Here is a 68,485-nt window from a genome sequence, read left to right as displayed (position 1 = left end):
CACAGCATCTGAAAAGGGTTTAAATTAGTCTACATAAAAAACTTGGCAGGGTGCGCACTGGTTGGTCCACGCTGGTCGCAAACCCCCCATGTTGGGGTTTTTAAAGGGGGGGTATTTTTTTATGCTGGTTTTCTCGTGGCCGGGTCTTTCTTAAAATCTTAAAAATGGCCTTGCACGAGAAAAACCCGCATAAAAAGATGAGCCCCCCCCCCATGAGGGGAAAACCAAAAAAGTGGGGTTTGGGACCGGTGGATCACACCCGACTTCGGGGCCCGCCCGATAACAATTTTTCATGAAAAGGCCCAAGTTATGACTATCAATTTCAGAGAATTTCTTAAAAAGAGAGGATATTATTTTTGTTGTTCTTACCCTCAGTTGCCAGCAGGGGGTTTTTATCTCTCCCCCCCGGCTCAGCGGCCGCCGTCGTTTCTCCCCGGTCAGCAGGCCAGCCCGTCCGTCTTCTCCCCCCGGGAGCAGGCAGCCCGTCCGTTTTCCCCCGGCAGCAGGGCCCGCCGTCCGTCTTCTCCCTCGGGCGGGCCCCCATCCATTTTAGGGGATGCAAGTCCTATTCGCGAAGACTGAAAGGGTTTAAATTAGTTACTAAAGAATTGCAGGATGCGCAGGGTTTTTGGGTCCCCGCGGGCGCAACCCCCTATGTTTGGGTTTTTTCATGCGGGGGTCATTTCTTTATGCTGGTTTTTCTCGTGGCAGGGCCCTTTTTTAAAATGGCTTAAGAAAAAGACCTTGCACGGAAAACCAATAAAGGGAGCCCCCCCATGAGAAAACCAAAAAGTGGGGTTTTCGACCAGGTGGATGACACCAGACTTCGCGGGCCGTCTCCCATAAAAAAATTTTATGAAAAGCATAATGTTTTTGACTATCAAATTTTAGAGAATATTAGAAAGAGGGATTTTTATTGTTTTTCTTACCATCATGTCCGCAGGGTGCTATTACATCTCCTCCACCCGGTCGGGGCAGCAGGCCCCCAGTCCGTCTTCTCCCCGGTCAGCAGGCCGCCCTCCCCTTTCTCCCCGGCAGCGGCCACCGTCGTTTTTTTTCCCCGGTCGCGGGCCGTTAAATGGCTTAAAAGAGCCTTGCACGAGAAAACGCGTTTTAAAAAGAGAGCCCCGCCATGAAAAAACCAACATGTGGGTTTTTGGACCAGCGGCGCAAATGTAAAATTTTATCAATTTTAAGAGAATTATTTTAGAAAAGAGAGGATATTATTTATTGGTTTACCATCAGTGGGTCAGCAGGGGGGCATGTTATTATTATCTCTCCACCAGTCCTACTCCCCGTTCCCCAGTCCGTCAGCTCCCCCAGTTCCACCGTCCGTCGCTCCACCGTCCCTCAGCCAGTCGGGCCTTCCCCCGGGTTGAAGTCCTAAGTCCTTTTTACGGCGAGCAAGTCCACTCCTGAGCCATCGAAAGGTTTAAATTAGTCTTTCAAAAAACTTGAGAGGGGTTCGCAGGCTGGTCTGTATCCTCCTGTCGCCAAACCCCTAGTTTGGGTTTTCTCATGGGGGGGCCCTTTCTTTTTGTGGTTTCTAAGTCCTTTTAAGAAATGAGCCGTCCCCGAGAAAACTAACATAAAGAAATCCACCCAGCCGGATAAAATCGTTTCCTCCCAACCCAAGAAAATTAACAAGTAACATATTTTCCCAAAAATTTTTAAAAATCTATCTCCACTGATTCTTTTCTCTTCTGTTCCCAAATTGGAAATTTTTAATATTCTAAAAAACTTTCCCCCTTTTAAAAAAAAAATGACATTTGAAAAAAAATTAAAGTAAACAACTGTCTAAAAGTATTTTTAACCTAGAGATCTACTTATATTAAGTTATAGCAATTAGATATTGCTGCAAATGCATCAAAATGATGGTTTGTAGATATCTAACAGCATTTTAAAAATGGTGAGCTTGTAAGTAAAGACGTTGAACAGTCCAAAAGTGTGTGCTCTTCATGCAATTCAGTTCCTACATATCCTTTCCGCAGCCTTAACGTACTAAAACGTATTAGCGTCTGATGGCCCTTTCACGCTTCCGTAGAAACAACATTTATTACACGAAACTTATTTTGAAAATATTTCTGAAATGTCTATGTCTGCAGCTCTCAAATACGGTTATATCTTACATCTAAGGCATATACTAACACTCTTAGACAACATCAAAAATGACATTTTGAGCGATTTGATGAAGTTTCCAAATTATTAATGTACGCTTGGTCCGTTGCGGACCCCTGTGGGATTAGTGTTTATCCAGAGCATCTTTTTTTTCCATAGATTAAAAGCTGACATGCTGTACTAAAGCCCAGGTAATATTAATTCGTAATAAAGTGCTGAAAATTGGCTCCCCAATAGCAAAAAAAAAAAAAAAAAAAAAAAAAAAGAAGTCCACGCGCATACATTTAGACGGGGTGACCCCTGCGCGTGACCCCTGACTATCTACGAATCAAAATGCGGCTTTCGTTTTCAAGTTTAGCATTTCTACTTTCATTTTATTTACTTCCGGAAATAGCTGAAGGTCGAGTGACGTCATCAAAAACGTACATTATACCTGGCGAGGTTGCATGAAAATGTGCTGGCCGTCCTAAATTGACCATGGTTTTGTAGAATAATATAAATGTAGCTGCTCATGCAGGTAGTCGTTGATAAATATTATGTTCCAGATGATACCCGGATCACTGCGGCAAGAACTTAACTATGTCAATGCAATCTGCAGACCCGCTCGCTTAGCTCCGAGTAGGTAAGAGCGTTGGTCTACGGATCGCAGGGTCGCGAGTTCGATCCTCGGGCGGGGCGTATGTTCTCCGTGACTATTTGATAAACGACATTGTGTCTGAAATCATTAGTCCTCCACCTCTGATGATTCATGTGGGGTAGTTGGCAGTTACTTGTGGAGAACAGGTTTGTACTGGTACAGAATCCAGGAACACTGGTTAGGTTAACTGCCCGCCGTTAACTGACTGAAATACTGTTGAAAAACGAACAAACAAACATTTGTTCTGCAGATAGTAGATCTAACTTGCATGTAAAACTTTAACCAGGATCTTCCAAGTCCAAAAGGGGGCATATTTAGCCCAAAATACATGTCAAAGTTATGGGACTTGATCCAGTCAGTTTGGTAATTGATCTAGAAATATAAACATTCTATGCACCTTGCCAATGATTAACTAGTGCCCCTCCCCCCACCCTTCATATATTTCTAGATACGGGCCTGGAAAGTACCTCTTAGAAACTGAGACTTCATGCACGTTTCAATGTCAGTTTTTGCTTGCAAGCACGTGTTGTACTATATCGCGTTCATTTTGTATCGATGCTTCTGTGAGTGATACTTCTGTAAATGCAGATCGATAATCCATAAATATATTCTTAATCAATGAAAAGCAAATTTTATTGTTGCTTTTAATATTTCCAACTACCCTTTACATTAATGCAACAGTAGTCACATCTTCACATCAATTGTATATTAACATGTCATTTTACATTTTTTATCTTCTTCAGAGTTCTGCAAATTGACACATACATTTTTATTTTCCTATAGAACTCTCCATATACCCAAATGGTAAGTATAAAATTTCCAGAGTTGGGATGTTTTTCAAATCATTGACTCATAAAAATATTATTTATGTAACAATTTTCACTGAGCGTGTATTAGTCCGTAGAAATCATCATATAGTTGATGCACTTGATGTAATTATGTTAGTGGGCTCGTTTGAACTTTCATTTTTGAATCACATTTTAAAATGTAAAAAATGGTTGTCATGAAACAAAGTGTTCGGAATCTTTACAATATACAATCAGCTTTGAAAGTACAGTAACAGTGGGGAGTACAATGCTACAGCTGAATGATCAAAAACACGTATTTTAACAAAGATATACAATTGTAGCGGATTTTTTTTTTTTTTTTTTTTTTTTTTTTTTTTTTTTTTTTTGTTTTTGCAAAAAAATAAGCTTGAATTGCTATAATAACAGTGTCAACAACATAAATATAACAAATTAAAAAAAATCCATTTTGCATATGTCACCACGGCAAGGATACATTTCGAACTCAGTTTGAAGAACTTACAAAATAAAAATAAAATGTACCAATACCACTAAAAAGTATTAATAACGGCATAGAGATTGCATATTAAGACCGAAAATATGCCGATTTGTTCTTCATTTATACGCTGGCAATCACTTCAGAAAAATAAAATTGGTATCAAGTATATGTTTATTTCACAGGAAACATACAAAACTGTATTTAAATTTCCATTTGACACGCCGTGCATAAAATGAGATAATATTTTTGTGAAATCGTCATCAAGTGTAGAAATTATCCATATACCCCTATAGAAAATTTATATCTTTTAGCGTCAACGGTTTGTATCTTTTAGCGAGCCTAAAAATGTTGTATCATTTAGCGTTAGTTTTGTATCATTTAGCGTTCCCACAGGTGTATCATTTAGCGTTCCCACAGAGGGGATTGTAACCACGCATGCAGATGATGATTAAAAAAGAAATAGTTTTAATTTCAAGTCATTATCTTTAGAGTACTAAAGATATATTATAAACAAAGCTTTCAAAAATAACTTAAAATATTTCAAGTATAACAACTTTGTGATCTTGACCTTGGGTATAGTGGGCCCAGGTCCTGCACATACTTTCTTTGTATGTTGGACAATGTTTATGTGAACTCACAGTAAGATAAAAGCAATAGTAACAAAGATATGACAGGGAAACAAAGATAGCGGAAAAACTTTAACCTTAAAAATAACTCAAGTATAATACCTGGTGACCTTGACCTTGGATATAATGGGCCCAGCCCTTGCAAATACTTTGTTTGTAAGCTTGACAATGTTAATGTGAAGTTACAGTAAGATATAAGCCATAGTAACAAAGATAAGACAGAAAAACAAAGGTTGCCGAAAAACTTTAACCTTAAAAATAACCAAAGTATAACACCTTGGTGACCTACTGCGCGTGCTTTCTTTGTATGCTGAACAATGTTTATGTGAAGTTTTAGTAAGATATAAGCAATAGTAACAAAGATGTGACAGAAAAACAAAGTTTGCCTAAAAACTTTAACCTTACAGATAACCTAAGTATAACACCTTTGTCACCTTGATCTTTTGGTATAATGGGTCAATCCCCTGCATATACTTTGTTTATATGCTGGACAATGTTTATGTGAGGTTACGGTAAGATTATACAAAAGTAACGAAGATATGACAGAAAAACAAAGCTTGCTGAAAAAACTTTGACCAAGAAAGGTCCTGTCGATGCCGACGCGGACGCCGGGGTGAGTACAATAGCCCCCCCCCCCCCCCCCCCCCACACACACACACACCTCTAACCCCTCCCCTTCACCGACGAATAGTGGAGGTTAAAATAGCTTTGAACGCATTTTTTCCTTTTGCTGTAACCCAGCAACCTGTGTTGAAGCTAAGACTAGTTAATAGCCGAAGGCCGAGTGTTTGAAACTTGTCAGAGTTACAAGCACAGTCCTTTAGTTGGACTAGACTACATTTTAGAAGACTACATTTTAGAATCACAAGTTTTAAATTAATCATGTAATAACTTACCTGCTCAAATGAAACATGCTGCTATCAAGCCGTCGCCGGTATTTCTCACTGTTTCTTCTACATCATTTTCTAACTCAGTGAGTCAGCTACTTTTCCGCTCGCCAAACTAATGTCCGACTTTTTGACATGTGAGCGATATCTCACATAAAGCTGAAGATCGTTAAATAAAGAATTTGAATTTAAGATTTTCCCATCTTACACGTAAGAGAAGAAAGACTGCCCTTAGGGTCGAAGGATTTTGGCAGTGAATAAAAAGAACAGACCAATGTATATCTTTCTCTCATTCTATCTCTCAGCAAACATGTAAGACAAACAAGACGATTGGACAAACATGACGAAGTGTTCACAAAACTGTACGGACAAACACTGATGAATTGCCTCGGGAACTTCCGTTAATATCCGTGATATTACGTACATTACCGAGAAGCTCCGATTCAATTAAAAAGCAGACGATACAACATAATAAAAACCTGACGGACACTATCGGAAATTTGACGCATGCGCGAGGGTTAAGTATTATTTTCCCGCTCTGGAAAAGACTTAATGCACGGCGCACGTTACTATTGGATAAGGATAAAACAGTCTAAAAATACGACCCGTGACATATATATCACAGGATAATGGGGTCCTTAAACGTTTAATAGCATAGTTGTTTAATGTTACTCTTAAGACAATTGGCGCTGCATGAATTTACCGTGTGCAACTTTTAAGTTTGAAGTCCTTATCTTATGTTGTACAAAAGTTATATCCAGAAAGCGAATATTGTCAAAAAACACATTAAGTATGAAAGGGGCACAATTCTGTCATAAATACAGTAAGTGTAAAGGGGATTGTAACCACGCATGCAGATGATGATTATGAAGAAATAGTTTTAATTTCAAGTCATTATCTTTTAAAGTATCAAAGATATGTCTATAAACAAAGCTTTCAAAAAATAACATTAAAATAATTTCAAGTATAACAACTTTGTGATCTTGACCTTGGGTGTAATGGGCCCAGGTCCTGCACATACTTTCTTTGTATGTTGGACAATGTTTATGTGAACTCACAGTAAGATAAAAGCAATAGTAACAAAGACATGACAGGGAAACAAAGACAGCGGAAAAAACTTTAACCTTAAAAATAACTCAAGTATAATACCTTGGTGACCTTGACCTTGGGTTTTAATGGGCCCAGCCCCTGCAAATACTTTGTTTGTATGCTTGACAATGTTAATGTGAAGTTACAGTAAGATATAAGCCATAGTAATGTACCAGGCTCTAGTTAGACTGGCTCGAACCTCAGCTAGCGAATATATCTTTATATAAAATTATGGGTGATCGTATGTGGTAGAACAGATTTATAATGGCCGATATATTTCTGGGGAATTTCTCTAAACTACAATGAAGACAAGAGTCAATAACTTAGTGCTACAATTTTATGTATAGAATTAATCTAGGCTATATAAATCTATATTTATTCAGAATTTATTTAAATTTAAATAAACAAAGAAACTTAAAGAATCAAAGTAGAATTTTAATTATTAATCTAAAGAGAAGAGAAATCTAATTCAATGTTTTAATTTTAGAGATTTGCTATTTTACCGTGTCCAACGCATTATGGTAGGTATACGCTGCATACACGGTATATTGGCTCCATTACCGGTATTTCCTGTTGATTTTGGCACGTGGATTGCACAATAAATCCAAGAACCTATGTTCTCAGTTTCGTTGGATATCTCATGTATTTTTAGAATTAAATTAGTTACAAATCTTTTGTTTAATCGAAATAATAAAGGTAATATTTATAATGCTTTGAAATGCTTTCAACGTAATAAACTCATTCATGGATACAAATTTTGATATCGTCTTTCTTTAATTTCATTATTTCTCCGTTTATAGTTTAGGCCAGAAAATTTCATGCGGAACAGTATATATTAAGCCAGCGTAAATTCCCGGTCAAATACTAGTAATTCAGGTTTCGGAATTTTAGGACTGGTCTTCCAGTTGGCTTATATAATTTTATTTAAAGATTTTTCAGATTAAAGTACTTATAATTATCGATTAAATGTGTTTAGCGCACTTTTTTTCAGAAAGGGTATTTGTAATAAGGAATTCTTTCTGTGTTCAAATGTGCATTTACTTCAACTGACCGGCCGTGTGACATTCTGTATAGAATTATTGCTTTATGGATGGTCACATTAAAGTATATAAAACAAGATTCCTTGCTGTTACAGTATCAAAACTTATGATAATCATCTATATATCATAATGTGCTAATTGAGCCGCTTAAAGATGTTGTGTAAATCACCACATGTAATCACTATCAGCTGCAATCATTACCATACCATTTAAATGATTCGGTGATAATCGACGAAAAAGGAATTAATTAAGTGCAATATAATGATGCATTTATATACTTACCCTTTTGAGATGATTCTTTAAAATGAAATTACTACTTATGACTTAAAAGATGACAAAAATAATGAACAGTATTTTCAATAAAAATGCAACATTTTGTCTAAGTGTATTGCAATGCCTTTTTTAAAATTTCAGCTATACTACTGTTTGCAGATCAAATTGCCCTTTCGTCTTAACTTGTACCTTTACAGCCATGCTGGAGCTATGTAATAGTTATAGTATGTGTGAGAGTGTGTTACCAGGATATATCAGAGCTAGGGGTACATCGAGGGTATTTTTCTCTGCACATATCGTCGAGGCCGGTAGGCCGAGACAGATATGTGAAGAGAAAAATAACGAGATGTACCCCTAGCTCTGATATATCCTGGTAACACACGAGCACTACATATTATAACTGTTTTATCGCATAGTTTATCATTGAAATTTATATATTATTTTCATTTAAATTTGTTTATTATTGTTTTTACTATTTTGATTCCCTTTCTGCGCCTCGCTGACTGAAACACTAAAACTTCTGTTTTAGAAAATGTGTTCCCCAGATAAAAGTACCCAACAAATTTCTGCATTGGTTTTAAATCTTTGCATTTCATTGGCCAGACATATTGTAAAACTTGTTGTTTTGTTTGTAAAAAAAATCAAAGAAAAAGAAACATTTGAGAAATCTCAGAATTTCATGTATTTCATGTATTTCTGAATTTGGCAATAACTATCAAGTTTTTGAAATATTCTAGTTTATTTATTCTTTTACTTTATAAATGTAGGTGTTTGTGACAATTCTTTCTCTGTGAACTGTAAATTGGAGCTAAAATCATATTTTCTTTGAAAGGAAAAAATTATACTCCCTTGATAGTACCTCAATAGAGAAAAAGTGTTCCGATATATATCGGAACAGTTTTACTGTGCTGATATATATCGGAACACTTTTTTTCTAATGAAACTCTATAGAGATTTCCGTGTTGATATATATCGCAACAGTTTTGTAAGATATCAGCACAGTTTTGTAGTAATAATGTGTGTTACCATGTATAACATGCTGCAAAGATCAAAGGAATGACAGTTGACATTAAAATATATATGTTGTTTATAACATTTAAAAATTTCAGTGAATTTAAATTATGCGATTTTACATTCACAGATAGATCTATTAAATCAAACAATTAAAACGGAAGATTTTTTACTAAAATATAATGTTAATATATGACAGTAACTAAGAAGAACAATTTGGATCTGTGAATACATTTTTGTTTTAAATAACGTTTTTCCATTTGGTGTTAATACATTTTCCCGAGTTATTCTACTTTTTTAAATATTCTTTTTTTTTAAACTGAACGTGTCACAAAAAGAACAGAATTATATAATAACATTACCCATCCATACATATATATTGATGAAAAAGCGATAATTCTAACATGGATATAAAATAAAGAGTTTCTCGGCTAGTTTAGTGAAATAAAAAGTGAAGAAAAACATTTGTTTGCGATGTGCACGCTAGAAACCTGAACAAAAATAACGAAATAAATGCAAAATTTATGGTTTACTTATACTATTGTACAATGAATGCACTGGTTGTTTGTCCGCAAATTGAGTGCTGTGCTATTTTTAGATAGCAGACCTTATCGGTGACGTCACAGATCCTTACATACGAGAGTGTGCTATTGCCGCACTATGCGATAATTTTGGATCTCGTCTATACAGGTAACTCCGCCTTTCCGATACGAGTAAAAATTACTGAATGAACTTGTTTACATAGACTGCGCTTAACTGGATTGTAACAGATGTACTAGAACTAATCTTCATTTAAAATTTAAATGAATCTTGCCATAATGCAAACTACATTTAGGTAGCGTGGATATGAAAAAAGACACCCTCTTATACATTACAGGCCTTTTTCTGCCTAAATTTCAGTACCTTTTGCTGCATATTTTTAAATAATGTACCTGGTGTTTATTTCTTTTAACAATAATTATAAAACGTGACTGACTCGAGTTGTTGGATTCGCTCTTCGTTGACTGAATGGCATAAATTCGATTCCCGGAACCGACCATGCTTCCTTAATTGAAAAAAAAAAGTCGGCGATTTCTTACGGAATATGTGAGTCTTAGTCTAACTAATTTGACGCGATCCTAGGAAACAGTTACGAGTAGTTTTCTCCACTCGAAAGAAATTGTCATTTGGGTTTAAATGCTGATATTGTTGCGAATATAAGATAAATTCAAATAAAACTTACATAATTTTACTCAAGAGTCGAATATCGTTATATTTTTGACTGGTTGATAACAACTATCTATTTACGTCCGATACATTTCCATACACAGGTTTATTTTTAGGTTACACGCCACGCCTATGTCATCGACATTTTTTTATTTACTCCGTGTACTTACTATTCGCATTATGGTTAACAATTTCGTTTTACTGTATGTTTTTAAATTGATGGCATTTTCTTCTTATTAAAGATTTTTCTATTCTGTTTTTGCCTTTTCTAGCCGAAAGTCCAATTTTATTTTTCGCATTGATTTCAATTTATTTACTTATAAGACATAATAGCTATTTGCGATCGCGCTGTATAAAATTTTACCGGTAAATTTATGAAAAATCGGCCGTTTTTATGTAATTTTGATGAGTTTAAAGTTTGTATCTTAATGAAAATGCCCTACTATTCTAGCTACATCTATCTTTTATCGACGTTGAAAGTTTGAAGCAAATCTGTTGGATATTAAAAGCTCCACACGCGTTTCCTGTGTACGGGACACCTAAATTTCGCGGTATTATTCTTATCTAAAATTTACCTGGTTACCTGTTTTCGGTTGCCTGTCGTCGTCTGCTTGTTGTACGTTTTCCTATGGTGACTTCTTTCTTATACCCATTACTCTGCTCTGTATGTTGTTTATGCCACCGTAGGTCCCTAACATCTATTTACAAATGCTTGCCTAACTTTACTGTAAATGATATTTTCTTCCTATGTTTACTATTTGATTTCTTATAGTTGTTTTATTACCTTTGTTTCAGTTCTATGTAAAACATGTTAAAGTTGTTTCAAATTTTGGTTAAAACTGTTAAAACTAGCTAAAATATGATAAAATTTTATAAAATCAGCATCGGCGTGTGCAAGCGATAAAACCAATAAGTAGGCCTACTGCGATTTATCCTCAATTATTTTGGTCCTGTTAGAGTGACCTTCACAAATATAAAACAAACTAAACGTCGAGTGTTGCGGAGCTTGAAGGTTCAATGATCAATGATACCTTTCTTTAAAACCATGTATACTTTTGCATGGTTAGAAATTTCGTCGATAATAATTGTCATAACAAACAAAAAACGCTGTTTTCATGTGAACGTAGTTGAAATATTCTATATTCTACTTTTGAAACAATATATATCTATTATCCCCTTATTCATTGCACTTAAGTGACTTTACATGTATCACGGTGGCGATACCCTGGGTATGCAGGGGAGCAAAATGGCGGCGGAATCTCTCGATTCAGGTAACATTTTTCATTATTACTGTCTTAATACCTAACAAAGACAACAATTTTTTTGAAATGTCAAATTCCACTGGGTCAGCCCGCCGCCCCCCAGGGCGGGCAAAATATTGACAGGTGCATAATGAAAACACCTCCCTTACATAGCATTTCCTTTCAATCGCCTGGAATTGCCGAAAACTGGCGATTTCACTCGCTAAAGTTCTACAACAGCTTTGGAACATGTCAAGCCCGGTTCCGCCCCACATGCCGTTTTTTGAAACACACGGGGATAGCTGATTTAGTCATTTTCAGAAAAATGCCCCCCTACATAGCAGTTGCATTTTTTCCGTCAGAATGCGCCGTTGCACTTTTCACAAAAACTACGACACTCGGGAGCCCTAGCTTTATAGCCGAGGGTGTAGTATTCTTATGAGCGGGCACTCGTCTTTATTTCATTAAAATTGGTTAAGTATTAAGACAGTAATAATGAAAAATGTTACCTGAATCGAGAGATTCCGCCGCCATTTTGCACCCCTGCATACCCAGGGTATCGCCACCGTGATGTATGCAAGTACGGCGATACTTCAAAGATAGAGTCAGAGCGCGCGCTTTGTGTGACGTCAAGATAAAGAAAAAAGTTTCACCGCAAAGTGAATTTATAGTTCAACCATCGTTTTTATCCAATGACAAGCGAGGGATTTTCAAAAAAGTAACCAACTTATTTTCATATTGTTTCATAACTGAAGAATCTGATCCACTTAATCATGAAGTAGTTCAAAATTAATGAGTATTCATTGTTCCGCCTATTATGGATTTCCCACATTCTAGGAGGCGGAGCAATTACCAAAGCAGGGACTGCATACAAGCAATGTGTCTATGTTGATCTAATAAACGGACCAAGTAGATAAATGAGCTGTGCCATGTGAAAACCAACATAGTGGGTTTGCGACCAGCATGGATCCAGACCAGCCTGCGCATCCACACAGTGTGGTCAGGATCCATGCTGTTCGCTTATTAACATAAATAGAACACACAGTAGTTATACCATAATGCAATGCGCGAATTGCGGACAAGGACCATCTCAGTATAGTAAACTCCGAAGGGTATTAAAATGTAACATGCCACCTGTATTGTCTCACCTGTTAACAGAATGAATAAAAGAAACAATAACTAATTAAAGAAACATATTGGAACGAATGAAGGAAATATACAAAATGACGTACTTTTTTAACGAGACGATTCAAAACAAGGTAAGCAAATAAAGAGCACTGTTAAAAAGTATGTTGCATGCACATTGCCCCATATTCTGCAATAAATACTATTAAAATCTTGCATCAGAAGAACAGTTTAAACTCTTAATAACAAATTACAATATTTTCGAGTTTCGAACCGCCGAAAGAAGCATTTATGGTTAAAAAACTGATTCACAAAACACAAGACGCAAACTTGATGATGATCCCCAATGAGGTGGTTAAGATGTCAGCTGTGGTCGGTGTCCGTCAAACATTTCCTTATTGAAAATACATATTTATGCATGATTTGGTAGGAAAAAATGGTGCTGCATTAGATTAGCAACATGTTTTATCAGATAACATCTAAATATTATCCGAAAGTCAGATATCTATATGTCATACTAAGGGGTCATTTGTAATAAAACAGAACATATGTATATATCACAGAGGTGTTAATTGTTTCAACGAAGAACTGAATATGTGACCGAATATGAAATGTGTATGACAGTTTACTTTAGAATATACATGTTGTTCATCACATTTTGAAATTTTAGTAAACTCAATTATGCGATAATAAGATTTTTTTTTACATTCTCAAGTATTAAAATTATAAACACTAACGGCTGAAACAAATTACAAAAATATGGTGTTGATATATGACGGTAACTAAGAAGAACAATTGGGATTTTTTTCTGTTCTGTCTAAACATTTTTGTTAATAAATTTTTGCGAGTGGGCATCTTTTTGTTTTCTTAAATATATCTGAAAACTGGATGTGTCACAAAATGAACAGAATAATATAATAACATTATCCATTCATATATTGATGAAAAATCGGTAGGCCTATGTTAAAAAAATGAAGACTCTTTGTTTCTCGGTCTAGTTTATTGAAATTAAAAAGAGAAGAAAACATTTGTTTGCGATGTGCAGGCTAGAAATTTGAACAAAAATAACGAAATAAATGCCAAATCTAAGGTTTACTTATGCTATTGTACAGTGAATGCACCGATTGTTTGTCCGCAAATTGAGTCCTGTGCTATTTTTAGATAGCAGACCTTATCGGTGACGTCACAGATCCTTACATACGAGAGAGTGCTAATAGGCTTTGAAAGCGAACAGCATAGATCCTGACCAGACGTCTGGCGCGGCTCAAATATTTTAATGCAAGCTGTACTTTCATAGATCAAGTTTGACCTTTCTGTATCTTTCACTACCTCTACTGGTCTAAAAATAAACCAGGGTGCACTTAAATTCTACTTTGTCTTGTTTTATTTATACATGTAGTTGCTTGACTTGTACTGTTACATCATTACGAATTAAACCTGCATATTATATTTCCATTGAATAAGAATATAAGATCGTGTTCCACAAAGTACTCGATAAGACTGATGTATTTATGATATAAAATAAATTAAAATCAGCACTGGATCAACCGCTGTTTTGCTAAAGGTTGGCACTAAAATGGCCTTGTATAAAGTTGTAGTAAACATGTAGGCCCTACTTCTCCACCATGAGTGAAGATAAGACTGGCCAATGAATTAACAGAAGGCGTGGTTAGTTTACTTCAGAGAGAGCTTTTTGCAGTTTTGACCTGAAATGGGGCGTTAAACTATAAGCCGGTATTGAACTTCTAAATGCATTAAGTTTTGCCTTCACTACGCTACGCTCCGTTTCGGCAAACTTAATTGCATTAAAAGTTCAATAAATGATCTATAACCTGTACGAATGAGGCGGGGTTAACCTGTCAGCATTGCTCCAAAAATAGCTTCAGCTTCACGGTTTTTGTGACGTAAAAGAGTAACTCTATCGATTTCAAAAAGGAGGAAAGGGCAATTTGATCTGCAAACAGTAGTATTTTTAAGTATTGTAAACTGAAATAGAGCTCATTGATAGCTTGAGAAAGTCGTACAAGACACGTATTTGTAAAAACAACAGTATGACAGTTACATAAGAATATTGTATAAAATTGTTTTAATCGATGGATTATCAGAGTTGTTGGAGGAGGGGCTTTTAGTCTTTTTTTACAAATTAACAAAATCTGCATCTTAATATGTTGGCCTTTGCAATAAAGATATGTAGACACTAAATATGAAAATGGCGCGTCGTATAATGGCAGATTCAAATAGTTACCGTACTATTTTGCATTCCACTTACTGAAATCATATTACAAGGCTTTGCTGGACATTTTGGTAGCATTTTCATCCTTCAGTGATGAAAGAAATTCGGATGAAACTGGAAATCCCGATTTGAAGGTTCCAATTAAGGTTAAGCATTTAGATCGATGTAAATCCGTTGCATTTTCATTTATTGGATTGGGGTGGGGGAAGTTGGGTCGAGAATACCAAGCTATAAGCAATACAGTGGTCCAGATGTAAACATTCAGCCAATTAAATTATTTCTATCATTGAATTTTGATGTAAATTTAATAACAAGGAAATTTCGCGCTGTTGAAACCTAATTCTGTGTCATAACGTAAACGTTTTATACCCTTTAAACGTATCGTAAAAAAAAACATTCTAATAATAATTATGATTGTCTCTGGTGAAAACGTGATGGTACGATGATGAAATCGCGATCGTGCGATGGAACGATTGTGAAATATCGATGTAATATCGCGTTTTCATCATCATACAATCGCATTTTCATCATCGTACAATCGCATTTTCATCATCATACAATCGCGTTTTCACCATCGTTTCATCGCGTTTTCATCATCGTACCAACGCATTTTCACCATCGTACCATCACCTTCCGGTGGTCATGCGCAGTGGTACAGTATATGTGTCAGTAAAATACAGGCCTGATACAATCTCATTTTCACATTGTACTATGTACCTTCTACATCCTAACAAGAATAAGCTGAGTTTGAACAATACCATGCGACTATTACACCCAGCTTTTTATTTACTTTCATGCATACATAAAATACAAAGGACGTGGCCTTGACGATTTTACAGTTTTAGTGAACTAAGCACGGAACATTTTGTAAAACATTTTGCAAAACAGCAGAATCTAACTGATAAATTACGTCTAACAAAATACATTAAGATACATTCATCTATTGTTGACAAAAATACAACTGTACGAGACTACGCATTTCTATCCGGAAGGCGATGGTAAGATGGTGAGAACGCGATGGTACGATGGTGAAAACGCGATGGCACGTTGGTGAAACCACGATGGTACGATGGTGATAACGCGCTTGCACGATGGTGAAAACGCGATGGTACGATAGTGTAAACGCGACGGCACGATGGTAAAACCACGATGGTAAAACCGCGATGGTACGATGATGATAACGCGATGGCAACGATGGTGAAAATGCGATGGTACGATAGTGAAAACGCGATGGTACGATGATAACGCGATGGCACGATGGTGAAAACGCGATGGCACGATGGTGTAAACCGCGATGATACGATGATGATAACGCGATGGCACGATGGTGAAAACGCGATGGCACGATGGTGAAACCGCGATGGTACGATGATGATAACGCGATGGCACGATGGTGAAACCGCGATGGTACGATGATGAAAACGCGATGGCACGATGGTGAAAACGCGATTGCACGATGGTAAAAAACGCGATGAGTATTTTTTTTTTTGATATTCAAACAATTAAACATCAACTTGTAGTTCATAAAAGGATGGCAATAACTACTACGTATTTTCTGATATTATTCTTTTCCATCAAACCTACGAAGCCAAACAAAATCTATTTATGTATAGCCTAGTAAAATATGGCTAAGATTTTGTCAGCATTTGACCGTATTCATATTTAACACTCAGATAAAACTTCTACCGTTTTTATCAATATATGTATTATTATTATTATTATTATTATTATTATTATTATTAAAGTTGTTTTAAAACAGACTCTGGGCGGTCATGTTTCGGGGACCCGGAATCTAAACTTTTGTGCTAGAGCTATTTGGAATTTGGAAACGGCACCGATCTTTCATATTTCATACTCCAGTTAATTCATATCACCTGGTTTTGTTTCCAGCTAAACAAATTAAAAAAAAATACAACCATATCTTTTTAACACAGGAAAAAAAACAACAAAACAATTGGGTCTGCTTACACAACCTGTCTATATAGATTCTAACCAGAAGGTACTCTCCGCAAGATATTGACAACTTTCCCACTTCATGGAGCGCTGTGTAGCTAGTCGGGCTCGAACTGACATCTCCGGATTCCGGGAAAAGTGTATTTAATTTTTCACGAAACAGTTGAAATGGGCAATAACGCAACACACTTTTGAATAAATGCTTCAAATAAATCCTACAAACAGACAATGTGAACTTGGTTGAAAAACACTGGAAGAAGACGTACATTTTAACTGTGCTTAAACTTCCCAATTTTCATAGCACCCGGTAGTCAAGGAATTTTATATCTTATTTTATTCAAAAATATAACATTTTCAGACTTTTAAAACAAAAATCTATGAGGACAGAACGAGCAGTTAAATGCTTGATAAGAAGTATCTTTTTTTCATTACGCTTTTTTGTGTGTAACATGCAATACAAAATTAGAATACGCCTAGAATGAAATTAATGTTGTTGAAAACTTTTTTTGTGATTAACTTATTTTTCCCTAAAATACAAACAGTTGTTTGTGAAATTTTGGTGCACAAAATCTGCGCGTGAAAACAAGGGAAATTTAAGACAATACCGAATTTTTTCGTTCATTTTGCAGTAAAATAAATTTATAGGATAATTTAAGATTTTATTTAAAGAAATCTATAGAACAACAGTTTTGTAGAAAGCTTTTGGCTTGATTTTCGCATAAATACCTTACCCTAAATTACTGTTGAACAAAATAACCCGTAAAAACGGTCGTTAAAACTCGGGCAGTTATGACACTGAGTGTGTCATTACGACAAGAAGACACAACCAAAGCCTGACAGGATTTTCCTGTGTTTTTGCAGGTGCTGAAAAAAACTCCATACGCTACTAAAGTAAAATAGTGCTTTCAAGAAAAACATCTGTTTTATCTTATTTCTTCCAGCAATTGAAGAATTCGGTATACAAGAAAAATAATATGTCACTAGTTGAAGGTGCGGATGGCAATATCTGGTTCGAGAGTAACTGTTTTGCGGTAACTCGTCAGAGCCTCGTTACAGCCTGAACAGTTACCCTCAAGCCAGATATTACAATCCGCACCTCCAACCAGTGAACATTCTCTTATTATTATACATCTTACTATCAAAAGTAACAAAAAAGCCGTTGAAAACAATCATTACGGTCTCCGTTGATGCAATAAAAGTCACGCGCCATAATCATTATGGTCCAAGGTAACCGGAAAGTCAACGCGTTCTGACGTTAACGTCATAAAAACAACGCCGGGGTAAAAGGGTGCTAAATCGTTTTCTGAACGATATATATGAAGATAAGTTTATATAATACAAAAAGGTCAATAATAGGTTTTTGTGTACTTTTTATTCATAATAGAACTTTAACAAATATGCAAACCGCTGTACGTTTGTATAATATTATTTTCTTCAATACATCTTATCTTAGAAAAACAACGTATAGTTTATAGTTATTTCAACGTTACACAAAATACTTGCTTGAACCTCCTGGTTAAGTTCCGTTCTAGATTACAAAACCATTCGATTGGCTTTTTTTATATATATAGGAGGGGTCATTTTTATATTTAGCCATTTTGGAGCATTACAGATAGAATTTCAGGCTCCTGTGTACAAACTAAGCATTTTGACCGGTCCTGACCTTCGATTTTGCTTGAATATTGTATGATTAATATAGACGTAGATCTCTTGATATTTTGAAAAGTTATGTGGGTAAATCAATTTGAAAATACTTTCTCTGTCATCATTACAAATAATTCTATAAAATATTACCTCGAACGTATCCATTTCTTGAAATGTTCTTCTGTTTACAAACTGTCATGTGAAAATACGGGCGCCGCCATTTTGTTACGTCATTTCTAACATTTGACGTCATATTACTCGGAACAATTAATTTAACGATAACGGCTGTTTATGCTTGACGCGGCTCAATTATCTTAGCAACAATACTGCTCAAAGAAGCCATGATTTGAGAAATACAGTGGGTATTTTCATTGCCGGAAATTCCTATCTTTTGAACAAAATACTAGATAAAAGGACTTTTCTCATGAACCACTTGATGGATAATCAAGTTTTATTTTCTATAGCATTATCATCAGGCTCTCTCCATTAGGCCTATTTGTTTCAAATGGGGGATGCGTTGCACCTTTTAGGGGCCGCTAGAGCTTAAGATAGAAATGAATTCTTCAGTTGTGATCGCTAGCATTAGCATAAGGTCCTCTCCCAATGTTTTTCAAATGCTTAACTTCTTTTAGGAGCCGCTAGATTTTTAAGATCATAGAAATACGTTTAAACTACTTCTTCTCAAGAACCCCTTGATGGATCTTCATTAAATTTGATCTGTAGCATCAATATAAGATCCTTTCCAATTTGTTTTCAAATGTGTGTGGGGAGGGGGGGGGGGGGGGGGGGGGGGCGGGTACTAGGTCCCTTGTATGGGGCCGCTAGACCTTAAGATAGAAAGTTTTATATATTTAAACAAACTCTCTTCATTAACATCTCCATGGAGCTTAATCAAACTTTGTATGTAGCATTACTGTAAGGTCTTCTCTCGATTTAAATCAAGTTAGGACACTTTTATGTGCAATTAGAGCTTAAAATGGAAATACCATTAAACATCTTCTCATGAGCCGCTTGATGAATTTTCATCAAACTTTGACTGTTCCATTTTAATAAGATCCTGTCCGATCCTTGTTTCAAAAGTGGGTGCTTGGCCAATTTTAGGGGCCGCTATAGCTACAGATGGAAATAAATTTAGAAAAAACTTCTTCAGGTTTGATCTGTAGCATTATTATCAGGTCCTCTCTAATATTTATACAACTGAGGGAGCTTAGCATTAAACGACTTCTTCTTATGAACCGCTAAATGGATCAGTCTCGGTCTGTAGCGTCATAGTTTGGCCCTTGTCAAAATTTGTTTAAAAATGCTTGGCCCCCTTTAAGGACTGCTAGACCTAACATAGAAACTGCTTTAAACGACTTCTTCCATGATCCGCTTCATGGATCTTCATCAAACTGGCATGTAACATTATAAAAAGGTTCTCTCCTAATTTTATTTAAATAGTGGCATCGGTCCCTTTTACGGGCAGCAAGAGCTAAAATATAAATATCTTTAAATAACTTCTCTTCATGAATCGCTTGATGCCGGATTTTCATCACATTTGGACTGTAGTATCAAAATAACGTCCTCTTTGTTTAAATGAGGCACTTGGTCACTTCAAGGGGTCTTTAAAGTGAAATGTAGGATTGTCACAAAACTTGTTAAAATAAACCAATATTGTGCTTTAAAATATCACACGGCAACTTCAAAAATATTACATCATATTTAAGGTACTATGCGCCACCTAACGATTTTCATAAAGGGCTGTTATGAAATTTTGCTAAATTAAAGCTGACGATATTTTTGATGTTTAAGAATTGAAGCTGTAACTACAAATACAAAATCAGCGTAAGCCAGGTGAATACGACTTTTGGCTATAATGCACTGTACCCCGGAACGCGTTTCCTGTTTCAATAAAAGGACTGTTTGTTTTTCTGTGTCATGTATAGGAGAGCATTTTCTCGAAATCATTCATTTATTTCAAGAATTTCATGAAATAATATCTACGTTTTATCATTATTGGATTCAATATTATTATATCCACAAATATAAACAGAAACTGAATTTAAATTAATGGATGTTTACGAAATAAATATAAAAACATTGTCATTTTAACTGGGGGTAGGGTAAGCGCCACGGTAACTTACCGATAGAGCGAAATCTAAAACGGCGACCCCAATTTTTCTTTTACGGAATCGATAGCGATTGAAATTTTGCACGCTTGTTCAAATTTATTAGAAAAACTGTCTGGCAGTTTCTTAAATATGGGCGTCTTTACGCAAACGTTTGGGCGAAGCTCGTCGTCAGTTTGCGTTGTTTTGCGTTCATAAATCGTTTGCCTCCGATGTGACGTCGAAATAAACTTGACAAATTATATATCATTGGAGAGATCATTTTGATACAAACTTGAAAACAAAGAATTTTTGCCGTATTTTTGTTGTATATAAAAAATCTTAAAAACCTGTCAGGTACATCATTTTGCGCTTTGCTGAAAAATGACATTAGTGGTCATGTTGAAGATTTACAGCTGCAAAACTGATAATTATAGAAAACTGAAAAGAATACCAGTCAATCGGAAATATTGTCAGCTTTATTTTAGCATAATTCCACATTTTATTTTAAATAATTAAACTTCCAACAAAAACTCTCTCCACACCCCCACCCCAGTCGCCACCGATGTGTCTTTATTACACTTCCGGACAAATCATATAACTCCCATCATTCAATAAATCGATACTTGGTCAGCTAATCTAAACTCCGTCTCTCATAAAAATTAGCCAATTGAAACCAGGGCACCGAGAACGCGTCACGCCCTATCAGCCAATAAAAACCTATGCGCTTGGTTTAATTACAACAGCGCCAGAACGTCGGTTAATCAAAGACTTATGATCTGAACCTGAAATTAAAACCTATGATCCCGACTGAAAACAGGTTTTGGCCATTTGCACAAATATTCTGAGAACCTAGGTTCTCTGAAAAACTTGTGATCTGAAGTGAGAACCTAGGTTCTCGGCCGAGAACCTAGGTTCTCACCTGAGAACATAGGTTTTTGGATTTATTGTGCATTCCGCGTGCCATACGCTATCGCTTTTTGCTCACAAGGGGAGAAAACGCTAATAGCGAAATTGACTTAATCGTAGTATTTGCACACTTCCTTCCCCTGATAAGTGAGGAAAATTTCTCAGTGCATGGTTGCCATCAGAAAAACTATTTTCAGTCTTATTCAATAGCTGTTCGAGTCATTTTGCTTCCCCACATTGAGAAAATTGTCAGTTTCCAATATATTTGTTTTCCCAAAATTCTGATCTTTGTTTTGAATGTTTTTTTTTTTAATTTTTATTTTGTAGGTTATTATCTGATTGCTGATGAATACAGATTGGAAGCTGAAAATTTATTTTGGGGATTTTCGAAACTGTCTTCTGGACGATTACTGAAGTCGCAAATTTGTCACATCACCTGAACGGCGAACTGTCACACAATTCACTATATATCTAGCACTTCAGAGACACTGTTCCTTATATACATTGATAATCGGTTCAATACCACGACGTCTGTGATAAATGAGTGGTTTCCGACAGTGCCTAATCCATTCCTCTTACGGAATTTTAATTTATGTCATCGAGTCAGCTTTTGGACTAATTTCTCTATAATAATAGATCTACGAAGAACCCGAAATAGGGCTATTTTTGCTGGTATACACTGTATCGATTATGATTTATTTCCAAAACTACATGTATCTCGTTTGCAGTGGCAACGAATGCTTTAAGCATGTTGATTTTCTTTATATAGTTTGAAGACCCGTCACAACGTATTGTCCTACTTCCGCCCCATCCCGTTCCTACTCTGACAATACAGGAATATTACAGCTGTACTACAAGATGGTGGACAATTTAGGCCCATCCTGGATTAATGAACAATCAATCCCTTTTCAGTATAATTTTAAAGACAAAGATATATAACAATCTTAAACTGTAGAAAACAAAGTATTTTTGTTTGTTTGGGTTTTAACGCCGTTTCAACAGCTTTTCAGTTAAGTAACGTCGGGCATTTAATCTTACCAGTGTTCCTGGATTCTGTACCAGTACAAACCCGTTCTCTGCAAGTAACTGCCAACTTCCCCATATGAATCAAAAGCGGAGGACGAATGATTTCAGACACGATGTACTTTATTAAACTGGTACAGAGAACATACGCCCTGCCCAAAGATCGAACTCACGACCCCGCGATCCAGCCTCGACAAAAATAAACACTTCCCCATTAATTTAAGGACTGTATCAGAAATAAAAAGATAAGAATAGAGATGAAGGAGCTTATATACGAGAAAGACTAGTTGTCGCAGCGACAGTGCAGAAGCGAACAATTCAGAAGGCGTGAAAGTATAGACAATTTGTTTACATGAGAGTTCATAACACCGAACTAGATAAACACAAAATAATAGCTATTTCTTAATATCTTAAGTTCACTATATACTATGATTTGATATTTAAACGAAAGGAGAAATGTTTTGATATGTAACGGAACACTATGATTCGTCGGTGTTGTTTGTATAATGATTTGAAACTGAAAGTGGGTATTCGAACAAATGCAGAAACTTCACAGAGTTTTCTGGTCATAACAATACTCTGTACAGAAGACTAAGGATAGGTCGGTACTCGGACCCTAATTATAAAAAAAGTAGATATTACAACGCCGACGGATTTTGTGGACGCCGGCGGCATACGTTCAGAAAAGGCCTTATTACGAAAATTGAACATGTTTTGATGCCTAGTTACTGCAGTATTCTGCCACCGAAACAATGAACTGCAGTGGAAATAAAAACGTCTGAAAACGTTTAAATTGTAATTTTGGTCATTTTTCATTTAAAAGAAAGGAGGCTCGAATCCTTACTGCTGTACTTCACAACATTCTGGAAGGCTTGAGAATGCATTGAACCATGTCGATATATTGCCGGTATGTTTGTTCAATAAATAGTACATTTTGTACATACTTCCTTGCCGACAGGATGCCGACGTCATACGTCAAAGAAGGCCACATTACAAAAATTGGAACATGTTTTGTTGCTTAGATAAGTTGTATTATTTACCGAAACGATGGACACGAGTCAAGATTTGGTCACCTAAGGTCATCGTTGGAGTCAATATAAGATACAATATTAAATCCGTTTTAGCCTTTTTTGTTGCATCACGTGCAGACGAAAAACAGTTAATCTGATAAAAAAAAAAAACGTAATTTTGAACATTACATTTCCAGGCGTCCGAAAACGGGATCGAATGTATTATACTGCTATAATTCACAGGGTTCAGTAGGGCTCGAGGATGCTATGAGCAATTTGGATATATTGCTGGTATGTATGCCCAAAAAGTAGTAGATATTAAAGTGCCGACTGATATTTAGGATGTCGACGTCATTCGTCCAAATAAGGCCACACTTCGAAATTGGAGTATGTTTTTGTGCTTAGATACTGCTGTATTCTGCACCGAAACGATGCAAAAACTCGAGCAAAGATTTAGTCAGCTGAGGTAATCGTTAGTCTTAATGAGATAAAATATCGAGTAACTTTAGCAATTTCTGCACTATATGCCGACGAAGGACTCATTCAGACTGTGACTCACTCCAGACCTGGAGCGCCTGTATAAACTACAGACTCCAGTATATATCGACTTTAAGCAATTTGAATAAAGAAAAAGAAGAAGAAGGATGTTTTATTTGGCTTAAACTGTACACAGTTTCTCGTCGTACATGAAATATACAAACAATAAGTAATAAATTAAACATTGAATTAAACATTGAAAGATCAAAGCATATGATATCTACATAATAATAATGTCTGACATATAAATGTTATGAGGGTGGTCTTGTATAAATACATAATGTTACATGTAGTCCAGCTATCTATTCTTCATGCAGAAATATATACGCAAGTTAAATATAGATTCTACTGATCTGTATAATATCTATTTTTACAATAAATATGCTTAGAAAGTTGGCCAGTCATCCACTAAATCACTCCGGGAGAACTACGTTCCAACGTAAGTCATGTCTCAACGATATCATGTGACATATCTCAACGACTTCTGGTTACCGTATCGCTCAATATGACACGGCATATATTATTTTCATATATAGCAATTACTTTTATGATATTTACTTATGTCTTGACTTGAACATGTATTCAGATTCTAAAAGTAATCGCATAAATTTATCAAAACATTTAATTTTTAAAAACAGTTTTCTGTTATTTAGAAAATAGAAGCATTTTGCTATTTTCCAGAATAAAACAAATGTACTACATTTTTCAACAGCAATACTTACTGACAGTCAATGATCGATTAAAGGCAATGCCAGTTATAATCTTAGAAACATATTACTGCAACTGCTTTATCATAAACAGGCAATATTTATTTAATATCATGTTCCTCACTCTAACCGATGATGTTACTAACTCTAAACGCGACATAGGTAAGCGTTACTGACACTCATCGAAGTCTTGCGGCTAAACATTACTTATATTCGAGTGAAATGTACCAGCAAGTCTGTGACTGAAAATCAGATTTTGTCCAAAGTATGTACATATGTACTAGTATTTTTTATCCGTTTCTTTTATTATCATTTGATATCTTACTAGCAATATGTACGGGGTAGCGCGGAGTTGACTTATACTATTGCATGCGCACACCTTAATTATTATTAAGTCTGTAAAAAGATTCTTTTGAAGCACAGGACGCAACTAAGAAACCTGAAGTAAGCATGTAATCGTAGGTTATTAGATTTGTATCTAGGCCTATGCACGCGTTCTGCAGCGGAAATAGAGACATATTGCGCGTCTTTATGAAGAATGAATGCCTATTTATCCATGCAAATCTAAAAAATCTTTTTATAATTACTACGTGTGTATTATTCCTTATTTCTTGCACACCCGACTGGCGTTTCCGATGATTTTACTCATGCCGGCAAAACCCATCTGGCACCCCCATGCCAGATGACTCTCGTGCTGTTACTGACAACTAGTGGTTCATGCACTGATAATATATTGTATATGTTAAATACGAAATAAGCAGGTACCTTGATAGTTTTTCTCTGTTCCTTATAGTGTATTTTTCGATTCAAAATACGTTAGTTTACCGTAAGAACATAACGTTACGCTATAAATGATAAAACTAAAGTGGAACTTTGTTATTGTGCGTAACGCAAAACATCATGACGTCACTTCTGCTTACGGACGTTAATTTCCCGCGCTCTGTGTTCATTCTCTATTATAAGAAAGAGTGCTACGTAAGTATTTCTACATGTTACTTGTAAAATACGGTATTCAAGAAAAATAATTTGCCAGAATAAAATGCCAACATGTATACGATATGCAAGAAAAAATACCAGTCATGTGTTTACGAATCGGATAGAAATATCCGTCCCTCGGCCACCTGCGCATGGGCGGTAATTCGGCAAGCCATGACAGATATTATTAATCAATGATAAAAAAAGTTGTTCTTGCATATCGGACTGGCGTTTCCGGTTATTTTACCCATGCCGGCAAAACCTATCTGTCACCCCCATGCCAGATGACTCTCGTGCTGTTAATGACAACTATTGGTTCATACACTAATAATATATTGTTTATGTAAAATACGAAAAAAGCATGTACCTTCATAGTTTCTCTCCGTTCCTTATAGTATATCTCTCGATTCAAAATACGTTAGTTTACCATGAAAACATAACGTTACGCTACAAACGACAAACTAAAGTGGAACTTTGTTATTGTGCGTAACGCAAAACATCATGACGTCACTTCTGCTTACGGACCTTATTTTCCCGCGCTTTGTGTTCATTCTCCACTATAAGAAAGAGTGCTAAAAAGAAACTATTTCTACCTTTTGTAAAATACGTTATGCAAGAAAAAACGTCTGCCAGAATAAAATGGTAACATGTATACGATACGCAGGAAAAAATATCAGTCATGTGTTTACGAATCGGATGGAAATATCTGTCCTTCGGCCACCTGCGCATGGGCGTTAATTCGGCAAGCCTCATTACCGCCCAATGCGCAGGTGCCCTCGGGACGGATATTTCTATCCGATTCGCAAACACATGATAGATATTATTATTCTTTAACCCAAGTGGAACAGAAAATGCCCTTGTTAAAGAACTTAAAAACATTACGACATCCATGAAACTGACGCCACAATTGACGGTACGCACCCGAAATAAAACAAAAACGTCAATATTTATAGGTTATTGACTTTGTATGTGGATATAATGCACTTGTTCTGCAGCAGTAAGATTGCGCGACTTTAGGAGCGAAAGAACGAGTACATATCCACGTACAAAGTTGATAACGTTTTATTACATACCTACGTAATTACTTTATGTCTAAATTCTCTTTCTGGTACGAAAAACAGGAAAAAATACGAGAAGAATTTCTCCGAAAATCTAATAAACAAATCAAGCTGCCGCGTATTCATATTTTCCACAAGCTGAAACGTCAAATAGATGTCGCAACGTGCGCATGGACGTACGTCATAGACATCACGCGATTCTTTCCATTTAAACGTTTAGAAAACATTACTCTCTGATCTGAAAGCGTTGTCTGCAATATGTACAGTTTAATATATGGGAGAGTGGTGCCTTTGAGTAATAATGGCCCTGCCAAGGTGATTATAGCCCGAGGGCTATTATTTTCTTTCAGGGCCATTATCACTAAAAGACACCGTTCTCCCATCTATTTACCTGTTTATTACACGTGTACCTATAATCGTTTAAGAAAAGTTTAAAGTGCATTTTTCATTTGTTCGAGCATTTACTGGGGTTTTTCAGTTTCTATACCATTTGGATAAGGGGCTACATGTTGTATAAAATCAAATGCCTTGATAGTTGTACTTTCTTACATAAAGCATAATTTAGGGTTGAAAAGAAAAACATTTCATGAAGAATTGCTACGAAGTTAATATACGACTGGGTTGTGTTTTCTTGCCATAATCGCACGTCTAGTGTTTTATCCTGTCACTTGCAGTATTTTCGACCCGATATCAGGGTGCCGTATATCTTTATTGATATACCGTCAGTTGACACGTGACCAGTGATATACGGTCAGTTGATCATGTGACCTTATGAACAATATTGTTGTCATAAGAAATTTTGCATTGAAAAACCATCACTATTGTGTTGGAAATGTCCGAACTAAGAAAATGAGTGGTCAAATAATGAGTTTTTATTCAAAAACGAAGAAGTCATTGCGATTTTGTCGGTCATTATATAAGTGACGTCATTACGAATATGACGTCATTGAAACGGTTGTCGCACACTTATTTTTGTAAAATAAATTACCAAATATCGGAAAATGAAGTAATGACAAGATAAATAGAATAATAGGTTAATGCCTAAGATGGAGAAAGTTTATCTGGCTCGGCTCCGGACGTTATCAGGTTCGCCTTCGGCTCTCCCGATAACCTCCTCCACCTCGCCAGATAAACTTTCTCATCTACGGCACTAACCTATTATTCTCTATATAATCGCCCAAGGGCTTTATTCCGAGGACCATTATGAAACTAGGTGTGCCATTGCGGCTAGAAGGCACAACCAGCCGTTTATTGACTTTTTTTTTATCATATACAGTAGTATAGGGGCCTCTTTAGGGCCACGATTGCGCATGCGTGAGAGTGACGTCATGCGCGGCGGCCATTTTGAATTCTATTTTAAGAATGACATCATCTTTCTATGTTAAGAATGACTCTGCTATTTATATCTCCCGGAAGTATATAGAGCTGACTTATATACCTATCTAGGGCGTGTTCGCGCACATTGAGGGTCAGGTGCTCAGCCCTAGACGGGGAGATTATACACGAAAACGAAAAACTATATACTTAAAATGTTTAATTAATAATCATATAGATTTATCTGTAACGTAATATACATTGTATAGTAATCAAATAACTTATAAAAAATAATTTAAAGCAAAATATTTATTATATTTTTAATTAAAAACATTAAGCTTTATTTAAGATAGCTACGTTAGAAATAACGTTAACTAAAAATTAAAGACTACTTTTTGCTTACGATGTTTCCTCCTTGGCGTCCACTGACAAAATGACTCCAATCATACGCGTATTATCCCTAAATGCGCATGCTCGGACCTATTTTTCATAATGACTTCATAAGCCATATTTAGATAAGGTCATGAGTGAATCAAACGTGATCATGGTCAGAATGTCTAGCGTGTGTTGATTTAAGGCCGGATAGACGGACAATAAAAAGTAAACATGTCAAAGTTAATCCCTTTAAAGTCGCCACAACGTCTGGCATTTATTTATTTAAGGCCGAACGCAGTATAATGGATATTGATTTTATCAATAAAAGTATTGACATAAAGATTTAATCCTCTAACAAAGGTACTTTTTGCAACTTGTCCATTCTTTGATGGTTTACGTTTGACTAGTTTAAACCAGTATTACTATTTTTAATTGACCAATCAGAATCAATAGAAATGACCACTGTTACTAAAAATACCTCAAATGAAAAGTATATAATAGCGCATTCTTCAGACAAAATCATTCTGACCTCAGAACTGAAATCATGGAAAATAGTTCGGGAGTATTCGAGAATATGATGAATTCCTTCGCTACTGACCTAAAGGAAGTGTGTCCAGTACATCACAAAGTATGGATTTATGAAGCGCATTTCAGTAAAGTGCATCTTGGGATTTCACAGACACTTTTGTAGAATTATTAACAGCCTATATAAGAAACAGGACGAATTCAAATGTAGACTTCTTCATCATTCACACTGATGATCCATATAGGGACATGTGGGAACAGTTGCACTGGCGGTCTTTATTTGATAGACATTGAGTGTCCTTTACGCGACTTTCCGGAAGCGAAAGGGTGTCTCTATGTTAAGTACAAGGACATAACAAAAACGAGAATCGAATTCGATATGAATTACTCCACATGGATGTACATGCTTCGAAACTACATGAGCAAATATCATCCGAAAATAGAACTCAAGTGGTGCGAACATAGCTTGCAACCAAATTCCTATTGCTCCTGTAACATCAGTACGGAACCTGAAGGACCCGAAAATATCTAACATAGATGTACTTACTATGCTCTGTGATCATCATGCAAACAGAAATTGGTAGATTTAAAAGCGTGTTTGACTGGAATTCGTTGCTGATTTGTGTTGATCAAAATGTGTATGAAGGACAGACTAAAGAGACAGTTTTACAAAAAATAAATGATGGATGTGTTATCATCGGATCTCTGTAGAAAAATATTTTCCGACTGTGCAGAAACACCCTACATACCGTTATATTACATGTTGGACTATGAGCCGTATAGAATGGTTCTTAGTAAAATAACAGCACAAAAGTTTCCCCAAGAAGGCACAAAACAATGGTTAAAGCAAAAGAGCACTTTTATATCTTTAAAGACACTTTATCGACATGATTCGATTTCATAAGATGAATTTGAGTATTGAGGCGATCAGTGAAAGTAACTGGATGACTTATATTCCTGAGAACAAGGAAATAGCGCTTTATGTCAACGATGCGATACAAGGTGATGGCCAAGAATTTCTATACGATTGGTTTCCAGTCCAAGAGAAAATTAATAAACATAATCTTATTTTACTTACGAAATCTGTAGATATTATTGATGCCATCTTCATTTAGAACTGCTAGAGACGCTTATTGCGAAGCATGATATCAATTTGTGAAACGATGTTGAAGAAATAAAATAAATAAAAGAATATGTTGTTTATTTGTGTACACCATCACACCTGCTAACGCTTCATCTTTTCTTTCAAATCAAATTCAAACGTATGGGTTATAAATAACAAAGACATATTGTTCTTTCAATCTTTTATTGCCAAAGCTTCTATCACTAATACAGGTTACAAGTATCAACTAAAATAAGACAAAATAAAGTCATCATTCAATTTTTTGCAATACACATCAAACGGTTTTAAAATGTCCTTCATTTTTCGTCCAGAACATCGGTTCATAATGTAATATACGCAATACAGCCCGCATATGTTTGAATCTCTATCCTGTATTTGACTGAAGTTCATCCAGTAACGCTTCTTTAACACTTGCTCAAAATGAACTTTGTAGTGCTCTGGTCTATTACCTAGTGAATCGAAAAATTCGTCGTGTCCCCTTTTTGGAAAATAAAAGGCCACCCAATGTTTTCGTGATCCCTGGCTCGTGTCTGTATTTGAGATGACGTGTTGTCCTCTACGTATCTGAAGTTGATCCGCAGCACATATTGTCACAGGGTACTCTTTTAACATTTCCTCGAGCTCGTAGTTATTCATTTCAAAATGTATAGGTGTTTCAATCCATAGTATCTTGGGTCATATTTTGGCGATATTTCTTACGTCGTGGGCTGTCTAAATCACGACTCATAGGTGTGTCCAATGTATTCCTATGTCGCTTTAGATCACTATGCTTTCGTGACCGTCTTATTTCCGACCTAGCAATATCAACCGCTGTTGCTACGGGTGTCATAAGTTTTACTACTGGGAGATCTTCCCCTTTTTGTTCTTGTGCTTCTCTTTCTTGTTTATCTTTTAGTTCAGCCATTTTTCTAAGATGAGCACCGCTACCCACGATGTAACGGTCCATATGATCAGGATACACATATCCGTCCCTCAAGTCTTTGAAGTGTTGTATCCATTTTTCCGGGTCCGGTTTATCCGGTACCCATTTTTCTTGTTTATAATCGTATACCTCTATGGTACCCATTTTGCATGATGAAAAGTTAAAGCACGCCAATCCTTCTTACAACGTTCATTCATCATCATCCGATTCTTCATCGTCATCACTTTCTTTATCATCATCCATTAATTATTCTTCTTTGCTTTTATGATCGGGCCACAACTCATCAAACAGGTCTTTTCTAAGGGCAATGGCTTGCCGAACAGATTCTTTGACAGTCATGCCGTGCTGACTTCTTAGTTTCTTAGCCGACTGTAGAATCTGCTGCTGAGTAGGGTCGTTTTGTAGCTCATAAAAGTCAATTAGAAATCGGGCATTATTTTGTCTCAGTCTCTTTCTTAATTGAGGCAATTCATCATTAGCAGTGCGACGGTACGCGTCTTTAAAAGAGAGCCCTTGTTCTGTATAGTTGTTAACTTTAGCTTTAAATTGTTCTTTAATAGATTGTCTGAGAGGATCCTGAAAACGCTTATCCCATATCTCACGGCGGGATCGCTGTTCTATAATCTCAACTTTTCTACGTTTACCTGGAGGTCCCTTGATCAAAGATCGTTTCTTTACAAAAGTATCATTATTTCTATTTTCTGTTTCATCATCACTATCATCATCATCATGGTCATCAGAATCTTCCTCCTCATCTTCAACCTTGTCATCATTTTTATCAGATCAAGTATCCTTCACCATTGAAATAGTCTTCTTGTTTATATTCATCATCTGTTCGTTTTCTCTTTTCTGGAGTGTTTGCCTCGAAAAAGTTTTCTCGTAAACGGTGTTGTTCTGAGGTGCTTGATTTTAAGTCTATTACCAAATAACCGTGAGGTCTTGATGTCGCTCGTTCAAACCGTTTCATAAAGATGTTACTAGACGAAGGATATATTCTTCTTGCCAGAGTAGCCACTTGCTGTCTATCATAGGATTATTAAATAGCACCAGATACTGCGTATTCAAAGCGATATCTCTGCAGGCTTTACCTTAAGGAAACAAATTTTGGGTGAGATATACGACAGATATGTTCCTGTGGTGACTGCCCTTTGTGAAGAGATCAGCAAATCTTTGATCGCATTTAGCTTCAGTCATCAAGTCGTCAAAGACCAGCAGGTTCCTTTGACTAACATTTATATACTGGGAATCATTCAAATAGTCTGGAATACCGTGTACAAATTCGACACCGGGGATTTCACGCTGAAGTTCATCATACAATGGTTGCCATTGTCCAAAACACCATATGATACGCTGAGGCTGAGGTCTTACAAGATTTGATGATAGCAGTTTTCTTGTCCATTCAGTTTTTCCGCTACCACTTGGTCCTGAAACGACCATAGAAAATGGATGTTGAAACGCCGTTTCTCTTGAGATGTCCCATGTTTGTAATGGCGGTGAAAAACTGTCAGTTGCTTCGTCATTTCCGTGAACATAACGTTGATGTCTCCGCATGTTGTCAATCCGAGAGAAAGACTGATGGAAAACAGGACACTGAGGCATTTGTGAAACCGATGTAAGTATCTTTTATCAAAAAGACACTGCTTTATTTTGTTTGCCATTCTTACGCTTTCTTGGGGCAGAGGAGAAGAAAGAGGAGGAGGAGGTGGAGAAGGAGGAGGTGGAGGAGGAGTGGAGGAGGTGGAGGAGGAGTGGAGGAGGAGGAGGTGGAGGAGGAGGAGGAGGAGTGGAGGAGGAGGAGTGGAGGAGGAGGAGGAGTGGAAGAGGAGGTGGAGAAGGTGGAGGAGGAGGAGGAGGAGGAGGTGGAGAAGGTGGAGGGAGAGGAGGTGGAGGAGGAGGAGGTGGGGGAGGAGGAGGAGGTGGTGGAGGAGGAGGAGGAGTGGAGGAGGAGGAGGAGGAGGAGGAGGAGTGGAGGAGGAGGAGGAGTGGAGGAGGTGGAGGAGGAGGAGGAGGAGTGGAGGAGGAGGAGTGGAGGAGGAGGAGTGGAGGAGGAGGAGGAGTGGAGGAGAAGGAGGAGGAGGAGGAGTGGAGGAGGAGGAGGAGGAGGAGGTGGAGAAGTGAGGAGGAGGAGTGGAGGAGGAGGTGGAGGAGGAGTGGAGGAGGAGGAGTTGGAGGGAGAGGAGTGAGGAGGAGGAGGAGAAGGAGGTGGAGGAGGAGGAGGAGGAGATGTGAAGGAGGAGTTGTTGGTATATACAGTAACTCGTAACACCTTCAATCATGGTTAAATTTACTTTACGACTTATATATGACGTGTGATCCCTGAGTGATCAATCAGAATGCGTCGTATCATTAGCCAATCAGAGCAATGCTATAAGTTATACTGACTAATCAGAACGTTTGCTTTGGCTCTATTTATTTTACTTTACCCTGTGAATTCGTTCATTGCACTTTTGATCTCAAAGTGAAAGGATCAGGTAAGCTTACTTTGACGCATTTTAACGCGTGAGTGACCCATATTCTTTAGTGCAAACAATGGAATAGTACTAATCAAACCTTTCGTAGGATACCAAACACGGGTATAGTCGGTTGAGTAATAAAGGAGAAAATCGATATTTTACGCATGAGTGATTTCATTTCCGGTTGTTTGCTACCAACACTTAGGTATCGCCAAGCGTTTTGGTTTGACACCAAGATCATTAAAATCGGTCCACAAATAGAGGAGAAAATTGCATCTTGAAATTTTGGTTGCGAAATTTGAATTTACCGCTCAAAAACGTTTGCAATGACGTCACTTCAATCTTTAAACGCCAATATCTTGAGAACGGATCTAGATAGAGGTAAATATCTATACATTTTCTGAACCTATGCGACGAGATCTTTCCAATGCTATCTGTTTCAAGAGTTTATTGCAAAGTGTAAGAAAGAAGGTTTAAAAATCGCTGTTACGTCATAACTCGATAACGGTTGAAAATCGAATCGAGAATGGGGGATGTAAATGAAAGATTTTTATGTATTCTATCACATGAAATTAACATTCAGAATGATGAATAGAAAGTGTGTCACGCTATGGGAAAACTGATTGTTCAATGTTAACTGTATTTATGTTTATTGAAAATCTGACGATTTCTAGAATGGTCGAAATAGGCTTTCTAGAACTATCTGTACTTAAGACAGTATCCTAAAGGACTATAAAAGTTTTATAACACAAAATACTCTTTTCTATAAGTTTCTCCTAAAAGTCATAAATTGATCGAAATTAATCCGCTTTTTACAGTTTTCAAAGTATTAGTGTCAACATTGGCCAGTTCTCTTTCATACATTATCTTAAGCCGATCTCAAGTCAAAAACTATTAATACTTAATATCCGCTGAAGGTTGAATTTCATGCATAGACTTGTACGATTATATTGAAGTGTATACACTGTTGATTCAAAATTCTGGATGTTCTAAATTATATATATGAAATATTGTGTGATGTGTTGGAGTATCTACACCGTTGTGGAATTGGCATGTTCAATTTCGGAGACTATGATGTTGTTGTAATAACTAAATATGACAAATGTAAAACTACAAAGGAATATATTATTGTGATACCTGTTAATGAAGTTGCAGACACAATCTGTGTACTAGGGTAATAGGCACGAAAGATTTTGATAATTTTGAATATTTTGATGATGTTACATATATTGTTTAATGGCGTGTACGTGTGTGCGTGCGTGCATGTATGCGCTTGTGCGTGTGCTTGTGTGTGTGTGTTTGCGCGTGTGCGTGTGTGTGTGTGTCTGTGTGTGTATGTGCGTGTGCGTGTGCGTGTGTGTGTGTGTGTGTGTTCTCGTGTGTACGCGTGTGCTTGTGCTTGTGCTTGTGCTTGTGCTTGTGCAGGTTCGAGTCTAGGAACGCGCAGAATATATGAATTTTACGCGTGATTGATCTCACTTCCGGTTTGAGTGTACCAACTTATAGTACTAGTCGAGACCTTCGGTTAGATACCCAACATGCCTAGGTTATCTTTAATAATAAAGGCATGAAGCCGGGTGTTTCCGGATGAATGATTCTGGTTTAAACCTCAATATCTGGAAAACGGATAGAGATAGACCCATAATTGTACATATTTTCTGAACCTACTCGAAAAGATCTTTCTAACGGTGCCGGTCCCGAGTCTGTACGATGACTTTACAATTTTAATGACTTGATTTCCGGTTGGCCCCTAGTTTATGGTAAAGTACACCCTTTGGGCTTTTCAGAAATGTCAGATACCCAAAATGTAAAAATGGACCCTAAAACGTCTTATTTTGATGATTTTAGCAACCTTCTTAAAAAAGCCCTTTACTGGTTCTAAAACTCTGGATGGTCATTAAAATGTTGGCAATTGTTTAAGAAAAATGTTCTTTAACATCATATCATTGATGGTATGAAAGAGGCACTTCGGTCCATATGCGACCCAGACCTGATGTCACCTCCGTTCCCGTACTCAATACACGGATTAACTTGGACAGATCAATAGGCCTTTGTTAATGCATCCGTCCATAAATCAACATAAGCCAGACATTGTGGCGACTTTAAAGGGATTAACTTTGACAGTTGAATAGGCTATTGTTCACGCATCCGCTCTTATGTAAATAAACGCCAGACATTGTGGCGACTTTAAAGGGATTAACTTTGACGTGTTTACTTTTTATTGTCCGTCTATCCGGCCTTAAATCAACATACGCTAGACATTCTGACCATGATCACGTTTGATGCACTCATGACCTTATCTAAATATAGCTTATGAAGTCATTGTAAAAATAGGTCCGAGCATGCGCATTTAGGGATAATACGCTTATGATTTGAGTCAATTTGTCAGTAGACGCCAAGGAGGAAACATCGTCGACAAAAATGTAATACTTTATTTTCAGTTAACGTTATTTCTAACGTAGCTATTTTAAATAAAGCTTAATGTTTTTAATTAAAAATACAATAAATATTTTGCTTTAAATTATCATTAATTAGTTCTTTGTTTACCATACAATGTATTTATTCATTAAGGTTATAGATAAATCTATATGTTCAAATATAATTAATATTTATTTGATTTTCTTGAAATATTTTGTTTTCATGGTATCTCCCCGTCTAGGGCTGAGCACCTGACCCTCAATGTGCGCGAACACGCCCTAGATAGGTATATAAGTCAGCTCTATATACTTCTGGGAGATATAAATAGCAGAGTGAGGTCATTCTTAACATAGGAAGATGATGTCATTCTAAACATAAAATTCAAAATAGCCGCCGCGCATGACGTCATTCTCACGCATGCGCAGTCGTGGCCCTAAAGAGGCCCCTATACTACTATATACGTTCACTTAATATTTATTTTGGTATTTTCATTTTATATATTTTCCAAACACCTAAAAGAATTATTTGTTTTACTTTTTTTATCAACAATGCCATCAATATTTAACAATCGATCTGATTCAGCGACCTTTCAATCGCCATAAATAATGTTGCTTCATGACGTCACATCAAAACGCCTGACGTTTCTGGTTACCCGGGCCGTTATTGGTTATGGCGCCAGAGGCGCACTGCGCCATTATGGATACATAAACAGAAGCCGTAATGACCGTTTTAAACGGCTTTTTGTTACTATTTATAGTAACGTATATAATAAGGAAAAATATTGCACGATCGCAGTCGACTGAAACTCAATTGAAATAATTTTAGATACGTAATAAGGAAAAATACACCGGACTGGCCTTTCCGTCGACTTTACCAATGCCTGCAAAACCCATCTGGCACCTCATGCGATGGCTCTCGTGCTTGTTATGACAACTTGCGCTGCTTTGATATTATATGATATTGTATTTGTGAACTTAGACAATATCATGTACCTTGAGACCTTCTCTTCGTCCTATTTTAATACATGTAGTATTTTTGTCGGTCTGAAATACGTTATTTTACGGAAAGAACATACCGTTATACTTTAAACGATAAAACTAAAGTGGAACTTTGTTATTAATTGTGCTTCACTTGAATGTAATGACGTTACTTCGGCTTACGGACGTTCATTTCCCGCCCTGTGGGTGCATGCTCTGCCATAAGAATGAGAACTGCAAATGAAGTGTTTCTAATTGCTTTTAAGATTTCTGTTGTTATTTGTAAAATACGGCATGCAACAAAAATGATCTGTCAGAATGAAACGCTAATTTTTATACGATATGCAAGAAAAAAAATCAGTTATGTGTTTACGAACTCGACAGAAATATCCGTCCTGAGAGCACTTGCGCCTTGTATGGTTACGAGTTATGACGTCTCAGGTTCCTAATACATTTGCACGACGTAATAATAATTATTATATGCGGACAAAATGAGCAATACGCTTGCACATGGTGTCGAAAACATTTGTTACGAAATAGCTAATTTATGTGGAAAGTTCTTGGAGTAATGCTTTACGATCCTAATTATCTATACAGTATTGATTGCCGGCGTACGCATGTACGTACTATCTAATAAGTGTAATTTTCTACAAGTTCAAATGGTAATTATGATGCTGAGACTTTGCAACACTGTATGTGAGATGTTGTCACATAATGTATGTTATCGTTGCGGCCTTGCAACATTTATGTAGCTTACATAAGTGTATTTGTAACTAGTTCGTTGTATCTTGCAAAATGCTGCAAATAGCTAATATATCTTCTACACATCTAACTTATCTTTTCAGTTATAAAAACGTAAAATATATGCTTAATTACACATAATACGTGAATCAACAAGGTCATTCGAAGCGATACCGTAGCTTCATCGTTGAGGTATGTCACATGATATCGATGAGACTTGACTTACGTTGGAACGTAGTTCTCCTGGAGTGTAAATGTTGAGCGCAAATAACCAATCTGCGCTATTTACCAAACGCGCAGCGCATATAACAAATTTTTGTACGTTGGTTATATGCGCAACGATTTACCAATCGTTGCGCAGGATAAATTTAACCTGCCCGATTTACCAAATGCGCAGCGCAAATAACAAATGTAACTTTATATATCAGAAATTTGCATTTCGTGTTTGATAAACCATGCAGTTGGTCAATTTATTAATAAATATAGATGTCAAATGCTGAATATCTCGGTACTTAAATTATGTGTCATAAATTTGTTTTTACATCAGTAAATTCACGGCAGTTGGTCACCAGGTTTCAATACCTCCAATCTTATACAAGATGCAATAAAACCCAAACATGCGTGAAGGTGTGATTTCCTCCAGCTTGCACGCGTCGTCCCCTGGTATGTTTTAGGCTATTTTTATAATTTTCTACTTCACCCGAGCACACACTTAGCAAAATATCGTTTTTATTATATTGAAATATCTTGAAATTTCCCAAGAATATTCTTTCTACCAACGGGAGCATATCTCTCAACATGTCTAAGATAAAAGATGAAATAAAAAAGTCACAGAATTAAAAGAAAATTCTTACAGATCTTATCTATATTATTATTATTATTATTATTTTATACTACAAAATCGATTGAATAAAGAGTAGGCCTTTGATTACAGACTAAAACTATAGAGTTTTTTTACAAATCTAAATGGATCTATAATGTTACACCTGTAACTTACGTGGGAGGTCGGTCCTGCGCTAATAGCTAAGTTTGAAATTACACTGTATTTCATTCATAAAACATACTATTTATGTAACTTTCAAATGAATACTGTAGAAAAATGAATAGAAAAAGAGTGATTTCTGTCATAACGAGAACGAAATATTACATTTTTTATCTGCGCAAGATGTGTGTCTGCGCTAATAATAAATCTGGAAATTACTCTGATAACTTGAATATCTTTTATAAATCATATTAACTTTTACTTTGATTTACGATTACAGACTAAAACTATAGGGTTTTTTTACAAATCAAAATGGATCTATAATGTTACACCTGTAACTTGCTTGGCAGGTCGGTCCTGCGCTAATAGAAAAGTTTGAAATTACACTGTATTTCAGATATATTTCATTCATAAAACATACTATTTATGTAACTTTCAAATGAATACTGTAGAAAAATAAACAGAAAAAGAGTGATTTCTGTCATAACGAGAACGAAATATTACATTTTTTATCTGCGCAAGATGTGTGTCTGCGCTAATAATAAATCTGGAAATTACTCTGATAACTTGAATATCTTTTATAAATCATATTAACTTTTACTTTGATTTACGATTACAGACTAAAACTATAGGGTTTTTTTACAAATCAAAATGGATCTATAATGTTACACCTGTAACTTGCGTGGCAGGTCGGTCCTGCGCTTATAGCAAAGTTTGAAATTACACTGTATTTCAGATATATTTCATCCATAAAACATACTATTTATGTAACTTTCAAATGAATACTGTAGAAAAATTAATAGGAAAAGAGTGATTTCTGTCATAACGAGAACGAAATATTACATTTTTTATCTGCGCAAGATGTGTGTCTGCGCTAATAATAAATCTGGAAATTACTCTGATAACTTGAATGTCTTTTATAAATCATATTAACTTTTACTTTGATTTACGATTACAGACTAAAAATATAGGGGTTTTTTTACAAATCAAAATGGATCTATAATGTTACACCTGTAACTTGTGTGGCAGGTCGGTCCTGCGCTAATAGCAAAGTTTGAAATTACACTGTATTTCAGATATATTTCATTCATTAAACATACTATTTATGTAACTTTCAAATGAATACTGTAGAAAAATGAATAGAAAAAGAGTGATTTCTATCATAACGAGAACGAAATATTACATTTTTTTATCTGCGCAAGGTGTGTGTCTGCGCTAATAATAAATCTGGAAATTACTCTGATAACTTGAATATCTTTTATAAATCATATTAACTTTTACTTTGATTTACGATTACAGACTAAAACTATAGGGTTTTTTTACAAATCAAAATGGATCTATAATGTTACACCTGTAACTTGCTTGGCAGGTCGGTCCTGCGCTAATAGAAAAGTTTGAAATTACACTGTATTTCAGATATATTTCATTCATAAAACATACTATTTATGTAACTTTCAAATGAATACTGTAGAAAAATAAACAGAAAAAGAGTGATTTCTGTCATAACGAGAACGAAATATTACATTTTTTATCTGCGCAAGATGTGTGTCTGCGCTAATAATAAATCTGGAAATTACTCTGATAACTTGAATATCTTTTATAAATCATATTAACTTTTACTTTGATTTACGATTACAGACTAAAACTATAGGGTTTTTTTACAAATCAAAATGGATCTATAATGTTACACCTGTAACTTGCGTGGCAGGTCGGTCCTGCGCTTATAGCAAAGTTTGAAATTACACTGTATTTCAGATATATTTCATCCATAAAACATACTATTTATGTAACTTTCAAATGAATACTGTAGAAAAATTAATAGGAAAAGAGTGATTTCTGTCATAACGAGAACGAAATATTACATTTTTTATCTGCGCAAGATGTGTGTCTGCGCTAATAATAAATCTGGAAATTACTCTGATAACTTGAATGTCTTTTATAAATCATATTAACTTTTACTTTGATTTACGATTACAGACTAAAATATAGGGGTTTTTTTACAAATCAAATGGATCTATAATGTTACACCTGTAAACTTGTGTGGCAGGTCGGTCCTGCGCTAATAGCAAAGTTTGAAATTACACTGTATTTCAGATATATTTCATTCATTAAACATACTATTTATGTAACTTTCAAATGAATACTGTAGAAAAATGAATAGAAAAAGAGTGATTTCTATCATAACGAGAACGAAATATTACATTTTTTTATCTGCGCAAGGTGTGTGTCTGCGCTAATAATAAATCTGGAAATTACTCTGATAACTTGAATATCTTTTATAAATCATATTAACTTTTACTTTGATTTACGATTACAGACTAAAACTATAGGGTTTTTTTTACAAATCAAAATGGATCTATAATGTTACACCTGTAACTTGCGTGGCAGGTCGGTCCTGTGCTTATAGCAAAGTTTGAAATTACACTGTATTTCGGACATATTTCATTCATAAAACATACTATTTATGTAACTTTCAAATGAATACTGTAGAAAATGAATAGAAAAAGAGTGATTTCTGTCATAACGAGAACGAAATATTACATTTTTTATCCGCGCAAGATGTGTGTCTGCGCTAATAATAAATCTGGAAATTACCCTGATAACTTGAATGTTTCTCATAAACTATGTTAACTTAAACTCTTGCGCAGATAACAAATGTAATATTTCGTTCTCGTTATGACGAAAATCCCTTTTCTTTCTAATTATTTTCTACTCTGAAAACATTTATTAAGAAGTTACATAAATGGTATCTTTTAGAAAATATGTTTGAAATATCGACGTCATTTCAGGATTTGCTATTAGCGCAGGACCGACATCCCGCGCAGGATACAGATGTAACAAAATATTCATTTGGCAAAAGCTACAATTTCAGCCTGTAATCATAAAACAATGATAAAGTTAGCATGGTTTATGAAAGATATCATAGTTATCAGGATTATTTCCAGATTTTTTATTAGCGCAGGGCAAACACATCTTGCACAGATAACAAATGTAATATTTCGTTCTTGTTATGTTGGAAATCACGCTTCTTTCTATTTTTTTTCTACTCCGAAAACATTTTTATGAAGTTACATAAATAGTATCTTTTAGAATTGAAATATGTTTGAAATATCAACGTCAGTTCAGAAATTGCTATTAGCACAGGAACAACATCCCGCGCAGGCTACGGATGAAACATTATATTCAGATTTTCAAAAGCTACATTTTTAGATTGTAATCGAAAAACGAAGTAAAAGTTAAAATGGTTTATAAAAGATATTCTAGTTATTGGAGTAATTTTCAGACTTCTATTAGCGCAGGACACACATCTTGCACACCTACAAAATGTAAAATTTCGTTCACATTTTGAGGAATTTTATTAGTTATTCATTCTATTTATCTCACTATAAAACATTAAACAATTATATAAGTATAAAAGATCTGTAAGTTTGTCTTTTAATTCTGCTTATTTTTGTTTTATTTTTAATCTTGGCCATGTCAAGAGATATGCTCACGTCGGTAAAAAGAATTGCGCTTTTTCAATATGATGAAAAGAAAAGCGATATGGTGAAATGTGGTAAGTGTGTGGCAATTCAGTCTCTATATTCGGTATAAAATGACTGCGTGTGATCGAATGAAGTGAAATACTTTAGTTGTAAAAAGAATAGAGAGGACGATGTGGCTATCCGAAGGAAATCACACCTTCACGCATGTTTGAGTTTTATTGCATATTGTATCATATTGCAGGTATTGAAACCAGGTGACCGACTCCCATGAATTTAATGATGTTGAAATAAATTTATGACACATTTTTAAAACCAAGATTTGCAATATCAGTCTGTAATTATTAAACAATGTAAAAGTTAGCATGGTTTATGGCAGATATGCATATTATCAGAGTAATTTCCAGATTTTCTATTAGCGCAGGATCGACATCCCGCACAGGCTACGGCGTTTAAAAGTTAAAAAAAGTATAAAAATAAATAAAAAAATACTTGTGTTATTAAATATACTTGGGATATTTTGTATCATTTTAACGTTTTTTAACACCTATGACAAATGACTCTTAATACCGTCGTCAACAGAAATTTATAGGCCATAAACTACCAGGGACGTGAGAATCTCATTGAAATTACCGCATAAATACGCTCATTTGCTTTAAAAAATGATTTTCTTTTTCTTTACAAATTCACACCTTTACGCGTGCCTGATCACCGTCAGTTTTACAATTTTATGTAGGCCTACAAGTCTAACACTCTAATGATATTCAATTTTATCGGGAGATATCATCCATATGTTAAAAGCGCAGACTCATTTACCAAACGCGCAAGACAGTTGCCCTGCGCATATAAGAAATATATAAGGTTGCCCGATTTGGTAGCAGTTGGTAGTTTCCAGCCACAGATTCGAATTGGCCAGGGTCAAAATCTGTCATTAGAGATAAAACCTTGAAGTGAAGGCAGTTTTGATGTTTGAAATATTTGTTGATGTGAGTTTGTGATTAACAAGTTTAAGAATGGTATGTTGCAGAAATTCTGGCAGATGCGAATGTAAGCTTGATGGCATCATTTTCATATAACTGCTTGAAATGCATATATGCCACTATCAGCATTGAGCGTCTCGTGAACTGTCAAATGTCATATAGGCCTCACACAGTTGAAAATAGTGAAAAAAGTAATCGGTTGACAGGTATTTTTGTCCAGCTCTGCAAGTAATACTTGAAACTGAGTACAGAATGCAAGTGGCCATTTGTCTCTATCCATTCCCCTAACATTTTAAGGCCAGTTGGAGATATGGCTAATTTGGGCTGAAATGTCATGTATTTTCGCGGGCTGAAATTATCTTTCAGGTGGCTTGTGGATTTAAAAATCTATGCTTTGTATGAAGTTTACTATGTATTTTATTTCTTCTTCAAGTAAGATGTAAACCGGTATCTTTTTATTTTCAGGTCTGCATCTCGTAAGATATCGGAAGCCGTCTGACTTGGCCACATCGCTCGGAAGTCTGAAGTACTAGAAAAAACCGCCATCTGCTACCTTTACAAATCGTTGCGCAGATAACAAATTGGTTATTTGCGCTGCGCGATTTACCAAATGCGCATATTGGCTATATGCGCGTAACATAAATACCAGTACAATATTAACGTTTCACAAATATGAAACTTATCCATTCGTAACAAATGTGGCTAGTTGCAAAATTCGTAGTAAGTTTTCATTGTAGTAATCAATGCCAAATAAGGATAACCGCAATTGACACCCACTAGTATCAACCAATCACATTCCACGTGTACGGATTAGTACATTACATGGTAATTTTGGTTACCAAATAAGGAAACCTGAAATTGATTGTCACACGATGTGTATTGACGAATGTGTAAATGGACAACACGCGTTACGTTGCACTGATTGTTTCGGATAACCGACCCAATTTCAGGAAAAACTAATTACTACAGGCAGGAAGGTCTAATACGGGGAGTAGAAACTCCGTATAAATCAATACATTTATCTGTACTATGCTGTCGTCCATACCTGTAAATATCGACCAGTCATTAGCGATCGATATTTTGTTTTCGCCACTATCGATTAGCGCGTAATTAGCATATTACCTCATGTTAATCATGGAGCTATAACACTTATTGTTCAAAGGGTTTACCAGTCACATGTTAAGTGGCGATAATTAGATGATCAGAGATTGATCTAAAGGGATTCTGAAGCAAAAACAGCATGCGACTGCATGTGGTGATATGCTTAATTATTATGAATTAACTCGAGCTTACTTCCCTGAAGAAATATTTTACCACGTAACTTCAAACCTTTATCAAAGGGCCGATTTTTGTTGGATTTGAATAAAAAAAAATGGAAAATAACAGAAAGCTGACACTTTTCTTAATCTTGTAGAGCCATAATTATAATCATTGTTTATAATGTCAGATTTCTACATACAGAAACAAACATTCTTCTTGAACGTAAGGAATGTTTCAAACGAAATTGTTGTTTAAACTCCAAAAATTAGTTTAATAAATTTAATCTTAAAACTGATGTGTGAAAAACACAATGTATTTAAATTAAAATAACAATTTTTTTTTTTAAAAAAAAAGGCCGACAACGAAGTTACATTTAGTATTCCGAACTTTTTTTATTCTAAATACTCTGAATCAACAAGGCAAATATCATGTAAAAAACGACATCTTTCTCTCTGGGTAAGACAAGTCTAGATTTAGCCATTTTCACAGGGCAAAAAGTAACATTAATGTAGATATTTTCCATTTAAAAACAGATGCAGGCAATAATTTCATGGCAGAACGTTTGTTTTCAACAAAAAATTCAACAAATGCTTTCCCAGATTTTCATTGAAAGGACGAGTTAAACTGTAAGGCGTAAGTGTTTGAGTAATAGCAGAATAACCTACGGCATACGCTTCGATTGGACGACAGCATCAGATAAGATAAATGCCTGTTTCCAGTCCCCGTATCAGTTGTTCCAGCTACAGGTAAGTATACAACTTCTATAAATGTATAATATGTACAGTACAGTACTAAGGTACCAACATGATGATATTTTCTACTGTAGTGACAGTCTTACTGAGACGACAGTCTAAATAAAGAACTATTAAAATGGTTAGGTATATGTCATGTCATAACTTTTACTTATAAATGCGCTGTCGCTATGGTTATGTTTATGCATTATCACGAATCTGTCAAAAGTGAAACATTACATTTGCATTTTTGATATATGAGTTATAGATGTGTAGATATATGCTTCGTCAATTTAAATGTGGAAAAAAAATCGGGGGTGTAGATCTATCTGCCCATATCAACAGTCGCATTTTATTTTTTTTTTATAAAAAACGCACATATCAGTCACATATATTCTAATACATATTGTAACAGTGTCAGTGACTTTAAGAATCCGTCTTAATATTTGACTGTCACTGCATAGAAAATGCAATAGTTTTTACTGGTAGATTATAATATCGAAAACTATATACAGATACTAAATATAAATACAAAAATACATTATTTACAACTATGTATTGTTAAGCAGACTATTTCGTAAAGCAAATGCTTCGTACACAAATCTACTCAAATTTTTAAGTGCAGTGCTGTTTTTTGATTTCATCAGTTCATTAAACTTATATACACTTGGGTTTCTGTAAAAATATGGTCTAACATATAATCTTCTAATTGGCTGATAGGCCTCACAAATAAGTATGAAATGGTATTCATCCTCAATATCTCTTTTATTACAGAGTGCACAGTAGCGTTGATGTCATTCTGTTCTGTTCACTGCATATCTACCCGTTTCAATTCGAAGTTTATGAGATGCTAACCGCAATCTTGTCAAAGAGATGCGAAACTTATTAGGTAATAAACTCAAATAACTTTCATATGTGAGTGAGTCTTTAAAATTTTTATAAAGAAACATCGAGCTTTGATTGTTTATAACATTTTTCCATGTCTGTAAAAATACATCATACACTCTTTGTTTAAACAACAATGGAAAAGTTTTCAAGTTAACAACATTTGAATTATTCCATACATAAGAGAAACCAAAATTATCTAATAATGTTTTAATATCAGACGCCCAGTTTCTTCCATTTACTTTACCGATCATATTATACAACTCTTTGTACAAGGTATTTACAATAATATTATGAGATCTAAGTATCTTGCACCAAAACTTTATCATTCTTGTATATCTGTTTATATATAGGGGATATCTGCCTAGCTCTCCATATACAGCCATGTTACTTGTTGACTTTTTTACATGCAACAATTGTTTACAGAACTTTAAATGTATTCTCTCTATCTCTTTAGATTTAGAAAGACCCCAGATTTCACATGAGTAATTCAGTTTTGACCCAACAAAAGCATCAAAGAGCTGGCACACCGTCTTTGGTTTCAGGTGATATTGTTTTATTTTTGTAATTAATACATTAAGAGCTTTCAACCCTTTCCCAGCTAGATATTCTTGATTAAGCTCAAAATTTCCGGTGTAGTTAAATACAGTGCCAAGATAATTAAAGTTGTTAACAGTCTCTAAATCACTACCACCATAATTCCATCTTTCGTTTTGTCTAGTGTTTCCACACTTTCTAAAAACCATGACTTTAGTTTTATCTGTATTTACAGCTAATCCCCATTTATCACAAAATAATTTCAGCATGTCTAGGCTATTCTGCAGTTCCAGGGGTGTTTTACCAAAAATGACCATATCATCAGCAAACAACATCAATATAAAGGTAATATCATCTATAGACAAACCACATGTGTGGCCATTTTGTAAAAACAACTCTAAGTCATCTATAAACAGAGAAAAAAGTACAGGTGACATTATTGTACCCCCCGACAACAAAGTTGTAAGGGGGGGTATACTGGTTTCAGGTTGTCTGTCTGTCTGTCTGTCTGTCTGTCCGTCTGTCCGTAGACGCAATCTTGTGCGCTCGATGTCTCCTTATCCCCTTGACAGAATTTAATGAAACTTCACACAAGTGATCAGTACCAACAGTAGTTGTGCATGGGGCATGTTAGGTTCTTTTAGAAAAAAAATTTGCAGAGTTATGGGACTTTGTTTTTTTGTTACTATACTATATACATAGACACAATTTTGTGCACACCATCTCTCCTCATCCCCTTGACACAATTTAATGAAACTTCACACAAGTGATCAGTACCAACAGTAGTTGTGCATGGGGCATGTTAGGTTCTTTTAGAAAAAAAATTTGCAGAGTTATGGGACTTTGTTTTTTTGTTACTATACTATATACATAGACACAGTCTTGTGCGCACCATCTCTCCTGATCCCCTTGACACATTTTAATGAAACTTCACACAAGTGATCAGTAACAACAGTAGTTGTGCATGGGTCATGTTAGGTTCTTTCAGAAAAAAAATTTGCAGAGTTATGGGACTTTGTTTTTTTGTTACTGTACTATATACATAGACACAATCTTGTGCGCACCATCTCTCCTCATCCCCTTGACACAATTTAATGAAACTTCACACAAGTGATCAGTATCAACAGTAGTTGTGCATGGGGCATGTTAGGTTCTTTCAGCGACAAAAATTGCAGAGTTATGGGACTTTGTTTCTTGTTAACATACTATGTACATACAGTCTGCATATGCAATCTTGTGCATGCCTAATCTACCAAACCCTTACACACAATTTAATGAAACTTCACACAAGTGATCAGTACCAACCCTAGTTGTGCATGGTGCATGTTACATTCTTTTAGATAAATATTCTGCATAGTTATGGGACTTTGTTTTTTGTTACTTTACTGTATACATACAGTCTATATACATACAGTCCACGTAATTATGCAATCTTGTGTGCGTCAAATTGCAATGTATTGTGTCAGTGCATGCGGGGGGTACATTCATCACCTTTAGTGATAGCTCTCGTTTCTCCCTGTTTTAGACCAACAGCACATTCAAAAAATTCTGAATATGATTTACATCCTTGTACACATGATTTAACTTTGGTATACATACTTCTGATAATATTAAGCATCTTCCCTTTGAGACCCAGCTTATGTAATTTGAACCAGAGCCCGTTTAAATATATACTATCAAAAGCCTTTTTTAGATCAATAAAAGCGCAATATAGGCGACCTTTATCGTTAAGGACTTTCTGAATAATGGCATTTAATACAAAAATTGCATCAACTGTACATCTTCCAGACCTGAATCCAAACTGATTGTCACTGAGGACATTATTTTCCTCTATCCAGGTATTTATCCTAGCATTTAAAACACCAGTAAAAAGTTTTGCTAGACAACTAAGAAGGGTAATACCTCTATAGTTGTTTACATCATGTATATCATTTTTCTTATATATGGGTACAATAATGCCCTCAGACCATTGATCAGGAAATTGACCTGAATTCAATACAGCATTAAACAGGTCTAACAAATGCCCATTTATGATATCATAAGACTCTATAAAATACTCGTTTAACAGACAGTCAATACCACATGATTTATTCCTTTTCAATACATTGATTACAGATTTTATTTCATCTAATGTAATAGGTTTATCAAGCTCTTCAAATATAGCGTCATCCGGGTCAAAATCACCAGAAGAACAAAAAGCTTCCGCTTCTGGTACTGTTGTACCGGACAGATCAGCATTTAAATTTGAAAAATACTCAAAAAACTCGTTTAGTTTAATGTTACCCTGTTTAGATTTCCTCTTTGAAAATAGATTCCAAAAGTCTTTAGTTTTTTTATGCCGAAGACGTTCAATTTGCTTTAGTTTCGTATGTTCATATTTTCGTTTCTTTTTTCTAACTATCAGCTTATATGCTGCTCTAGCATTGCACATATTGACCCTGTTGTGATCTGATTTACATGTATTAAATTGTTGCAGAGCTGCTGTGTATACTGACTTCGCTGTAATACAATCATCATCGAACCAGTCTGCTTTTTTACACAGTCTATTTGGGTTATCGTAACTAGGTGCTTTATTACCCGATTTCCCCTCCTTAGCAAACAATGGATCGGCTGCACTTCTTATTATGTTAGTAAACATATTAATGCTATTATTTACAGATTCTTTACTAGAAATGTCAACATTTTGCACCACGTTATTTAGCTCTGGTAACATAGAAATTAGTTTATTTCTAAAAGCATCTTTTAACATATCATTCCAAATAAAATGTTTACGACTATCATTTTGCTCGTCGCTATTACTAGGTCTATCAAAATTGCCACAAATGATATCAAAAGACAAAGGCGCATGATCAGACCATTCATTAAATTGCCCGACTCGAAAATCTTTAACAATTTGCAGGGGTGTAAAATTCCACTCGCCCGCTCGCATTGGCGAGTTAAAGTCTGAGTAGGACAAGTGGACCTCGCTGTATACTCGACCGATCAGGCGAGTGGTTTTTTACGTCCTTACTTTACCAAAATTCAGAAATTACAACTCCAAAACGTCAACAAACTTTGAGATGGTTCAGTCGCTACCTGGATTGACTGGAATTTACCCGCGAATCGTAAAGATATCAAAACGTCATGCCGGTAATTTTCCATTCCACAAGCATATGTGACCTATCGTATTAAATATCTAATTTACGTAGACACGTACACAAAAACCGTGCGTAGTGCATTCATTTTTTAACATTTTCGCTTCAAGTTTCCAACACCTCTTGAGAAATAATAATATTTGAATTCTATAATGATCTTAATAAGATATCGACAGGAATATAGGCAAAATTCTATAAAAACGGTCGAATTTTCATATAATCATTTGTAAAAATTCAAACAGTGCGATCTTAGTTACTTATTTCTTTCTAAAAGTAAATAAATGATGAATACTCTGGGCATAAAATTCAGACTTTTGACCAGAAAGAACAAAAAACCAAAGGGGTCTGGCACATGAGTGGATTAAGTTTAATGGCTTATATTTGAGTCCTAGAGCAATAATTATGTAAAAAATCATACTAATATAACTACTCCATAGACAAGGGTTTTTACCCCGCTGAAGCTATGTTTTCAACTACTTTCTTTACATGGCCAGGAAAAAAATATTATCAGCTATTTTCCCATTCAAACATTGCATTCAGTTATTTAAATGAATCAACTTTTAAAATTACCTCAACATATTTTCATATATTTATCTGTTTTTCGACAATTCGACATCATACCAAACAATACACAGAGCGAATGCGAAGTCTAACAACATCTAAGATTTCTCAAACGGAGTATTCTTTTTGACACTGGTGGCAGCAGCCACCAAAAACTAGATCAGGTGAGCAATACAAGGCCTTCAGGGCCCTCTTGTTTGTTTTGTTTTGTTTTGTTTTCCTGCCAATCTTCCAGACTGCTGAGAAGGAGATGCTGCTTCAAAAGATTGGCAGAGTTGCTTTTTGTTACAGCTGCCAAGGCCTTACAGATCCCTTAACTATTGATCAAGACTTATCATCGTTGCCATCGAGGATAATCCGGTGTCTATATATCCGCTAGATGAAAAACGTGTGGAAGTGACTGGTCTACAATTCTGCGCCGGCAGTGTTTAGATGAAGGTTGTTCCTTTGTGTTTTGAGAGATGGTAATCAGGGATTGTAAGGATTTTATTTCTTTCAGGTCCACAGCCTGCCAATGACAACTGACTGTATGTGTCCCGTCCATACATGCAGTCGGCAGGATTTTCTTTCAGTGTCAAGACCTGCCTAGGACCACCTCTATGAGGTAGGCAGGATTTCTTTCTTTTTTCAGATTTCAAGGCCTGGCAGATCCCTTAACTGTTGATCAAGACTACTTGCGTAACCTTCGAGGACCCGGTGTCAATATGTCCGCAAGATGGGAAGCGTTAATGGGGGTAACTGGTCTACAATTCTCGCCGGTGGGTTGCTAGATGATAGTTGTTCCTTTGTTGAGAGAGACGGAAATCAGGGATTGCAAGGATTTCTTCTTTATTTCAGGACCATACCCTGCCCAGGTCTTCTAATGCATGTTTTACTTGGACGGAACATACATTGGGCAGGATTTTATTTCTTTCAGGTTCAAGGCCTGCCAGGAACGGGCAGGATTTTCTCTTTTTCAGATTTCCTTTGAATTTTTGCCTTCCATTACCAGGACAGGCCAGATTGTCAGATTTGTTTTTCATGTAGCTCACTTCTGCAGTATTAAATTCTTGCCTTATTAATTAATAAGTAACTTTAACATAAAATAATTTCAAGTTCAGTTTTTCCTGTTTTGGCTTTTTTCTAATTACAAGCTTGGGAGCCAGAGACTCTGTATTCCCATGGAAATGTGAAATGGTGCCAGTACTTTAGTAGGGACAGTGAGGGGCCAAACACGGTGCAAGTCCTTCTGTATGTTCCCTGCCTTCAATCTTCTAGACCTCTACTGCTGGTGCCTTCTGTTCAGAAGTATATTCTCTTTAAGGTAATTAATAGTTATGAATATTTGTTCTCAGAATTTGCACTAAAATGTTAAATATCGTTGTCATAATAATAATTTAAAAAAAAATAGAATAAATCTGCAGGTTTTTAAATTTTCTTCAGCTAAACAGTTAAATGGATAGAAATTTCTTCAGCGAAACAGTTAAATGGATAGAAATTAAGCCTAATTTCTTATTTTCTCAGCTGGTAACTGTATGAAGATAAATTAAATTCAAGACAGAGATGCTGGTATAAGAAACAGTTTATCAACAAATAGCTTTTTCAGAAGAAAAATATTTAAGCACAAACTGCACTTTATATCCTTATTGATTATAATGATAGAATTTGAGTACATGCTTTATAAATTATATGTTTGAGGTTTCATGAAAGTATAACATTAATTACTTTTTGAATTACTTTTTTTACATTATTTACAACACTTTTCCGTAGAGTATGACTCCAAAACAAATAATTTGGTCCATCAGGCTTTTAATTTTTGGTTAAAAACAAATGGCTGTCAAAATAGAAAATAATACATAATTGCGTAGTAAGAAAAGCATATCTTTCATTATGGCACATGACTTTATACAGACAGAACCATAATGGGAGGTAATGAAATCAGTGGATTTATTAATACTGTTAACTATTTTGAATCTGATGTTCAAAGCTGTGATAAATATATAGAGAAAATTTGTTTGTTTTATTGTAAGATCGAAATATATTTCACCGAGTGAACACTATAATGCAATATTTTCACAAGTGGTGCATTTTTAATGGTTTTAACCAAATTATATTCAGTTTGCCCGCGCAACGTCACGTGCATCGCACCTTAACATGATAATGTTGTGACGTCAGGATGTCTTTGTAGAAAAACTATAAATAGTTCTATTACGTTTTCCGATTTCTGTGACATTTTATTATGATAAAATGTAAATATTTATAATCCTTTTATTATTTATAACATATTTACCTTTACTGAAGAATATTTTTCAAGGAATTTCTTATCATTTATAATTCCTATCATTTCGCATTCAAATGTAGTTCCATACCAGTGAAAAATAAAAATGATATTTTCGCTGTTTGAAACAGTGAAAATATCAATTTTATTTCACTGATAAATTTCAGTATTTCACAGAAGAGTATAAAATAAAAGAAAACCATCATTGATAACAGAATTTAACTAAAAAGTAACATGTTTTATGTTTATAACAAAAATGCAGCAGCTACAGCATGGTCATAGTGGTCCCTCAAACAGAACTTGGTAAAATTCCACACACTAAAAGATGACATTAAGATTAAGTGCAGTGTACATGAACCATAACTAAACTTTGCTTACTTAATAAAGATATTCCCTGTGGAAATTATGCCTGAAACTTTTGAAAATAATTAAATTTCTCATGACATTGTGTGTTTGAGAACCGAGTTAAATCTTAATTACAGTGCTGGACACTATTGATCCTGCCTTTGCAACCACTGCAGATCATGATCATGGAGTCTGATCATGACCAGCACTATTCGTCATTCAGTCAGTATCTTTTTTGTAAGCACCCCTTTTAACAGTTAATGGTACTGTCCAGATTGGACGATGGACAAGTTCTATATAGAAATTGGAGCAGGGTAAGGGTTAAGGAACTGCAGTGTGCATAAACCGTAACTCCTGCAAACACATTATTCATGGTAGTTCCTGACATTGCTTTTACTTTTTGCATACATTTCATTTAGTTTTGGCGCAGACAGTGTTCGGAGAGACTGGCAAAAATGACTGATAATGATGAATAAAACTACAACAACAACAATTAAGCAAAACAGACCAGATAACTCAGATGCTGAACTGCCAGTAGCTGCTGGAAATGTGGGACAGAGTTAGCATTGAATAACTTTCAGCTGGATCTTGTCTGGAGCTTTCTGGAGTTCATTTGAACTACATCTGTACAGTCAACACTATAATTCAGGTAACATGAATGTTTAAGTTACACATTGCAGGAATAATGAATCTCTTTAATGATTGAGTGCTGAAAAAAGACAAAAAGTCGCAAATGGCAAGGCAGGTCAGCTGATTGATTGACATTTTAAGCCCCTCTCTTATTTGTTTTGAATCAACAAATGGAATTTACAAGGAAATATTCACTGTCGTTCTCTAATCACTTACGAATTAATATGTATGTTGTAATGCACTTTTCACATTTACAATTAATAGTTATCAATGTTTTACAACTAGTTGAAAGCTTTGCTGTAATAGCAATGCCAAGAACAATAAACAACTTATTTCAGGCTGGTGAGTCTGTGATTGGTTCTACACCAAGAAATGAGGAGACTTCTTTGTTCTGATGTCTGCCATCACTCTACTGTCCTGAGAATCACCATAGCGATGACCTAGGTGTCAGAACAGGAACCAGAACATACCTTATTGAAAACCTAGACATTCTCATTTTTCCAGTAAGTTACCTGTATATTAGTTTTGCCAGGGAGAATAGGACTTTCTTAATTACATATTCAAAATGAAAGCTACATTGCAGCTTTGCCAAGCTAATTATTTGCCAGGATTAGTTTTAGATGGGAAAGTTATATCGACAGTGTCGATCGAAAATCCCGAAAAATAAAAAGGTGGTTTTCAGGAGAGGCAAAAAACTAATTTTTAGTGTTTTTCCTATACGGCATTTTCTATTTTCCTCATTATTTGGTATTTCTTCATGTTTCACCCCTTTCCCATTAGCTAATTCACCCCAGATTTGGAGAGAATGTGCGCGGGAAAAAGCTAACATTATTAGAAGAAAGAAAAAAATAGGCATTTTCATTATTCGGGATTTTCGATCGACTGTCGATATTATACATTGAAAATATTATATATGTGAGAAAATTAAGTGAAACGGTTAAAAGAACTATCAAACACAATGGATCCCAAGAGGTTGCAAGAACTTAAAAATGGAATTGCACACCTTGAGGAAATGAAACAATTGTTTAAATCATTAAATGTGTGTACCGGTACATATATTGAATTACAGATCTGTCATAGGATTCATGGAGGTCATAGCCAACATAATACAGATGCCCCTGTTCTTAAGATTCATTCCTGCAAACCAAGACCAAGCTGATGGATAAAGTATCGGCTGATTCATGTAAGTTCTACAGAAATCCACTGTGTTTTTAGCTAGACTATTCAAAGAATAAGGAGGGCTATTGCACTTGCCTTGGCCTTACGCGTCGGTGTTAAGGCTTTATGTAGTTCAATATTTTCTGCGTTAATTAATATTCAATTAAAACTTGCTGTACTGGCTAGTACTGATAATGTTCAATAGTATGTTAGGCCTTGTAACCCCACCTGCAGTATTGTCAGAATTATGCACCTTTTTATCCCCCCGCCAAAGGCGAAGGGGATATTAGAAATGCTCCCAGTCCGTCCGTGCGTCTGCAACGATCTTTGTCCGGAGCATAACTCCAAAAGTACTGGAGGGATTTTCTTCAAACTTCATACACTGATAGAACACATTGGGAGGAAGTGCAGTGTGCAAGAACAATAACTCTACCTTGCCTATTTTTTGAGTTATTCCCCTTTATCATATTTTCTTAAAACATTTTGTCCGGAGCATAACCCCAAAAGTACTGGAGGGATTTTCTTCAAACTTCATACACTAATAGAATGCACTGGAAGGAAGTGCAGTGTGCAAGAACAATAACTCTACCTTGCCTATTTTTTGAGTTATTCCTCTTTATCATATTTTCTTGAAATAAATTTGTCCGGAGCTTCTTCATGCATGGAGGGATTTTGATATATCTTGGCACAAATGTTTACCACCACGAGGCGGAGTGTCACGCGAAAGAACCAGGTCCCTAGGTCTAAGGTCAAGTTCACACTTAGAGGTCAAAGGATACAAGAACAAAAACTTTGTCCGGAGCATTTCTTCTTCATGCATAGAGGGATTTTGATATAACTTGGCACAAATGTTCACCACCACGAGACGGAGTGTAATGTGCAAGATCCAGGTCACTAGGCCTAAGGTCAAGGTCACACTTAGAGGCCAAAGATCAGATACAAAAATGACTTTGTCCGAAGCATTTCTTCTTCATGCATGGAGGGATTTTGATGTAACTTGGCACAATTATACACCATCATGAGACGAAGTGTCATGCGCAGTTCCCTTCTTTAGAATTACTTCCCTTTGTTGTTACTTTAAAAAGCTTTTATTGCAACTTTTTCATTACTAGTCATAGGGAAAAACCAAGACCACTTTTCTGTAGTACAACATGCATGCTACATCCAATTTTTTTTTTTTTTTTTTTTTTTAAAGATTAACTTCCCTTAGTTGTTACTATAAATAACTTATATTGTAACATTTTTAGCTCAACTATTCGAAGAATAAGTAGAGCTATCCTACTCGCCACGGCGTCGGCGTCACACCCTGGTTAAGTTTTTCGTACCAGTCCACATTTTTAACCAGGTTTTCAACGAAAACCTGAGTTATTAGATTGGGGTAGATGTCGGTCGGGCGGGTGGGCGGGCGGCAGCGGCGTCAAACTGGCGTTTCCGGTCAATAACTTTTGTTTCGGTAAAGATATTTGAATAAAACTTGGTATGTATGTAGCTTATATCAAGACAAAGGCTGGGATTGATTTTGGGGTTTCTGGGGTCAAGGTCAAGGTCACTGTTACTTAAAGTAGAAAAAGGGTTTCCGGTCAATAACTTAACTTAGGAATGAGCTATCATGATGAAACTTGGTGTATAGAAAACTTATATAAAGTTGTAGCTTGGGATTGATTTTGGGGTTTCTGGGATCAAGGTCAAGGTCATTGTTACTAAAAATAGGGTTAGGTTAGGGTTAGGGTTAGCATATCTTCTACATGCATGGAGGGATTTTGATGAAAGTTGGCACAATTGTTCACCATCATGAGACGGAGTGTCATGCGCAAGAACCAGGTCCCTAGGTCTAAGGTCAAGGTCACACTTAGAGGTCAAAGGATACAAGAATGAAAACTTTGTCCGGAGCATATCTTCTTCATGCATAGAGGGATTTTGATGTAACTTGGCACAATTATACACCATCATGAGACAAAGTGTCTTGCACAGTTCCCTTCTTTAGAATTACTTCCCTTTGTTGTTACTATAAATAGCTTTTATTGTAACTTTTTCATTACTAGACGTAGGGAAAAATCGAGACCACTTTTCTGTAGTACATCATGCATGTTACATCCAATTTTGAGGTGTTTTTTTACCAATCTCTACCTGGTAAGGATTTCTGTGTGGACTTAAAAAAAAAAAATTTGTATTTTTTTTTTTTTTTTTTTTTTTTTTTTTTTTAAAGATTGACTTCCCTTAGTTGTTACTATAAATAACTTATATTGTAACTTTTTTTATAATTGACCGTAGGGAAAAACCAAGACCACTTTTCTGTGGTACAACATAGTTGTTACTTTCTAATTTTAGGTGTATTTTAAGGTATCTCTATCTGGTAAGGAGTCTTTTTGTGGACTTAGAAAAACAAAAGAATTACAATGATTACTAAACAACCACAAAATTAAAATTACATCTGCAAATACAGGTGCTAGAGTAAAGAAATTTGCTGTGACGTGCATATATTGTGACATTCTGGCACTCTTGTTTCTTCTTATGAAAAGTGTTGAAAACCTGGTTTCGTGGCATTGCCGCGTTTCTTGTGACAAAGTCTTTTGAGATAAAGCTTTGAAACTTTCAACACTTGTTTACCATCACCATGTCCAGGTATAGGCAAGAGTACATAACTCTGTCAAGCATTTTGACTGAATTATGGCCCCTTTTGACTTAGAAATCTTGGTTAAGTTTTTCGTACCAGTTCATATTTTGACAAAGTCTTTTGAGATAAAGCTTTGAAACTTTCAACACTTGTTTACCATCACCATGTCCACTTGTAGGCAATACATAACTCCATCAAGCATTTTGGTTGAATTATGGCCCCTTTTTGACTTAGAAATCTTGGATATGTTTTTCGTACCAGTCCACATTTTGACAAAGTATTTTGAGATAAAGCTTTGAAACTTTCAACACTTGTTTACCATCACAATGTCCAGTTGTAGGCAAGAGTACATAACTCCATCAAGCATTTTGACTGAATTATGGCCCCTTTTGACTTGGAAATCTTGGTTAAGTTTTTCGTACCAGTTTATATTTTGTGTAAAGTGTTTGACATATGGCTTTGAAACTTTTATATCTTATTCAGTATAATAGTCTCTATCAGTAGGCAAGAGTACGTAACTCTCTCGTCTTTTGGCTGAATTATGGCCCTTTTTGAACTTGGAAATTGGTTCTGTTTTGTATATGTCCATGTTTTGTCAAGACTATTTGACATATGCCTTTTAAACTTTAAACACTTGTTTATCATTATGATTTCCATCTGTAGGCAAGAGTACATAACTCTGTCAACTATTTTGACTGAATTATGGCCCTTTTTGGACTTGGAAATTAGTTAAATTTTTCATATAAGTCCATGTTTTGCCTAACATATAACTTAACATATTTGCCATCATGGTCACACATTGCCATTTAGTGCAAGACTTATCGAAATCCACAAATACAGGAACATTTTTTGTTTAATCCATTTTTTTGTTTAGTCTGAAAATCTATGGAAATATTTTGACCCCATTCTTCAATCAATTCTTCGAATAGTCGAGCGCACTGTCATCCGACAGCTCTTGTTATGATTGCCCCTAGGGAAAAAACAAGACCACTTTTCTGTGGTACAACATAGATGTTACTCTCCAATTTTAAGTGTATTTTATTATATATAAGGTACCTCTACCTGGTAAGGAGTTTTTTGTGGACTTTAAAAAACAAAAGACTTACAATGATTACTAAACAACCACAAAATTAACATTCCATTTGCAAATACAGCTGCTAGAGTAAAGAAATTTGCTTTGACGGGTATATATTGTGACATTCTGGCACTCTTGTTCCCTATTAGCTTTCCATTCTGTCTTTTTACAGTAGCCATATAGAAAAACATCATAGCTATACTCTTCATGAAAATTAATAAAATTAATAGCAGTAAACCGCCTAATTACTGACTTATTCTTTCTTCCACATCTTAAAACCCCTGATGCGGACCACAACTAAACGGTTCTTCAAAGCTTTCCCCAAAATTAATACTTTCAGACACTAACTTGCCAGGAACTTTAGCCTTCAATTATGATATGCCCAGTGGGGGGATTAGCCATGTGTAACATGGCTCTTGTTTATTTAGAAATTAGATTAAAAATTTTATGATGAAGTCCAGTATCTTCATTACATAAGATTATTCATTTGACAGGGATCACTTTTGGCAGATACTATTATGAGATTAATTCCCATTTGCCTTGAATCAATGAGATTTTTGACAAAATGAATGGGATTTTTTCTTTTTATAATGAGATTTTATATCGGTCGACAGCTTTTATTACACGGAAAAGCAAACATCTGTTTATTTGTAAGAACAATTATCTTGTAAATAAACAGAACAGTTCCTTTCAGAGACACCATTTACAACTCTAAAATTCAGTGCCAGGAATTGCTGAAATTATAGGTTGTGAAAATTGTAACTAAGTCTTGGGTCCACAGGCATTTTTCCCCTAATGATTTTACTTCATGGCTGCTTTGTCAAAGTTGAAGTTCAGTTATGTTTTAATCTGTCTGGACATGAAACACTTCCATTAGGCCAAAACAATTCTAAAGTCAAACTTATTTATAACCCTACCCTCAACCATTTCGTTTGGAAATTCGGACGTTCAGCGTTTTTTATGAAGGGACTTCATCGGGGGTTTCTCCACCATCTTGTTATTCCCATCGCTATTCATCCGCGCGAATGGAGGCAGAAAGTTTGGCCTTCCAAATGCTTAAATTTCTGTTTCAGTGGTATTTTGAAACATTGCGAAAACATATTATTTTTGTCTGGCAGTCATAATCATCGGACGCTCTATGGAGATAAAAGCGAAATTCAAGCGCCTAAATGAACGTCATACGAAAAGTAAGTAACGGCAAGACCGCATTGCAGCGAAAAGTTGCAATTTCGGCAAAAGATCTACGGCCGCGCGGATGCGATTTTTAAGCACATTTGAGCAAAATTTATGCGATTTTCACCAAAATAATGCGAGAATATCGCGAAATCGCAGCCAAAAGTGATCCCTGATTTGATACTTACTTACTGTACCACTACTTGCTCATAGTGACATTGTATATTATTGTGACTAGATGCAGAACCCTCCCTGCTATTACTTGAAACAGATTATACTGATTCAAGGTGGTGTCCAACATCATAATCTGCATCAGTGGTGTTAATCACGCCAGTGATAGCTCAAGTTTCCTCAGTTATGCCTGTTTTTTCGCTATTCAGCATCAGAGTAGTCAAGTGCGTTGTCTCCTATGATAGCTCATGAACATATTTTTTTTTCATAGCTGGACTTGCTGTTGGAGGTAAAATGCATTGTTTGCATGAGAATTTCAAGTAAAAAAATATTTTGATAGTGTTCAAATTGTAGATTTTCAATCATTTCCTGATTTATTTACCTATATTGAAAACCTGACTTGTTGTACAGGTGAGCACTTGGAATGTTTTCATCTGGTAGGAAAATGAAGGTCGCAATGATATCTTTTAAAGAAATATTTTTACATGCCCAAAAGGGACATATGTTATACCCTAGGTCCGTCAGCAGTTCCGTGTCTGCTGTGTAACTCTTGAACCCCTTAAAGGATTTCAAAGAAACTTGACATAAATGTTAACCACACCAAGATGACATGTAGAGCGCATGTTTTGGATGTCTCGCTTCAAGGTCAAGGTTACACTTGGGGGTCAAAGGTCATATCAGATTGTTTCCTGTTCGCTCTGTAACTCTTGAACTGCTGGAAGGATTTCAAGGAAACTTGGCACAAATGTTCACCACACCAAGACAACATGCAGAGAGGGTGTTTCCAATGAGTCACTTCCAGGTCAAGGTCACATCAGATTGTTTCGTGTCCACTCTGTAACTCTTGAACTGCTTGAAGGATTTCATGAAAACTTGGCACAAATTTTCACCACACTGAGACGACATGCAGAGCGCATGTTTCGGATGATGACTCACTTCAAGGTGAAGGTCACACTTGGGGGTCAATGGTCATATATGACTGCTTTGTGTATATTGCTCTGCATTGCAGTGCTCTTGGTTTTATTTGGCAGATCCCATTTTTGTTCACTTGCAATAAATATTTTTTTTGGAATTATTTCCCTTTTATGTTGCTATAAATAGCTTATTTTGAAACTTTTTTTATTATTTATTGCGTCAAATTGCAATGTACTGCGTCAGTGCATGCAGGGGGGGGGGGGGGGGGGGGGGGGGGGGGGGGGGGGGGGGGGGGGGGGGGGGGGGGGGGGGGGGGGGGGGGGGGGGTACATTCATCACCTTTAGTGATAGCTATAGTTTTAGTTAGACTATTCTTAGAATAGGTAGAGCTATCGGACTAGCTCAGCTGTGCGTTGATGTCGGTCAGGTTTCTGCCGAGGCCGCAGTATCGCGAGAATCTTGTGTAAAAAATATGAATGTCGCACTAAAATTGGTCCAGAAGTGTCAGTTGTTGCGTTACGATAATTTCGGGTATGAATGTCCATATGGGACTACCGGAACTGGGTACGAATCATACTGTATTAGAATAGAAGAGTTTCCTGTAAAAACTTCATTTTGATCAACAATGAACAATTTTAAGCTACATTTCTATATCTGCAAACAAGAAAAGCATTCAGTGTAATGATTAACAGACTGAAGTACTTCATGTAGCTTCATAAAACCTCGCAGAACACACAAACCCGGTGTTGTTAATCGTTTTCCACCCACTTCTCGGCAGGTGAAATTGAAAGTGTGTCCGTTGGCTGCTTAAAATCTGTCAACCATTCCACATTTATTGCCTGAAAAATTGAAAATGCGCCACAAAATCAAACTACAAGGGTGCGGAAAATTTGAATGAAGCCAAGAAGAAAAATGACTCCAAATCACAGGAGAGTTGATTTAAAGAGTATTAATGGTTGGACTGAAATAAAGACTTCAGTTTTAATAGTGATGTTACTGTCTTATTTTATTAACATATGGTCAAAAGTTGTTGTCCCTAAGATTTTGAAAATGTCCCCACATTTTTAATACCAAGGGGACATTTTTTGTCCTCGGCAGAACCCTGTGTCGGCATCATGATTTGGTTAAGTTTCTGTACGTATTAAAGCTGGTATCGCGTCATTGGTTAAGGTTTTTGATAAAGTCCTGTATCTCTGTTATTATCAAAGCTTTTGACATGAAACTTAAAATAGTTATTTACTCTCAAGAGTCTACACCAGGAGAAAAAACTCCCATTAATCTGTTTGAATTTTGACAGAGTTATGCCCTTTTTTAACTTGGTTAAATTTTTGATAAAGTCAAATAACTCTCGTTACTATTGACACTTTTGACTTGAAACGTTAAATAATTATTTACTATCAAAGTTGACAGCGGGAGAAACAATCCCTATAACTTTGGTTTGAATTTTGACAGAGTTATGTCCCTTATTAACTTGGAATTTTTTGGTTAAAGTTTTATAAAGTTTTTACTGGCAAAGCGCTTGTTAATGCAAGCTAGCAGCTCGTGCAAGAATATTTATAAATACTTTTAAAACAGAAAACAACAAACGTGCTTATACTTTTATTTGCAAATTGAGTAACCATTTGGGCCCAGTTGTTTGAAACTCTTAACAGGCAATTGGTTAACTTTTAGGGTTATATTTCGTCATTTTAGAAGACTTGGTATACATTGAACATACGAGGAAAGGATTATGAACACAAAAGTTTTTACGGTAAAATCAAAACTTTATAATAATATATATATATATAATGTTTTCCACATGTGGGCCACAGACTAATATTTTGAATCAAAATCTAACCGGCTCTGTTTGTTAATCGTGTATCAATTTTCTTGCATTATTTCAGTTGTGTCCCTTGCTTGAAGCTGCTTCCCATGGAATTTTTTCACGAAGTCATTGACTGTCGACGTGGCATGAAGACGGAATGTACTGATCAGACCAAGTTTCTCCGCTGTTTCCGGGCAGCCAATGGAAGAGCCGAGAATACCATTTGCGAGTCAAGTGTTGAATAGCACAGATTCCAACATTGTTTCTCTCTGGTCAGAAAAAAAAATCAGGGAATAACTTATCAATGGATATATATCCTGTCTGTTAGTAATGATTGATCACAGACTGAATGCTACCATGGGTCTACTGGCAAGCTGGAAAGATACAAAGATAAAGATAATTTATTAAACTTACTGAACAGGACATTGGAGAATTTTCAGTTGTGAAAGTGAAATAGACATTAAAAATATTAAGATCAAGTGCAAATTTGATGGTTCATGATTGACATTAACACTTACTGAATGTAACATTAAAGGATGTTCAAATGTGACAGTGAAATAGACATTAAACATTAAAGATCAAGTTGTGGTTTAAGATAAAATACTGAAAAGATCAACACCAGCATGTTAACAGTAATGTTACAATTTATTTTATGGCATTTAGAACCCTAGCATTGATATTGTACTGTAACCAACGTTCTCTATCTTTGCTCCATCGTGCACACATGAGACATTGTAATTGACAAGATCCTCGTTAGTTAGCTTTCAGTGTCTTCTAATAATTTTGGCATAAACACTGCTGTAACATCAGTAAGTTGATCAATGGTCAATGGCAAAATAACACCAGTTGGCTCAGTTTCGACTCTGTGTGTACACTCACAACCAAGGCTGTCTTGGTATTAAAATTTGAAGTGTTATTTTCGTTATTGTATTCGTCACTGACCATAATCTTTGCTCAGTCATGTGCCTGGTTTTGAAACATTGCCCAGTGTGACATGCTAAATGCCACCAATTCTTGTGTGAGTAAAAGCACTTTTCCTTTTTACACGCCGGTCTGAAAGTATGGTGTATTACGTGAACACCTGTGGTGGGCAGGTGGCATCCACAGCATGGTGGCTCTTTAAGTCAAACAGTTACCATCCGATCTTCACCAAACTTTCTGACAATGTTTGTGGGCATAATATCTCGGCCAAATTAAGCATTAGGCCAAGTTAGATGACAGGCGTATATTGTGATAGTCTGGAACTCTTGTTTCTTGAAACTGTCGTTGAATAAGGACCAACTCATTCATTCATTCATAGTGCATTTGATCCAATAATAAAAACAATCACCATTCCAAACATGCCACCAATGGGTAGTACAGGCCGATTTCAACTTCTGAAAAAAAGAATGGAACAAAGTGGGGCAACACCTTGGAGTGGTCAGTGACAAAAATACCACGAGGCAGAGATACGTTTTTCCCATTATAGAATTGAACAAATGTGGTGCCTCACTGTGTTCCTAGATAGAGACACTTGCATTTCTCTCTGTACATTGTGCCATCAAGTTCGTTGTTTTTACATCAACATCGCATTGCAAATCAAAATTATGCCCCTTTTTCGACTGCTATCTCTGTACCCACTAATGGGAAATGAATTCAGATTGAAACTTCACACACTTGTTCACTGTCATGATCTGATATGCAGTGCACAGGTTCCATAACTATACTTTGCATTTTTAGCTCACCTGAGCCAAAGGCTCATGGTGAGCTATTGTGACCGCTCAATGTGCGTCGTCCGTCAGTCAACATTTCCTAAAAAAATCTTCTTCTTGAAAACCACTGGGCAGAATTACACCAAACTTCACAGGAATGGTCCTTGGGTGGCCCCCTTTCAAAATTGTTCAAAGAATTGAATTCCATGCAGAACTCTGGTTGCCATGGCAACCGAAAGGAAAAACTTTAAAAAATCTTCTTGTCCAAAACCACAGGGCCTAGGGCTTTGATATCTGGTGTTTTACATCATCTAGTGGTCCTCTACCAAAATTATTCAAATTATCCCCCTAGGGTCAAATATGGCCCCGCCCCGGGGGTCACATGGTTTGTATAGACTGATATAGGGAAAACTTTGAAAATCTTCTTGTACAAAACCACATGGCCTAAGGCTTTGATATTTGGTATGTAGCATCATCTAGTGGTCCTCAACCAAGATTATTCAAACTATTCCCCTAGGGTCAAATATGGCCCCGCCCCAGGGGTCACATGGTTTATATAGAGTTATATAGGGAAAACTTTGAAAATCTTCTTGTACAAAACCACATGGCCTAGGGCTTTGGTTTTTGGTATGTAGCATCATCTAGTGGTCCCTACCAATAGTGTTCAAATTAATCCCCCTAGGGTCAAATATGGCCCCGCCCCGGGTCACATGGTTTATATAGTGTTATATAGGGAAAACTTTGAAAATCTCTTGTACAAAACCACAGGGCCTAGGGCTTTGATATTTGGTGTGAAAGCATCATCTAGTGGTCCTCTACCAAGATTGTTCAAATTATCCCCCTAGGGTCAAATATGGCCAGTCACACGGTTTATATAGAGTTACTTATATAGGAAAAAGCTTTAAAAATCTTCTTGTCAGAAACCATACGACCTAGGCTTTTGATATTTGGTTTGATATGCATTGTCTAGTAGTCCTCTACCAAAATTGTTCAAATTATGCCCCTGGGGTTAAAAGAGGCCCCGCCCTGGGGTCAATAAGTTATTATGGGAGTTATATAGGAAAAATACTTAAAAATCATCTGATTCTATTTCCAAGACTATTATTTTATAATTACCTGATGACCCCAAGTAATATGGTTTCACTTGATTGTGACCTTGACCTACTGACCTACTTTCTTAATATTTTATCATCGGTTTGACATTTAAAAACATGTAGCTCATATTACTCAGGTGAGCGATTCAGGTCATCATGACCCTCTTGTTACAAAATTATGCCCCTTCGACTCGGCAGTTTTTGGTTAAGTTTTTGTATGTAAGCTGGTATCTCAGTACCCACTAATGGGAATGGATTGAAACTTAACACCAGTGTCCACTTCATGAACTGATATGCATTTTACAGGTTCCTAACCCTGTTTAGCAATTTTACAAAATTATTCCCCTTTTTCAACTTACTTTCATTCAACTGACATGGCTGTTGAATAGTCTAGCATTGCGTCCCTCCAACAGCATCTGTTACTTTACTCTCAGATGAACATTGAAGAATATATAGTATTAGTATTTGTAAGAAACTTTCAACATCTCTGCTGGTTAACAGATTTATTTTATTGCACATAGTTGTTCCCAAGGCGATATCATTTAATTTTGGGGGCAGGAAATTCTTGGTATTGGCTCTGTTGTATGGGAAATGAGTATGCAGATTTCAACTTTTAGAAGATAAAAGAAATAGCAATTTTAATTGTTTAATGGGTTGATGCAGCCATGAAATCCACAAAAAGTAGTCCCCCTTAAATATTAAAAATTTTATAGCATGACTTCAAATGTCTGGTTTGTCTGTTAAATTTTTAGCCCGACTATTCAAAGAATATGGAGTTATACTACTCGCCCTGGCATCGGCGTCCGCATTGGTTAAAGCTTTTTTATAATATCAAATAACTTGAACACTATCAAAGATATTCAAGTGAGACTTGGAATACTTGCATAAAATTATAGTGACAGTGTGCACATGTATGACAGGGGATATTACTCTGTCAACAATATAAAAGTGAGTCTACCTTTGAATCACCGCTAATAATGATAACATCTCGAATGAAGTATTAATCTTTCTGCAAAAAAAACCCCTAGAATTTCCAAGTGAAGTACTTGACTGTTCATAGCAAGTAACTGGCAGCTTACATAAAGTATGCACCTGTTTTTCTGCGAGTAATGACACCTCGAAGTACAAACCTCTACAACTCTTCACAACATAACATGTTTTCTGCAAGTGACATCTCCATTGTAATGTCTTCAGGTACATTTGGTATTGTGTAAAGCTGACATACTTCAAAATTTAGATCACCTGAGCCCTCCTTGCTCGGGTGGGGGTGGGGGAAGCTGTTATAGCAACTCCAAAATCCCTTTTGTATAAGTCTGGACAGACAGACAGATGGGGAAATCAGTGATAACCCCTCTTTCTTTCTTTTTTCTTTTTACTACAGGAACCTTGAAAATATCGGAAGGTAATTTTGGGGTATGAAACAGTCAAATCAGTCGATCTTGAAAGTTAGTGCAAACGTCATTGTTTAGACAGTTTAATTTTTAAAAACATGTTACCAATGTATAAAATCAGGGCCTATATTCAAAGTTTTAAGTCATACACTTGAAAATCCCAAATTTTATTTATGTATTATATTTGCTTTGACTGTAATGAAATTTTCTTAAAACAACACTAAACAATAACAGATATTACAATGAAATTTTATCATTATAATTATGTTGTTATAAAACAAAATTCCAGTGAATTGAATATTCTTAAGTCTAAGTCTGAAACTCAAATTTTTAATGTTGAAGAATATGGGGCCCCTAATTACAATTACTTGAAATGATGGTAACAAAATAAGTAAACACAGTGCTACGCAAAGGAAATTTTGAAACAAAATGATTTTTCAGATGGAAGTCTTATAAATTGAATAAATAAAATGACTTCACATGCCTTTCCAACAGTATTTAATTACAAAAATACAAACTAGTTTCAGCTATCGGCTCATCAGTGTACATACATACATACATACATATATATATATATATATATATATATATATATATATATATATATATATAACAGTCTCAGCCATGCAGAACAGGAATATGGTGTTTATTTTTATGCCCCCGAAGGGAGGCATATAGTTTTTGAACCGTCTGTTGGTCTGTCCGCAGTTTTCGTGTCCGGTCCATATCTTTGTCATCCATGTATGGATTTTCAAACAACTTGGCATGAATGTGTACCACAGTAAGACGACGTGTCGCGCGCAAGACCCAGGTCCGTAGCTCAAAGGTCAAGGTCACACTTAGACGTTAAAGTTCATTTTTCATGATAGTGCATTGATGGGCATGTCTGGTCCATATCTTTGTCATCCATAAATAGATTTTCAAATAACTTTGCGTGAATGTGTACCACAGTAAGACGACCTGTCGCGCGCAAAACCCAGGTCCATAGCTCAAAGGTCAAGGTCACACTTAGACGTTAAAGTTCATTTTTCATGATAGTGCATTGATGGGCATGTCCGGTCCATATCTTTGTCATCCATGGATGGATTTTCAAATAACTTTGCATGAATGTGTACCACAGTAAGACGACCTGCCGCGCGCAAGACCCAGGTCCGTAGCTCAAAGGTCAAGGTCACACTTAGACGTTAAAGGTCATATTTCATGATAGTGCATTGATGGGCATGTCCGGTCCATATCTTTGTCATTCATGCATGTATTTTAAAATAACTATGCATGAATGTGTGGCATAGTAAGACGACGTGTTGCACGCAAGACCCAGGTCCATAGGTCAAAGGTCCTAAACTCTAACATCAGCCATAACTATTCATTCAAAGTGCCATCGGGGGCATGTTTCATCCTATGGAGACAGCTCTTGTTAATTATGCATATTGATTTAAAGTTATTTTGACATTCTAAATGTTGCATACTATTTACATGTTGAAATGTGGACCAAAGGCTGCATCCATATTAAAATCAATGCATACGGAAATGATATTTCATATTTAATCCTTCTGTATAATTTTATAATTTTGAAGCAGAAGTACATGTTTATGTTAAATCCCTCTAATTTTCAACAAAAAAGCTGTGAATAAGGGATGGCTTACTAAAATATTCATATCTATATCTATTTGTAATATTTCAAATGAATAAAAAAAAAAGAAAGTTATGTAAACCTGTAGAGACCCTTGCCCTGCTAAACTTCTATAATGAACTTGTCCATTTTTCAATTTGGACAGTACCATTTACTGTTAAAAGGGGAGCTTACCAAAAAATACAGACTGAATGGTGAACAGTGTAGATCATGATCAGACTACACGGATGTGCAGACTAATGATGATCTACACTGGTCGCAAAGGCAAAATCAGTCGTGTCCAGCATGATAAGGGTTATTAACATGTCTGCTAAAAAAATGCAGGGACTTTAATGGAGACCTAAGTTATTTGTACAGCGATGTAGCAGAAGCTGTAAATTTTACAATATATAAATATGTTAATATATAGTTTGTTTGCTCAAACTCATAATCTGAATACAGCTCTTTGCTGGAAATAATAGACT

General features: G+C 35.9%; 1 long non-coding RNA gene across 1 annotated transcript; it reads left to right on the top strand.

The window, feature by feature from the left end:
- Positions 1–45,709: 45,709 nt before the first annotated feature.
- On the top strand, positions 45,710–62,430 carry LOC123564392 (uncharacterized). The gene is made up of 8 exons (XR_008369471.1): positions 45,710–45,845; positions 46,299–46,386; positions 46,645–46,723; positions 51,207–51,376; positions 53,095–53,324; positions 53,644–53,808; positions 54,375–54,488; positions 62,295–62,430. It is a non-coding gene; the product is annotated as an uncharacterized LOC123564392 (long non-coding RNA).
- The last annotated feature ends 6,055 nt before the right edge of the window (positions 62,431–68,485 follow it).

The sequence above is a fragment of the Mercenaria mercenaria genome, unplaced genomic scaffold, assembly GCF_021730395.1.
Source record: "Mercenaria mercenaria strain notata unplaced genomic scaffold, MADL_Memer_1 contig_4505, whole genome shotgun sequence".
Taxonomy (NCBI): Eukaryota; Metazoa; Mollusca; class Bivalvia; order Venerida; family Veneridae; genus Mercenaria; species Mercenaria mercenaria.
Note: the sequence above shows the minus strand (reverse complement) of the source record. Positions and strands in the feature narration are given on the sequence as shown.